Source organism: Spinacia oleracea, chromosome 6 (assembly GCF_020520425.1).
Source record: "Spinacia oleracea cultivar Varoflay chromosome 6, BTI_SOV_V1, whole genome shotgun sequence".
NCBI classification, from domain to species: domain Eukaryota; kingdom Viridiplantae; phylum Streptophyta; class Magnoliopsida; order Caryophyllales; family Amaranthaceae; genus Spinacia; species Spinacia oleracea.
The window spans coordinates 60,232,052-60,304,140 of NC_079492.1; the positions used below are offsets into that span (position 1 = coordinate 60,232,052).

Genomic DNA, 72,089 nt, shown 5'->3' on the forward strand with positions numbered 1-72,089 from the left:
TCAGTAAGATGTGGATTAATATAATTAATTCCACTTTAATTAAAGCGGCCTCTAGCTAGGCATTCAGCTCACTTGATCTCACTGAATTTATTAACTTGTTAATTAATATTGAACCGCATTTATTAGACTTAATATTATATGCATACTTGGACCAAGGGCACTATTTCCTTCAGTCTCCCACTTGTCCTTAGGGACAAGTGTGCATTACCTGATTCCTTTGTCGCTCGATGCTTGCTCTTGAACATAAGGTAAGAGTTGTCATCCTTATTATGTCCAGAGGTGTTTCTCGGTTTCAGAGTTCAACTGATCAAATAAACAGATAATCATAGCCTATGATTCATCCGAGCACGGCCATGCATTTTACAGTTTCTAGCTCTCCGAGTGGCCTTGTATAACTTTTAAGCATCTCATCCCGATTTATGGGAGGACAATCCCAATCTTGCGATCTTGAGATTAGACTTTGTTTGATAGGTGATTACCTGAGCGTTGCCTTTATAGCCTCATTTTACGGTGCGACGGTTGGTCAACGTCAAAGTAACCAGTTCTCAAACAAGTAATCTCAAATCACTCAGGTATTAAGGATTTAGTGTCTAATAATTTTAATGAAATTTACTTATGACAGATTTCCATCTCTTACAGTAAAGTTTCATAGGTCTGTCCGATACTAGTCTTCCCAAAGTAAGTATCTATCCAAATGATTATGACATTGCCATGTCCACATAGTTCAAGAAACAAAACTACTAGTCATCTTGCATTCTAGTCGTCTAACATTTTCTATGCGTCCAATCTTATAGAAAACTCCGACCAGGGACCATTTTCAACTTTTGACATTCAAGTTCACTTGATAGACATTTCTTAGTCACAGGACTGGTCCTGACAGTCTATCTTGAATATTTCGTCAAATTGAAGGGACTCATCATTTAATAAACCACAAATTAAATGGAAAAATGAATTCTATTCATTTATTGTGAATGATTAACCAATAATGTTTTACAAAGTATTAAAATCTAAAACTTTAAAACATCAAACAAGGACATCAAAGCCATTCTCCAATATGCTTGATTCCCATAGTTGCAGTGTGCGAGTTGTGCTTCGTCTGCGGCAGAGGTTTAGTCAATGGATCTGATATGTTGTCATCAGTTCCAATCTTGCTTATCTCTACTTCTTTTCTTTCAACGAACTCTCGTAGAAGGTGAAATCTACGAAGTACATGCTTGACTCTTTGGTGGTGTCTAGGCTCCTTTGCCTGTGCAATAGCTCCGTTATTATCACAATACAGGGCTATTGGTCCTTTAATGGAGGGGACTACACCAAGTTCACCTATGAACTTCCTTAGCCATATAGCTTCCTTTGCTGCTTCATGTGCAGCAATGTACTCCGCTTCAGTTGTAGAATCCACAATGGTGCTTTGCTTAGCTCTTTTCCAGCTTACTGCACCTCCGTTGAGGCGAAGACAAACCCAGACTGTGATCTGAAATCATCTTTGTCGGTTTGGAAACTTGCGTCCGTATAGCCATTAACAATTAATTCAACATCTCCACCATAGACCAGGAAGTCATCTTTGTGCCTTTTCAAGTACTTCAGAATATTCTTGGCAGCAGTCCAATGTGCCTCTCCTGGGTCTGACTGGTATCTGCTCGTAGCACTAAGTGCATACGCAACATCCGGGCGTGTACATATCATAGCATACATTATTGAACCAACCAATGATGCATACGGAATCCCATTCATTCGTCTACGCTCATCAAGTGTTTTTGGGCACTGAGTCTTGCTTAGAGTCATTCCATGAGACATGGGTAGGTAGCCTCGCTTGGAGTCTGCCATCTTGAACCTATCAAGTACTTTATTGATATAAGTTCTTTGACTAAGTCCAATCATCTTTTTAGATCTATCTCTGTAAATCTTGATGCCCAATATGTACTATGCTTCTCCTAGATCCTTCATCGAAAAACATTTCCCAAGCCAAATCTTGACAGAGTTCAACATAGGAATGTCATTTCCGATAAGTAATATGTCGTCGACATATAATACTAGAAAAGAAATTTTGCTCCCACTGACCTTCTTGTATACACAAGATTCGTCTGCGTTCTTGATGAAACCAAATTCACTGACTGCTTCATCAAAACGTATATTCCAGCTCCTGGATGCCTGCTTCAATCCGTAGATTGATTTCTTTAGCTTGTATACCTTTTTAGCATTCTTTGGATCCTCAAAGCCCTCAGGCTGTGTCATAAACACAGTTTCTGTTAATACGCCGTTTAAGAAGCGGTTTTGACATCCATCTGCCATATTTCGTAATCGTAATATGCAGCGATTGCTAACATTATCCGAATAGAGTTTAGCATTGCAACTGGTGAAAAGGTTTCATCATAATCCACACCGTGGACTTGCCTGTAACCTTTTGCAACCAATCTAGCTTTGAAAACTTCAAGTTTCCCATCCTTGTCCTTTTTCAGTTTGAAAACCCATTTGCTTCCAATGGCTTGTTTGTGATACCACTGTTAGGTTATGATACATATGAATAAACATAAATCATGCGGAAAAACCATAAAGCCAGGAAACATATTATTTACACATAATCATATAGCATAATTTAGATGCATACACTTTGTAGCGTGCCCTCCCTAGCTGCGCCCGAACCGAACAAGAACAAGTCTTTAGGACTCCAAGTGTCGTCCCTCCGTAGATAGTCCACAACACGTCCGGATCCGCCTTAAGCTTGACCAACTAGAATCGCCCTTAAGGTTACTAGGAATTTCGGCTAATTGGGTTGCAAGTGTTTGGCTGATTTTTCCTTGAAAATCTTACCTTTTGAATACTTCAAATCTCGATGTAAATATGTGACCCTAGGCACCTATTTATAGAGTTTATGGAAAGGAATTATAATCCTACTAGGATATGGATTTATTAATTAGAATCCTATTAGAACTCTAAATAATAAATTTAATCTTTTAGGATTAGGATTTAATCAATGCACGAATTCCGATAGGATTAGGATTCGTTACGAACACGAGCGTCGCACGACCACGAGGGAAGCACGCACCGCGCAGGCCTTGCGGCCCGGCCACACGCATGAGCGCTGCCTCGCAGCCCACGAGCACGCTCAGTGCGCGCGCCAGCTGCCTTGCTGGGCCTGGCCTTGCGCTGGGCCTGGCAAGGCTTGTGGCCTTCGTGTTGGGCGCTCGGCTTGCTGGGCGTGGGCCTGGCTTCGTGCTGGGCCTTCGTCTAGCAAGCCTCGTCCGATGCTAATTCGTACGATGCGCTTCCGATTAAATTCCCGGTTCCGGAATTCATTTCCGATACGACCAATATTTAATATTTCCGATTCCGGAATTAATTTCCGTTTCGAACAAATATTTAATATTTCCGTTTCCGGATTTATTTTCCGATTCCGATAATATTTCCGATTCTGACAATATTTCCGTTTCCGGCAATATTTCCGATTCCGGCAATATTTCCATTTCCGATAATATTTTCCGATACGTACCATGTTTCCGTTTCCGGCAACATCTACGACTTGGATAATATTTATATTTCCGATACGATCCATATTTCCGTTTCCGGCAATATCATCGTTTCCGGAGTATTCATTTCTTGCTTGTGACGATCTCAGCTCCCACTGAAACCAAGATCCGTCGATTCCGAATGTCCATAGATGGAGTATTTAATGCCATTAAATACTTGATCCGTTTACGTACTATTTGTGTGACCCTACGGGTTCAGTAAGATGTGGATTAATATAATTAATTCCACTTTAACTAAAGCGGCCTCTAGCTAGGCATTCAGCTCACTTGATCTCACTGAATTTATTAACTTGTTAATTAATATTGAACCGCATTTATTAGACTTAATATTATATGCATACTTGGACCAAGGGCACTATTTCCTTCATGCCCGTCATTCCTGACGAGGAGGGACTTCATCCTTTAGTCCCTGCAGATGCTCGCGCGGTATGATATTTTGTTTGGCTGGAAATTACGCTTATAATGTATTTTTCTTATGCATGTATGCTGACGTTTTTTATTCTTGTCAGGTGCCTGTTATGATGGTCAACCAGGTAGTCAGGGTGGTCAACCGGCTGAAGGCCGCGTTGTCCTCGGCTCGGGCGGCTCTTCCTGCAACAACCCGAGTTCGACTCATGTAGTGTGCCCAGTCATTTTGCTTTAATTTGTCAGTTGATTGTACGTATGTTGACCCGTTATCTGTGTCTTGCAGACTGAGGCTGCGCGGGCTCGTGCACAGGAGATGGTGCGGACTACTTGAAGGGACCGACACTCTTTTGATGGTGATCGTGGTGCCGTTGGGTCGCATGTTAGGCCCCGCTTCTCAGATGTCGGGTTGGGACAGAGGTCTGTGCGGCCGCAGACCGGGCCTAGGAGGAGTTATACCGGTGTCGCAACCTCAAATGAGTTGGCAGGCTCCTTCGTTTCAACCGTTCCAGACCGGTAGGCAGCCTCAGCCATTTCAGCACCCTTTCAGCACCGGGTGGATGCCTGCGCCGCAGACGTAGAGTTGGGACTCTTCTCAGCTCAATGCCTTATTTGATGGGATGCCCGATTCACAGGGTGCAGGTACGAGCGGAGACGTGCGGATGATGAGGATGATCCTCTCCTTCTGATGTTCCCTAGGCCCCCTTAGTAGGCCTACATGTATTTTCTTGGACATGTAATTTTTCGTATTTGACATTTGTGCTATGATTTTTTTTTTTTACATAATTTTGTATTTCACGTACTTAGCTTTTTATCTTTTTCGTGCGTTGAGTCAATTTTGCGAAAATAGGTCATTTTTCTGTTTCTTGCCTTAGTCGGAGGTATTGCCTTTCTTGAAGGTAAACCGACTCACTTAAACAGAAAAAACGCATAATAGAAAATGACACATTTCAAGTTTTAGGGTCAACAACGCTTTTAGAATTTCAGTCAACGGTAAACTTTATTTAGAAATCGAGTTTGAGTATAATAAAAAATCCTTAGAAAAGTAGTTGAGTCCTAATTGTCTCGGAATAGCTGAATTATAACAGAGTTTGTATCGAATTTAGACTTAGAATCGAAATCCGTGTGGCTGGGAGAGTTTGCAGGAAACTGACTTACAAGCGCCAGAAAATGACGATGTAAATGAACACTTTTCCACTAGTGTGTAGTTACTATATGACGTCTTCTCTTTCTTTATATAATAGAGATGCATAATCATATAGAAAATAATTTGAATCTATTTATACCCGTTATTATTTCAACGTAAGTAGTATATTTCTTAACCGGTCACTTATTTTATTTTATTTTGAGAAATTAGTACTCGTATCTTTTTTTTCCTAAAATTTGAACCATTGGGAAAAAATTCCAAAAGGTAACATCAAAGCCTGTGCTACACACTACCCACACTTAATAACGCTCAAATCACCAACTTGTTGCATTGATATCTATCTATCTATCTATATAATATATTAAAAGGCGTTGTGAAAAATGTATATGTGGCACGTAGTACTCTCCCTTCACGCCACATCATCCACTCACCGAGTGTTATGCCATGTCATAAACAACCAAAACTAATGCAATGAGATTCGAACACAAGACCTCATGTGTAGATGATAAGTTCCATTACCATCTTAACCAGCCACTAATTGTTTTTTATTTATTCACATTAATTTATAAATAAATGTTAACATAAGTCTAAACACAACTAAATTTTTACATGACATTTTATTTTCTTTGGACTATTTTGAAAAAAGTAATAATAATTATAGCATTAGAAAAAGAAAAACATGTTGACGTAAATTTTATATATATATATATATAATTTGGTGTTTAATAATTTATAGAACTTAGTTCCACTAGAAAACAAATTATACAAATGGTAAAATGATCTAATTGAAAAATTACTTAGCATGATAAATGACGTAGTGTGTCTTTGTAATTGACGAACTTCATGGATGTTTTCACTTTATGAAATACATGTATTTTGGTCAAATATTGAGCTCAAGAAAAATCTAAAATTTTAAGTATTGAATGTAGCAACCGGGGCATCGCCCGGGCTACACACTAGTTCTAATATTTAAAGGCGTTTCTAAAGAAATTTACGTGACATGTGGCGCTCTTCTTATTAGTCATTCACTCTATGCGATTTTCACATACATGAAAAAATGTGAAATATGTTTTGCATAAGGTTTGAACCTCCAACCTTGTGTTTAAACAATAAATTCTTTTGAAGGAATTATGTCCTTAGACATTTCCGGCAATTACTAAATATAAATAGGAATTAATTATGAAGATAATAAGTTAATTATTTTAGTAATCATATTTGCTTGCTAGAGAATAAATGTGATTAGCAGGACAATATTGATTGGACCTACAACTAAAATATATTAATCCTATAAGGTCACACATATAAGCATTAATTGGAATGGGCCCAAAAGGCCCGATGGCAACCGGTCTGTTAAGGGAAGAATGTTGGGCTTTGGTTTTGTGTTAACCTAAAACTCTCACATTATAATAGTTATAATGTCAGGGATTTAGAAATCACGTTCATTCAATATCTGACAAAAGGAAAACACAAAAACCCTAATTCTAATTCTCTAAACGTCGTACATCCCAAACAAAGCAAGAGACAGATTGTGATCGTTCTCTTCCGTACTAGCATACGTGGGATTCAATTCGTGCTTGTGGACTGAGTAGAGGAGCAACAAGTGGGGCTCTAAGATCTTCGAAGCTTGCATACGAACGGGAGAACACGCTTCAAAGGTGATTATTCTTTCGACTTAATCTGATCTATACTATTGTTATGCATGAGATCCTGTGATAGATGTTAGGAAATTGTTTCCTGAAATTCCGCTTTATGCATCTATATGTTCATACAGTGGTATCAGTTAGCTCCTTGCATACGTTAATTTTGATCATGATTAAAGTTTTAATTTTGATGCATATTCTTGATTATTTTGATTCAATTACAAAAGAATTTGATATATGGAAAAATTAAAATATCGATTTTAATCGTTTTGGATGTATACAATATTGATTCTATACGCAATGCTCGTAAATACAATGAAAATATTTGATTTTCATGTAAATAAAATCTGAAAATTGTCAAGAAAATTTCGAAATTCATACGTAAATAATCTGATTATTTAGCTTATTTAATTCGATTTCGTACCCAATTTATGCCCAAAATATTAATTAATTGTGCATAAAATCAGTTTATGCCCAATTATAATATGAACCCTAATTTTATGAAAATCACACACCTTAAATTCAATCAAATTGTTGCTTGAAATCTTACCAAATTCACGCAAATTGTTGCACGAATCGAGTGGGAGAAACGGGAAGCAATTGTTGCTCTTACCGTGGCTGGGTGGCGCAACCACCTGAAGGTGGGCCACGACGGTAATGTTTTCTGTGCGCGGCTTGCTGCGAAGGTAGCCCGAGGGGTTCTGGGTTGTCGGGGACAGTTAAGAAAGGCGACGCAAGCAGCACCATCCGCTACCTACGCAATCGTTGCGTGGTGGTGGTTGCACGCTGATGTTGGAAGCTGCGTAAAGGGAGGCAGGTAGTCAGGTACTGCAAGAGTTGCGGTGCTGAGTATTGGTTACGGACCCAAACAATATCTTTGGGCCTTTACCCTTTTTTTTCGCAATTGACTCCACCAGGGACACCATAATTGAATGGGGTTTCCGAAAGAAGGAACCGAACTCTATTAGATATGGTTCGGTCCATGATGAGTCTTGCTAACCTTCCTGCCTCATTTTGGGGATTTGCGCTTGAAACAGCGGCATTCACACTCAACAGAGCTCCGTCCAAAGCAGTAGAAAAGACGCCATATGAGATGTGGACTGGAAAAGTTCCAAAATTGTCTTTTCTAAGGACATGGGGTTGTGAAGTTTATGTAAAACGTTTACTTTCTGATAAGCTTTCACCCAAGTCCGATAAGTGTCTTTTTGTGGGTTACCCAAAACAGACTAAGGGATACTACTTCTACAACCAAAGCGAAAACAAAGTGTTTGTTGCTCGCGATGGTGTCTTTCTGGAAAAGGAGTTTATTTCCAGAAAAACAAGTGGGAGTAATGTATATCTCGAAGAAATTCGAGATGAGCAACAAATGGATGAGGTTCACACCTCGTCAGAGACGACCCAGCATGAAAATGCTCAGGAGGCGGTGCATTCCATTCATGCGCCTTCTACCGTCCCACTTGGAGATAATCCATGTGAAGTCCCTCAACCTAATGAGGTGGAAACTTCTCCTGTTGTTCCCCAACGTAGGTCTAGTAGGACCGTCATTCCGTCAAAGAGATATATTGATTTCCTATTGACTAAAAGTTCCGAAATAGAGATTTTAGAACATGAGGAACCTACTAGCTACACAAATGCTTTGACGAGTCAAGACTCCGAGAAATGGCTTGAAGCCATGAGATCCGAAATGGATTCGATGTTTGAAAATCAAGTATGGGACTTGGTTGCTTTGCCTGATGGGGTTAAACCCATAGGTTGCAAATGGATTTTCAAACTGAAAAAGGACAAAGATGGAAACATTGATGTCTTTAAGGCAAGACTAGTGGCAAAAGGTTTTAGACAAATTCATGGTATTGACTATGATGAAACCTTCTCACCAGTAGCCATGCTGAAATCCATTAGGATAATTCTTGCGATTGATGCCTTTCATGACTATGAGATCTGGCAGATGGACGTTAAAACCGCCTTCTTGAATGGGTTCTTGAAAGAGGATGTGTACATGACACAACCACAAGGTTTTGAAGATCCAAACAGTCCAAGAAAAGTTTGCAAGCTTAAGAAGTCCATTTATGGGCTTAAGCAAGCATCCCGGAGTTGGAACCTCAGATTTGATGAGGCGGTCAAATCTTTTGGCTTCCTCAGAAATGAAGAGGAATCTTGTATATACAAGAAGTTGAGTGGGAGTAGTATTGCTTTCCTAGTCTTGTATGTGGATGACATACTTCTCATAGGAAATGACAAGACCATGCTTGAGTCAGTCAAGGAATGGCTTAAAAGTTGTTTTTCCATGAAAGACCTAGGAGAAGCTGAATACATCTTGGGAATAAGGATCCATAGAGATAGATCCAAAAGGCTGATTAGACTTAGCCAAGAGACTTATATTGATAAGGTTCTTGCAAGGTTCAAGCTGGAAAACTCCAAAAGAGGTTTCATTCCCATGCAACATGGCATTTCACTTGGCAAGACTCAGTGTCCTTCGACACCTGATGAGGTCAAGCGCATGAGTAATGTTCCTTATGCCTCTGCAGTAGGGTCCATTATGTATGCCATGGTATGCACTCGACCGGATGTTGCATATGCTTTGAGTATGTGCAGCAGATACCAGTCAAACCCAGGAGAGGCGCACTGGATGGCAGCAAAGAATATCCTTAAGTACTTAAGAAGGACTAAGGATGATTTCTTGGTCTATGGTGGAGATAATGAGTTGGTTGCCACTAGATACACCGATGCAAGCTTCCAAAGTGACAAAGATGATTTCCGATCACAATCTGGTTTCATATTTTGTCTCAATGGAGGGGCTGTGAGCTGGAAGAGTTCTAAGTAGAGTACCATCGCAGATTCTACAACAGAGGCTGAGTATATTGCAGAAAGTGATGCAGCAAAAGAAGCTGTTTGGATCAAAAAGTTCATTAGTGAACTTGGTGTAGTTCCTAGCATCGAAAATGGCATTGAGTTGTACTGTGACAACAATGGTGCCATTTTCCAGTCCAAGGAACCCAGATCGCACCAAAAATCCAAACATGTGCTCAGGAGATTCCATCTCATTCGAGAGATCGTTGAAAGAGGGGATGTGAAAGTAAGCAAGGTTCATACTGAGGATAACGTGGCTGATCCTCTGACTAAACCGCTTGCTCAACCTAAGCATGAGAGTCATACTAGGTCTATGGGGCTTAGGCATATGGGAGAATGGCTTTAGTTTGTTTACTTTATGTTTACAATTGTAAAGACATTTATTATGCTTTGAATGTTTATCAATAAAAGTTCATTCTTATTTAATTGTTTGGTTTAGTATTAAATAAAATGTCCAAATAACTTGTGTTTTCAAATAGGATTATCGAAAACGTTTTGATAATGGAACCCTATAAAGTGAACTGAAATCACAACTTATTAAGTCCCTAGTCTAAATCACTAAATTGGACATAAGTGATTTATGTGAAGACTAGCATGTAATTAATTGATAGTGCAGTTCCATGGGCTATGGAGACATAGGGATGTCTAATTGATTATATGGATGTATACTTGATGCATTGTGACTTGACCTAACTAGATTCTAAAAGTAGAATCAAACTTCTATATTTAGTGGATTCCTTAGACATGAGTATGTCTTAATAACCACGAGACAATTAGTTTAACTTTGACGCTGTTAAACGCCGCGCCGTAAAAGGAGGTTATAAAGGCAGTGATCGGGTGGGCTAAGAATTGAGTGGGAGTTATGGTCATACAAGAGTGAATAAGTCCTCCTATTTGATAGGAATGGTGTCTGGGCCTCTTGATGATCGAGAACTGAAAATTGCATGGCCATGCGGAATGGGATTAAAAGTTAATCTTTATTTGAACAGTTCCAACTCGGCGATCAAGAAACTAGAATTTGAGAATAACAGTGTGTTATCAAATTTTGGCATTAAGAGACTTAAGGAATTTAGCATTGCGTTCTTGTCTTCGGACAAGTGGGAGATTGAAGGAATTATGTCCTTAGACATTTCCGGCAATTACTAAATATAAATAGGAATTAATTATGAAGATAATAAGTTAATTATTTTAGTAATCATATTTGCTTGCTAGAGAATAAATGTGATTAGCAGGACAATATTGATTGGACCTACAACTAAAATATATTAATCCTATAAGGTCACACATATAAGCATTAATTGGAATGGGCCCAAAAGGCCCGATGGCAACCGGTCTGTTAAGGGAAGAATGTTGGGCTTTGGTTTTGTGTTAACCTAAAACTCTCACATTATAATAGTTATAATGTCAGGGATTTAGAAATCACGTTCATTCAATATCTGACAAAAGGAAAACACAAAAACCTTAATTCTAATTCTCTAAACGCCGTACATCCCAAACAAAGCAAGAGACAGATTGTGATCGTTCTCTTCCGTACTAGCATACGTGGGATTCAATTCGTGCTTGTGGACTGAGTAGAGGAGCAACAAGTGGGGCTCTAAGATCTTCGAAGCTTGCATACGAACGGGAGAACACGCTTCAAAGGTGATTATTCTTTCGACTTAATCTGATCTATACTATTGTTATGCATGAGATCCTGTGATAGATGTTAGGAAATTGTTTCCTGAAATTCCGCTTTATGCATCTATATGTTCCTACATCTTTACCACTAAGACATGACATGTTTCATGTTATCATTGCAAAAATAATAATAATAAATAAATGCAAATGTTATTAATGTCGTATCTCGGGGCATCGCCCGGTACAAAAAACTAGTTTTCTCTTAAACTGCCATTCATGTATTTCTTCATGTAAATGTCAGGGTGTGCAACTGCATACCCTTTGTGCATGCTATATCCGCCCCTGATTAACAATAATACTCACTTCAATTGCTAACACCCATCAAAAAAGACAAATAACTTCAGATAATTTAAATTCCAATCAGATCCAATTAATTTCAATCGGATTTTTTTTACACATCTAATAAGTTCTAACCAAAACACATCTAATAAGTTCTAACCAAATCCATAATTCAAATAAATTTAGGAGATTTTAGGTAAAGAGAACGCAGAATGAGAATATGCTTTTGACATTTTCATTACTTGGTGTAATCTTCCCAATATGCATGGTACGTAGAGCTAGCTTCCAACTTTCGTTATCAGAGTTTGTTGCAGCCACTAAACAGCTGATAACAAGAACTAACTACAATTTCTTCTCACACCTAATTTTTATTAACACATACGCAGGTCGTATGTGATGCTATTTCTTGTTTGGGTAACCACACGCAATGAACCCTTAGATTTTGGACAAATTAGTACGTACCAAATCAAGAATCATATCATAATATCAATTATTATTAATTTAAACAAATGCATTAGTTATCTTATTAATAACTACTATCTTCGTTTCAAAATGATCTTTATACTTTCCGTTTTAGTCTGTTTTATAATGTTATTTACACTTTACTTTATTCTATTTTTGTACATGAAAGTTTACTACCTTCCCTTCTTACTACACAATATTTACAATTTTTCACTCACTTTCTCTTACTTTATTCATTTTTTTCTTATGCTCACCCACTTTTTTACACATTGCTCTTACTTTATCTATATTTGTAATATACAATCAACTTTCCCATTTTTGCCTTAATAGTAACCGTTAAGATCTCATAAAACGAGGTAGTAACTACGTAGTACATGGTATCGTATATGAATAGTCTTTCTTACTTTATTTACGAAGTACTTTTTTGCTTATGTTCTCCATCCCTTTTCTAAACGAGCTAGCACGCATGTGTTTTTGTGCACCGTATCCCCTCTTCCCACTTCCTTAAAAAAAAAATACACTCAACCGGTCAAACCCCAATATATAAGTAAAGGAAGAAGTTGGTATTCTACTAGTGTGGACATTTTTCCTCCTTTCAATTTTCAACTATTTTGTTTTGTATTTCCAACTAGAACTTTCAACAACTTTTTCTTATGTAAATATACTTTATACGTATTATATAATATGTATTTGTCTTTTAATTACTAATTCATACATATTCCATAGAAAATTAGGAGATATAATGGAAATTGGCTTTTTTTCGTAGAAGGAGCCTTGAGGGGGGGAAAATCTAGACGGTATTGAATCTCGGGTCACGAATCGAATTACCTCACACGACTCGAATCATCTAAACTAGTTGGCATCCATGTCACAAAAAGAAATTATCTTACTACCTAATGGTATAAACAGTATATACACAATAAAGTATTTGGATTTTTCATGAAATGACCACGAGATTTGCGATAATGCACCAAGTACTCCTAATGTTTCCCGAATGCACCAATACCCCTGACGTATGCAATAATTATAAAAAATGCCCTTTTAGCTGACGGACGTTAACCCTCCGTTGGTCAGTTAACTAGTTAAAAAATATTGCACCAAATACCCCTGAGGTTTGATTAATGCACGAAATACCCTTATGGTTTCCTTTAATTTCTTTCATAAAACTAGCCGTTGGATTTGAAAAATATGGCCATTGTAAACCCTGATTTCCCTTACATAAACCCCCTATACCCCCCCTAACCCTTTCCCCCTTACACAACAGCAGCCACACATGCACCCATTCCTCCCTTGCACAACAGCATCTACACCAGTACAGCACTCCAACAACAACAGCCACATAGCAGCACCAGCCACACAGCAGCACCAGACAACAACAACAACAACAGCACCAACAACAACAACCAGACAACAGTAGCAGCAACCACAACCTGGCAACATCATCACATCAACTAGAACAACCACACAATAGCAGCATCAACAACAACCAGACAACAGCACAGCAACAACAACCAGACAACAGCAGCATCAACAACAACCAGAATACAATCGCACCTCCCCCCCCCCCCCCCCCCTCCCCATATTCAGCATGAGTTCTTCATCCAATACATCATCATCTAATCTATTTTCTTACATAATAGTTCCAAACAAATGTCGTCCTGTTGATGCAAAAAAAATGTGCAATAAAAAGCTCCGAGACATCAAAAAATCCACAGAGGCTATATTACAAGTGTGATCCTTGTAACTATTTTCTGTGGTGCAAAGGTAATGTGCAACAACCAAATCAACAACACCATCAGCAACAAAGCAACATGGAGTAAGAGGGAACATCGGAAGACAACAACAATATGAGTGACGTACTCAAGAAACTGAAATAGAGAGTGAAAGAGATCAAAATAATTCCAAGCTACAGCAATTAAAATAAGGAATTGCAATGTTTATGTTTCTAGTGTTTGTAATCCGGAAATAATGAAGACAAACAATAATAGTTGTAATGGCACGAGCAGCTAAATTTCATTTATCAATAATATGAAAGTGTTTGCACTCGTAGAGTAACTGAAACAGTTTGTTTTCAAAATAAACCGAACATCAAGTTGTTGGTAACTTTATAAAAAAGGCCAAAATGTGCCACAACTTAAGCTTGTTTCCAAAGTAAACTGAACATTAAAACATAAATAGTAAACTAAAACCTAAGCTCACTAGCAGGTATGAAGCTTTGGTCTTCTTTCCTTTTGATGCAGCAGATGTTGAACCCTTCCTCTTTCTAGCACCAGATGTTGATGCACCAGCAGACCTAGCAGCTGCAGCAGCAGCAGCAGGTTCCTTCCTCTGTTTGGCAGTGGAGCCTCCCTAACAGGTTCTTGAGTTGTGGTCAACTTGCTTGCACTTCCCACACTTCATTGTAGTGCTTCTTTTCCCCTTTTTCTTGAGTTGTGGTCAGATGTTGAACCCTCATTCTTTTCCCCCTTTTCTTGAGTTGTGGTCAGATGTTGAACCCTCATTCTATCACTAATAAAAGTCCAGTCATCCCTCTGGAATCCATGTTGAACAAATAAAGCACTCAAACTACTGAAGAAATAGGACCATGTGTCCATACTCTCCGTACTCACAATGGTATACGCAAATGGAAAAATCTCATTATTTCCATCAATAGCAACTGCAGTGAGAAGAATCCCCTTATAGTATCCACTCAAATGTGCACCATCAATGCTTATGATAGGTCTACCATCTCTTAAGAAACCCCTAACTTGTGTAGCGAAGGAGAAAAAACAGGCCTTCAGTCCAAGTGACCAAGGCATAGCTCCCGGGATCAGTAGACTTGATCATTTTTCCATAGGATGGTAAAAGGGCATATGATTCCTCAAAACCACCATAAATGTTTTGCCTCCCGAGGCTTCTGACCTTGTACATCAACCGTTTCTTCACTTCTATCCTATAAGTCTCCAATGCCTTTTTCTGAAGTGTCTTTATCAGGATCTCTGGATTCACTTCAATATCAGGTAATAATTTGTTGCATAGCCGCTGAGATATAATAATGGGATTCTCCTCAAGTCTCCCGCATGACTTGTGCTCACTTACTAGGGTTTTAATGGCCCAACTGACCCCATAAAATATCACATAAGCATGGATCCTCCAATTGCATGACTCAACCAGACACATTGCAGTGAATCTGGTTGTATCACCCTTCTCTACACTCACAGCAAACCCCTCCTGAACACATATGTCTTTGAAAAACTCCATGAAATGTGCCTTGCTTTGCAAAATCATCCAAGGTTGAAACTTGATAATCCCATATGGCATGTCTCCCACAACTTTCCCATTTGCATATAAGTTATCCATCTTGTTACTCCCATCCAAATGATCCTCAAATGTCCTCCCATAAATGACCTCCTCAAGAACATCTAGTTCTTCTTCATCTTCAATTTCTTCGTCAATGAAATGATCGGAGTTGAAATCATCATTGTCACTGATATTTTGACTCTCCATAAAGTCTTCATCATCACTCACATCATCATCCCACTGCTCTTCTTCCTCATCATTATATGCAGTGGGTGTTTTCACCCTAGAACCAGCAGACCTTGCCCCCCTCTTCCTAGGAACAAACATACCCGTCTTCTTAGCATGACTTCTTGAAATTTTGAATCCCCTTGCTTTGTTTAACTCAGCCTTGTTAGGAGGGGGTGTTTGTGTCACATCTGGTTGTTGTGGTGTCTGATGTGGTTGCTGAGGTGTTTGCTAAGGTGGCTGCTGAGGTGGTTGCTGAGGGGTCTGCTGTTGTGTTTGATGTGGTTGCGTTTGTGGAGAGGCTGGTGGTGGTAAGGGATCTCTTGGTGGTGGTGAGGGTTCTCTTGGCGGTGGTGAGGCAGCAGGTTGTGATTCTGTTTGTGAACTAGGTGGTTGGGAACCTCCTGGAGAGAAGCATTCAACATTTTATGAAGTGAAAACCCGTACTTACTCTACACTTAAGTCCTCAACAGAATACACAGGAACCTTAACAGCCATTATGTGTTCCAATTGCTCCTCCGATTCTCTTTGAATCCCAGCCTCCCTTTCTAACCTTCTCCTTTCCTCTTCCCTCTCCCTTTTAACTCCTCATCTTTCCTTCTAAGTTCTGCAGCCTTCCCTTCCTTCCTATCCTTCCTTTTCTTAACTGTAGTCCTAAACTGGATTGAAGTTTCCTTCTCATCTGCCTTCTCTATGAAGATTTCCACAATATCTTTACGCATAAAAAACCCCTACATTCTCATCAAACCAACATCATTTAGCAATTCTACTCTCTTCTTCGTGTTAGGATTTACATAAAACAACCTAAACACCTCGGGAATCAAAACATCTTGCTTAATGGATTTATCAAACAGATCATCAACCAAATCCATGTAGTTGGTTTTATCAGTATCATTTCCCTCACATCAAAACTACGATCATTGGAATGACATAACAACCAAATTGCACCCATCCTATACAAATAGTAAACGCAACATAAAACTTCTGATTCGTGAACTACAGCATAAGGAAAACAACAAAGCACAGCCACAAACTATGTTCTACCATTAACACCCCAAAATTGAAGTTAACCCATATCATGAAAAAAATCCTGATTTTAACAAAACCCTAACCCTAATTAAATCAAAATTCGCAAAAAAATAGCACCCAAAACAAGAAACGAATTGAAGGACCTTACCTTGACACAATTTTGACAAACGCCGAGCCACAAATTCCAGTCCTTTTCTCCTTGCACCCACTTTTGTAGAGCTCGCGAAAATACCAGAATTTTGGACCAAATTGTAGAGCTTTGTGTGGGGATCAACTTCGACTAACTCTTGCGATTTGGTTTACGCAAATCCCTAGGAATTTCTCAGTTTATCTCTCTAAGGTTTAGGATTCAAGTTCACTCTAATGGTGTAAGAGAACGAAATGTCGAGGAAGGAAGTTGGGAAGTTAGGTTTTGAAAAAAAATATCCTGTTATGGTGCCATAATGGGAAGTAAGGGCAAAAGGGTAAAACATGACTAACGGATGGTTAGCGTCCGCCAGCCAAAAGGGTATTTTTTGTAATTATTTCATAAGTCAGGGGTATCTGGTGCATTCGGAAAACATTAGGGGTATTTAGTGCATTATCGCAATCCTAGGGGTCATTTCATGAAAAATCCGTAAAGTATTACTCCATAGGTAGCATGGGTTTGTATTCGCCCTAGGTATGTCAAATGGTCCATTGTTTGTGAGGTTCCACATTTTTCACTCAAATATAGTCAATTTTTTACTTGGCTAAGCTCTCCGATAATGTATAATTTTATATGAGTACAGAATGATACTTTTATCATACTAGGATTCGGACAGCGCGCTATCGCGCGCGGATGCCCAATTGAAAAAACGATAAATTTTGATATTCTAAATCAAACACGGGATCCACTTGAATCGGGGAGGGGGTAGTAAGATCCTAAAAATTTGAGAAATTGAGTGATCGTAATGATAAAATGTGACTAATACATGTCTTTCTAGTAAAAATAATACCAAAAAAGTACACTTTTACTTAAATAAGATCGATATTAGTGTCATAAATTATTAAGTCGGTTCTACGAATGTTATATTAAAACTTACAATTCCAAATAATACAAGGAAAATATTGTTTCTAAGCATATACAACTTCAGAAATCAATCTAAATTAATAAAAAACAAGAAATTAACTTTGATAATAACCAAAGTCTTTGTCATCGGAAAAATCGCTTAGTGCCCCCAATGTTCCTATTCCCGTGACATTGACGTCATCATAATCACCACCAAGTATCCTTTGTAAATATATTCAATTCTACGCGAAGTTAGAATCCTATACGAAGTATATAAATAAATAAAAATTTATTGTATTCGAATTTCATATAACATGAACATTAGGACCTTACATCAGCCCAAAGAAACTGGGCAGAAGGCAAGGCAAGAGTAGCTCAAGAGTAGCTCGACTCAACAGAGGTTATCTGATGTAGAAGCAAATACTGAATGTCTGAATAGCTCGGCTCAGCAGGATATCTGATACAGAAGCACATACTGAATGCCTCCACCTACTTCTTATATAAAGCTCAATCATCAAATCTGAAATGCAACAAATATTGATACAACCACCATTAAATGTCCAATTGTCCACACACTTGTTGCAGCTTGGATCCTCAATGTTCTCCACATCTAGAAGAATCCTTTAGCATAATCCTTAGCTCCTTCTATTTGATAATTCCAAATTCAGGCCCATGACTGAAATCTTTCGGACACTTGAAAAAAATATGGTGGCCTATTTTTTCGATGCTCATCCTATAGCATGATCTTTTCTGTAACCTCTAGGATATGTATCGTCATTGCTGCCAACCATACTGCTGCTGAATACGTTTATGTTCGAGCCTCGACCAGTTCCTGAACCACGGAGGAAAATGAGAATGTGGTAGTGGATGTTGTTTCTGGCATTTTGCTGCTTCTCCATGTTGTCTTTGTTGTTGGAGTTTCTTCTTTGTTTAGTATTCATGTGATGCTTCGTACTTTGGCAAACTGGTTTAGGAAAGAATTAAGTTTTTGCTTAGAAACTCCAATTAGCTTTACAATAATCAGTTTATATACCCAGTACATTTTAATGATGTGAAAAACATAAAATTCAAACAAAATAAGAAACGAAAGAACGTCTTTGGATCACAAGGCAACAGATCAGCCCATAAGTATTTAGCATCTAGTGCATCCTTTGCAGAGATTCTCTGAACAACATGGAGTAATTACGAGGGTCATAATGGGCAAAAGAAAGACAAAAAACTCATCTAAACAAAGAAAGCTTAGAAACTACAATAGCAAAGTGAATAACAAGTACGTAACAATATTACTACCTCCATCCCATATAAAATCTTCCACTGTGTATTTAGGACATCCAATAAGCTTCTCGTTCTCTTTTAATTTGGTAAATATTTTCTACTTTTCTCTCTCAATCACATCAACCTTTTTCTCGTTACATCCTGACATTTTCTCATGCTAGTATTTTTCTCTATAGCCTACCCACTTTAATGTTTTAACTCACCACCTAACAACTTCTCTCAATATTTTTACCGTTTACAAATGAGAAGTTTAACATGGGATGATGAAAAAAAATACTCTACTCGTATTTAATAGCCAAATTATCAATTACTTGTTTCCTACTTCAGATAATTTCTCCGACATTTTCACACAATAAATCAGACAGATTTCAGAACTCTCGACTCCAATAGAAATAGAAGCATTGTAGCAAGCGCCAGAAGCATTGAATTAGCAAAAGAAAAGAGCAAGAAAGTCTACCTTTTGGAACAAAAATGCCGAAGCACGGAAGTAGGAGATGGCATCAAAAAGATGAACCCAGAGCTTCTTGGCCTTATATTATCTGTAATTAAATACCAGAAACTACATGAGGATCAACACAAAAAACACCTAAGTACTGAAATTCATCTCAACCCACGATACGCAAATTCCAGGCATCAGACGCCAATATGCAAGCAAACCCAAAAATGTATTGAAACATTAAAATATATATACCTTGGAAAGAAATAACAACCAAAGCTAAACACAATGTCGGCATGGTCTTGAGTTTTAAGGAGGGGAGAGCATGACATAAGAGTCATTAGACATAGACATACACAATATGAATATTGAACAGCCCATTCAGTTATATGCAGCACGCAGTGCACTAACAACTGTATCCCTGTCCCAACTCCCTCCACCCAATATCTGGAATCTGCTGACAGCTTCTAGCTATAACATTCTACGCCTTACAAAATGAAAAGGCACTCTTAAGTAAGTAATAAAAGCATTTAATATACCATCGTAGCAACATCAACTATGAAGCTAGGACAACCACCACAAAAAGATAACACTATGTATCTGACTGAAGCTCCATTAATTCGGCCAGAACACCATGAAATAACTATAATGTGTATTTGTAAAGCTGCCTAGCTGCCTAGGACATCCTTGTATATGCCAAGATGTAAACTTAACTAAAGATTAACAACATTCAACAACCAATTACTAGTCTAACATATATAGGTCAAAAGCTACACAATCACAATTGCCAAGACAACAATATACATCATAGCAAGATCAGCTGAAATACCATTGCCAGCGACAGTCAAGCAGTTAAGCAGTCAAGCACATAAACCTCGGTGTGGGAAAAAATGAAAACATTTAGCTTCTGTGCAAGTAATGCAACAAGGGTGAGAACTTGAGGAAAAAAATAAATTAAAATCTTGCTATATCATTCAAGAAATTCAGAAAGAGTAGTACGAAACAGTAGAGTAAGCAAGGAGAATATAATGTTCTCTTCCATTGCTCACCAAACTGAAGGAGAATTTACATCATTTCTTAACTAATTTAAACATTGATCACTAATCAACCTGAGGTAAGCACCATTGCAGCCGAATAAAATAACCCAGATGCTAATATCAGGTAAACAAACCAAATTTAACAGAAAAAATTGAGCCAATAAACACTATGCAGTGAAAATGTCAGTGTATTAAGCAAATAAATTAGTTCAGACCACCGAATATTAACCGATTAGTAACGTTAAATAAATTGAAATGAGGTTCTTTTCTTTGATTATGGAAAACATCTCTAGCCAGCTTCTGTTCTCCGTGACTTTAATTTACTTTTCTTATTGATTTTTTTTTTAATTTTATATTTGAGTCAAGAAACAGGTTCACCATTTTAATACATGCCTTATAATAGAGTAATATTCAGTTAAAGAGATTAGAGTAATTGTGAAATGGGAATTGCTGAACAGAACAATGATTGCAGATTAGCAGGTAATGGGCTTAATTGTATCACGCGGCTTAAAAGAAATAAAGCAAGAATAAGTAAAGAAAGAGGAAGAGAGTACCTTGGAGAAGAAGGGTATACACATTGGGATCAGTAGTGCAAGGGAATGTATCTCCAAAATCACCTAAAAGTATCTAGCCAAACCTAAACCGATAAATAGTGGCTTACACGAGATGTAGCACACATATGACTATATGAGCTAAAAACACATATTTATGAATTTCAAACAAATTACATATATCTTTAAAATTCGTTCGAACACCAAAATAGAAAATTTCGCTGTTACTTGCTGCCATCAGATAATATAGTGTTTTTTTCATAGGCTCGTCTACAGATGAGCTCAAAGCCCTTGCGCAATGAGTACAACTCCTTTAATTTCTCAAATAAAGGTTGTCTTGACTATAAAGAAAATACATTAGAAGCTAAGTTTTCCTTTTGAACCACTCAAAAGCTCAAGACACACAACTTATGACCCCTTTCCCGACAAAAATGAAGAGAAGAGGGAATACAAATCCTCTGTAGTCAGACAAAGTTGCATTAAAACAACCCCTTCAAACTTCCCCTGCTCCCTTAACGTGTGTCTAACTTATCTTCTTACATTTAATTGTAAAATATTATATGGTATTATGGTTCTATAGGAACAATAGAAAAATTCATGGCGTCAAGAAGAAGTGAATGTTTTAAGCAACAAATGTACGAAATACTAAGTAATAAATATAAGATAAACCTGGAAATGTGAGAAGAGATATAAAATACTCGTTCTGAAATTGTTATTCTATTGAGATCATCTCGTTCTTAATATAGATCACACAATCTATCTAACTATAAACCTCTACTGGAAGCAAATAAGATGATGAGAAAATTAAAGTAGCACACCCACATTTTAAATAAGTTAAGTATGTGGAGATAAGAAATACGTGTGTGAATTGAACAGGTTACTACTAACGGCATCTATCTACATACTCTACATATACAATAAATTCTCAGACATTTAAAAAGGAGGAAATTATTTAAAGAAAACACACAGATATACATTCACATTTTTAAGTCTATATCTAACATATATGCAATCTTACTTTTCAACTGTATTCTGAATCATAAGGCCTCAACTCTACACCACCATTCTGCAAGTCCCCCATCACTTCTTATGTGATTTTACTTCATTAATAAATAGCTTGGACTGATCACTCTCCACAGCCAAATATGCATACATAACAGGAGAATTAGGAATATCACTTCCTCTCAGCAATACAAAATTACAAAATATGAAGCAGTTGGAGTAGTGTTGAGAATCTCACCAAATTGAGCAACCAAGCAATTTTGTCAATCTTGGTGATCATTATACAAGAACAACCATCATCTGCAAGCTGGGATCTCAACCAAGATAGCTTTAATGACACGTCTACTCCTGCATATTTCAATTCGTGCAAGTGATAAATATCATAGCTTGGGCATGTACCCTATTTTCTTAATTCTTATTGTATAAGTCTAAGTGATAAATTCAAAGAGTATGGAACTTCATGTCATTAAACAACAGAGTGTTACCTTGTGATGGAAAGGACATAACAGAAAACACTGCAAACTGTGCAGGGCGAACCGCAGGACGATAAAACAGACAGCTTGACGACAACATCTTGCAGCAAGACTGAAAAGTCGATTGTGGCAGAGTTTGACGGTGAGTTGATGGCACCAGAGGAAGGGTAACTGCTACAGCTACCATTTTTACATAATAATTAGCATAAATATTAGAAGCCAGCTTGCTTGTATTTCACAACTTCACCTCCCAAAATTGAGTCCAAAGTGCTCTGATTGCCAAGACTCAAGAGCTTTAAATTCTGAAGCATATGCATGGTCTTGCTTCATTGTGTAGTTGTACTGTTGTAGTTCTAGGCCTTAAAATTTATATGGTTATTCGTTGACATTAAACACCCTTGTTTAAAATAAAGCAAAATGCTATCTTAGAAAACAAACTAATTTGATTGACATTAGACGTGACCAGTAAAAATAATAGGAAAGTGGGCATGTTGCACCCTTAGGTTAGTTTGATTATGAAATTAACCCACTTAACTTGAAATATTGGCGATATGACACCTAAAGTTAATTCAAATGTGAAATTAAATCCTTGACTTCTAAAGTCCGTCAATACTCAATACCCTCGAGTTATTCATTATGGCAAATTGGTCCTAACAGAACTTTCTGTCAATCAGTATTTCAAAAGGCATGAACTGATCAAAGGCAACAGGGTTCCTGCTGTTTAGGCTAGGGGTTAGAGGCAAAAGCTACTACAACGTTACCCACTACCTCTAAGGAAAGTACTTGTCTCAGTAGGCTAAAAAGGGCAAATGCAAATGCAAATGCAAAAGCTATACTTTCTCTTATTTGAACTCCCCTCTCCAAATTAACCTCCCTCGTTCCCAAGTTGTAACCACCACCTTGATTACCATCCTTAACCCAACGTGAATAGGAGGTTTATAGTTTATCTTCTATGAACCAACTTAGGGGGGTAATCATAGAAGCATTCGCTCAATATAAACATGGAGACTATAAACAATCGGTCTGTTGTTTGCGGATGGATTCTCATATTATATCTAGGAGGAAGAAGTGATCTGTAACAAATTAATGTGCATTTTCCATCATCTGCTTCAGAATAATATCCGGTCTAGATTCCAAGCATCGGTAATAATGCAATTGGGCTCTTAATAATGTATGACTAAAAATCTGTTAGGTTATGATACATATAAAGCATATATATTTCATGCGGAAAAACCATAAAGCCAGGAATCCAAATTAATTGCCACATAACAATTAGCATAATTTAGGATGCATACATTTGTAGCGTGCCCTCCCTAGCTGCTCCCGAACCGAACAAGAACAAGTTTAGGACTCCAAATGTAGTCCCTCCGTAGATAGTCCACAGCACGTTCGGATCCGCCTTATATTTAATTAACTAGAATTCAACCTAAGGTTTTAAGTTATTCGAATTGTGGCAAATTATTATCTTAATTATAACCTTAAAACTATATGAATACTTGAATTGGTTGATTATAAATTGTGAATGCCATCACCTATTTATAGGGTTGGAATAATGGAATTAGAAATCTACTATGTTTCAATTAATCTAATCCTATTAGAATTAGACATTAATTAAAACTAATAAGTTAATGTTTAATTCAACAACTAACTCTAGTAACTTTAGGAAATTAATCTTTAATCTAATCCTAATTGCTTAAGGATTCGACGCATGCACGAACTCAACGCACACACCCACAAACAGCCCACGAGGGGCGCTGGCCATGCGCGCGCGCGGAGTGCTCGGCCCAGCAGTTTGCTCGCAGCCCACGAAGGGGGGCGCCCTCTGCTGGCCTCGCTGGGCCTGGCCTTGCGCTTTGCTTGGCTGGGCCTTGCGACGCTGCGGGCTGCCTAGCTGCCTTTGCGCGCATGGGATTGCTAGGAGCAGGTCTGGCTTCGTGTTGGGCCTTGGGTCTAGCAAGCTCGTCCGATGTTTATTTCGTACGACGCGCTTCCGATTAATTTTCCGATTCCGGAATTCATTTCTGATTCGAACAATATTTAATATTTCCGATTCCGGAATAAATTTCCGATTCGAACAACTATTTAATATTTCAGATTCCGGAAATATTTTCCGATTCCAATAATATTTCCGATTCTGACAATATTTCCGTTTCCGGCAATATTTCCATTTCCGATAATATTTTCCGATACGTACCATGTTTCCGTTTCCGGCAACATCTACGACTTGGATAATATTTATATTTTCGATACGATCCATATTTTTCGTTTCCGACAATATAGTATTCATAATTTACCTTTTGACGATTTGAGCTCCCACTGAAATCGAGATCCGTCGATTCCGAATATCCATAAATGGAGTATTTAATTCACTTAAATACTTGATCCGTTCACGTACTATTTGTGTGACCCTACGGGTTCAGTCAAGAGTAAACTGTGGATTAATATTATTAATTCCACTTGAAGTGAAGCGGCCTCTAGCTAGGCATACAGTTCACTTGATCTCACTGAATTATTAACTTGTATAATTAATACTGAACCGCATTTATTAGACTTAGCATTGAATGCATACTTGGACCAAGGGCATTATTTCCTTCAAAATCCAAATCCAATGTTTTACTAAACTTAATTAATAACAACATCAAATACAATAATAATTAATTAATAATCCAATTCCAATGTTTTAGTCCCTATAATTAATAAAACTCCCAAATTTAGTAATATCAAAAATAAAAATCCAAATCCAATGTTTTAATAAACTGAATTAATAACAACATCAAATACAATCTTCCATGTTCTTACTCTATTTTTACTAACTAGCTACAGTTTTTTTTTCAACTGGTAAAATAACAAGGAAGATGGTAAAATACAACTAGAATGAGAGAGGAGAGAGAAAATTGACCTGAAATTGTAAAATGGAGGATGAAGAACATGAGTGCCGCACCGCCACAACCAGTAGCTACAACACTAACACCAATACTAAAACCAACACAAATGGAGTCCTCCACCGACCCCCAAACAACAACACTTCGCTCGAACCCTATCTGAAACCAACCTTTAATCAACCATCATCGTCCAAGATGGCACTTCCTCCTTCAACAAGTTCTCTACATGCTCACCGGCTCCTCCGAAACTAACACAAAATCCACCACCAACCAAATCCACCACAATTAACAATAAAAATGATGAAATTATAGAAAAAGAAAGAACAAACCAATCAAATTGGACAGTTTGATGTTAGGCTTGAGCAAGATGAAGAGATCTGTCGTCATTTTTAGCACGGTTACGAGATATGTCGCCATCAGAGATCGAAGGAAAGGGTAGCAGATAAAGCAAGGTTTGGTTAGGACTTAGAGAGGGAAAGGGAGGCAAAGAAAGCAAGTGTTATATTAGGGCTAAATATGTCAAAACACTGTTTATAAGAGAAATCTCATTTTTTTATGAAGGATTTTAAGGGTATTACCGTCTTTTTACTGTTCCAAAAAACCTCTTCTTGCTTTTAAAAGGTTTATAGATATCGAATTTTAGTCATACATTTTTCAGTCTAGTTCAGAGCACGTTATAAGAAGCATCCCTAGGATTGGATATTTTATACCATACAACACTTATACAAGTACTCCCTCCGTCCCGGAATATTCGATGAGGAACCCTGGAACAGTAAACAGAATATTGACAAAAGTCAAACATATGGGATGAGGAACCCTGGAACAGTAAACAGAATATTGACTTCAAAGACATAACTTGAGTTTTTAGCACATAGAGAAGATCAACAAGGACAAGCTAACGAATGGAAGGTGAAGGGAGGTTGTGGTTGTTACAAAAAGTTAGAAAATCTTAGTATACGTACAAATACATGATAATGTACATGCATTATATTATTATTTGACCAATCAATTTGCTCATCTTAAAAAGATCGTGAAAAGATTTAGGTTAGTTAAAAGTTGACACGTGATGAATTTTCTGTTCCAAAATTAAGGTTTAGTTTAACACTAATTAATGTTTGTCATGTCAGAACACTACCAATAAATGGCTGCTAATTGCTAACTTTTCTTTGCCTTTTCTGTTGCCACCTGTATCATAATGATGTAATTAATCATGTTTTTTCTTAGACTGATCGACAAATCATCAAGAGAAACTAATCTATACTTGTCAAATGCCTTTGTTAGATCACCAAATAGGTTTCTAGAAAAACGTGTGTCTTTTTTAAGAAGCCGTACGTAGATGAGTTACTAGCAGGCTAGCAGCCATGCATTCTTCTTTTTACTCCATCTTTTAGAGTAGCTATATATGGTGTGATGGTATCCATGCAGGAAGGATTGAGCAAAAAGTCAGGGGAAACCTGTTAATTAGGAATATGCGGCTTCAACTTCAGGTAATCAAATTGAAAACCTATTACAACAAGTTTCGGCTCCTAATTTTATAGAACGGGTACCCATTTGTTGGCTACCTTGTGAACATCCTTCAAATATCGAGTATCCAAATAAAAATGTTACATAAGCGAAAAAACATAAAATAATCTTTAAGCCCAAACTATATATAAAAAGAAAATCAAATCTCAAATCATAATTTAGTTTATTTTTTATAATTAAATTAGCAATAATTTATTTAAATCTTTAAAACAATTAATAAGATACCCTAATTTAAGTTCTGATTCCTGAATTTTACACAGGGTACTGTGAGGGGGTCGAAAAAGCGCGAGGCTAATGCGTGACCTTGTCCCTCGTGGGTGTGACGTTTCTTTTTGTCAAATCAAGTGTCATTGGATTTCCTGTGAGTTTACACCCAATTGACTAGTAATATAGGAGTCGTCATTCAGTTTTTAACCACAATGAGAAAAACTGACAAAATCCGGTTATCGTGACATAAAGGGAGTGCAATTATGTTTGACCACGACGGCCGTAGGTTCCCTTTTGATCCCTGGTGTGGGGATCTCTCAACATACACCCGCAAGGTAGAGATTGAGGGTTCGGGGGACTGTAACTACCGAGAGGAGTACTCGCTCTTCGATAACTCCAGAGCCAGGATATCCTTACTAGCTCAGCATAAATAATTGAAGGGACATGCGTTAACTATTAAACTAATCTGAGTTGATTTTAACAATATGCAACATATAATACTAGATCGATCGTGATTATCTGATTTAGATTGTTTTAAGGGACCTAGCATGATAATCCAATTTCCCAACATATTATCTTTATTAGGCGTGATAGAACAATCAGATTTAATTATTTTAACAGTTCATAAAAGGCGAGGAAAGCAATTAAATCATGGAAAAGGGGCACATTACGACGCACCCTTGAGAGGTGCGTCACGGTTCTCAGAAAACTAACCACTTTGACTTTACTATTTCTCCTTTTATTTAACGAATCTCAAATTATGGGACGAGATACGTTCTGTTCGATTTATGGATCGATTGCGACAGAACGCGTGATCAGTTTTGCAGCGTGAGGCTTAGGCTTAGGGGTTTAGAGTCAATACTCAGAATAATAATTGTGTGTTGTGTTTTTCACGTCGAACTTAGGGCCCTATTTATAGAAAAGAGTTCGTGGAAAGATAGAATTGTAGAACTCTAATCCACGAGGAATTAGGAGAAAACACGTACCCGGGTATTTTCAGCGCCCAGGGCTGGGCGCCGAAGATTTCGGCGCCCAGAGCCAGGCGTTGAAAATAGGGTCTGGGCCGTTTCTTTGTCAGATTAGGATTCTTAGAATCCGGAGCGTATGAGACTTTAATCGAGTTTTTTAGTGCGTATTAATTTTATGATGGAATGCATCTGGGCCCATTACGAACTCTAGGCTCATTAGGATTTTAATTAATACGTAACTCTTATTTTCGAATCGTATTAGTAATAGGATTCTCTCGCAATTTCTATCTCATTTAGGATTTATGTTGGAGTGCAACACCTAATTCTGACAGGTTTCTATCTTTTATGACTTGCCACTTTTAACAACTACCCATTACGGCAGTTACTATTTTTAGCAGGTTTCCATAAATAGCGGGTTTCTATAAATAGCAGGTTTCGGGTGAAATGAAAAGGGGAATTGAGATTCGTTATTTTATAGGAGATGCGTTGTCAAGTGGAGATTTTATGTTCTCATCATCGAACCTTCCCTTTCGGGAATGGGGACAAAAGTAGGTGTCTATAATTAGCACTCCACTTTGACTGAGTCTTGGAGTAAGACGATGGTCAAAGTATTAGACGGAGTGCGCCACACAAGTCATGGTGACCTGCTTTTGCGAGGGTCTCACGAGCCCCCGAGTGATAACATTTGACTTAAGGGTCATCACTGGAAGTGTCGACATATCCCTCACGTGTCATTGGGATTTGTCAACGGATAGTATAGAAACTCTCTCACTTTGTCATTGGAAGTATCTAAAGAGGCGTAGAAACTCCCTCACTTTGTCATTGGGAGTAGCTACAGATGTTTTCGAAATCAAAGCTATAAAGTGTAATTGGGGCTGGCCAAGCCCAACCACGAGGTAAAAATGTTTTTAAAGATTCTCATTTTCAGGGCTAGCTAAACGAGAAAACCCCCTTGTTTTTATGGGACGTAAAACGAAGGAAAATCCAGCACATCGTTCTTTTTTGAAAAAACGAAAAAACCAATCCTTTGATTTTTTGGAAATGGGAAACCCAGAAAGAAGTTATCGCTGCAGCGACTAAGGACCTGCGCGGTTAGTGACGCAGACCCCGCCAGCTGAAGATGGCGAGCCTGTCCGCTGAGGGTGGACGCCCCGTCCGATAGAAGAGGACGAATCTGTTTTAATGTTTTGAAAATAAGGACCTACGCGGTTTGTGACGTAGACCCCGCCAGCTGAAGATGGCGAGCCTGTCCGCTGAGGGTGGACGCCCGGTCCGATAGAAGTGGACGAATCTGTTTTGATGTTTTGAAAATAAGGACCTACGCGGTTTGTGACGTAGACCCCGCCAGCTGAAGATGGCGAGCCTGTCCGCTGAGGGTGGACGCCCCGTCCGATAGAAGTGGACGAATCTGTTTTGAAAATAAGGACCTACGCTGTTTGTGACGTAGACCCCGCCAGCTGAAGATGGCGAGCCTATTTTAAATTTGAAGACTTTATTTTTCGAAAACTGAGGACCTGCGCGGCTAGTGACGCAGACCCCGCCCGTTGAAGGTGGGCGAGCCCATTTTGAATTTCTTACTTTCTTTTCATTTTGCCTATGTAGAAGGGCTTTTGTGTTTACAACCTGTTGGAGGGTCGCAATATTTCCCGATCAAGTGTGTCCTCTAAGTGGGCCCACACTGTGTATATTTCTTTTAATACCGTTTTTTTTTTAGATTATCCAAACACGGGACTTGTGTATAGCGTAGTCCGGGAACATGATTTTAACCTTGCACACTCTTATATATTTTTTCGAGAGCCCCCAAGCAATTTGGGCTCGTCGGTCATTTTTTGCCAAGAGCGATACGTAGCTTATAACGTCTTTTAATCACGGCTGGGGTCATGCTCGTATGTGCGAGTGACCTTTATAGTGGTATGCTATTTCGACGAAGTCGTGGAGTGCGACTTCAGTTTCCGGGCGACAAAGTTTATTTTCCAATAATATTTGGTTTAGCTTGGCCCGGATTAATCTTTTGACAAACAAACATTTTTCATTTTTGAGAAACCAATGACTTAACAATATTTTTTTGGTGTTTCGAAGAATGACCTTGATATTTATTTTGCTCATATTTGTTTTGAAAAGTGTACACATATATTCCTTGAGACGAGTCTAAGTTTTGACCAAGTTTTAACATTCATTTTTTGATATTTGGGTGCTAAAGGTGCTTTTGGGCTTGATCTTAATTGCAATAGGGCCTCGTGTCTAGCGACACAGTTTTATGTCCTTTCCTGTTCCGCGTTTTGTGAAATCTGAGCCTTGGGCTGCATTTTCAGCGCCCAAAGAAGGGCGTTAGTTATTTCGGCGCCCAGCCGTGGGCGCTGAAAGTCCTCTCCTGGCGATTTTTGGTTTTCGGATTTCTTGACGCGTTTCCGAATGGGATCAGGATGTCCCTTGATGTCTTCAGCTATATATAGGGGCTAGATACGTCCCTATTTTCTATCACTCTCAATTTCCTTCTCTCTTGTAATTGCTGCGTTTTTAATCACTCCTTGCTTTCGTTATGTCGATTCCTCCTTTCTCACTCCAACTGGCTGTTAGGCGTTGGCTACGAGTCCTTACTCCTACAGAAAAGCCTTTGTTGGAAGAATACCACTTAGAGGCACTTTTAGGCTTACAACAAATTAATATTGATTATAACTTCCTGCATGCATCCCTAGGCTTTTGGGACTTTGATCATCATGTTTTTGTCTTTCGGGGCAACGAAATATGTCCTTTGCCAGATGAATTTGCCGCGATCCTTGGTTATCCTACTAATGCTACTCCTGCCACCCCTGGCACCATTGAAGAGGGTAAAACAACCATAGGGGCTTTCCTAGGACTAGATGCTAACACACTTGCTGAGATTGTTGTAGGTGATGAGGTTAATTTGGCAAAGCTTGTAAAACACCACTTTAGACCTAGTAAAAATATGACCGAACAAAAATTGAACATTCGCGCCTTTGTATTTTCTTGTGGAATCATTATTTCCTGTCGAATAACAATGGTGAGTTCGGTGACATAAGGTTGACCCCCTTGATTAGCCAGATGGAAAGTTGCTATTCTATTATACCGTTGGTTGTTGCCGAGACTTTGCTGAGTGCGGATGAACTGAAGAAGGATGCCAAATCTGAATATTTTAAGGGGAGCCCCCTATTGCTGCAGGTAATCGATCCTTTCCTTGCGCATTTTTTTTGCATTCCTTTTTTACTCGTCCTGCCTGGAGCTGAGTTTCAGTGCCCAGGGCTGGGCGTTAGAATTTTCGGCGCCTGGTCCTGGGCGTTGAAACTGCGCCCCAGGCTTCGTTTGTTTATTTATTATTTTTTGATCTGATCGTACCCGTTTTTGCAGATTTGGCTCATGGAACGACTTAGGCTTTTAGAAATTCCTGCCGATCCTAAACAATATCGCCCTATAGCCTTGGGTAACCGGAAGTGTTTGCACCGCGGCCAGGACGAGGCCGAGTGGGCCTCCTTTTTTACTCATGGTATCTGTTCTATTAAGTGGGTGGTACCGTGGTGGGGTTTGACTACTATGACGGGGGGGTTCTGATGTATCAGTTTATGTTTCTTTGTTGGGGCTATCCCGGCCCATTTATATCTTTCCTTACCGAGTCATGCGTCAATGCGGCTTAAGACAGACTATCCCCTTTTCTGATACGGTACCACCTAAAGTAGCGGCCTTTTCACAAGCACGGGTTCAAGCACGGGCTAAGTATTATGATGGTCTCCCTCGTTGGGCCGTAGCTACAAATGGCTTTGTGGGTCTTTCTGAAAACTATAAGTTGTGGATGAGTTTCGATGATAAGGCTGTGAGGACCGAGGCGCGAAATGGGGAGCCGGCTGAGCTTTTGATACCTCGTATTCGGGTTAGATATGAGGGCCGCGATTCTGCCAATCCTCGCACCCATGGTATTAAAACTGTGAAAGCTCATCCTGATCGAAAGCGAAAGGAAGTTCCTCCCCGTTCCAGTTCTAGGCCTAAGAAGATTCCTAACATGAAGGGGTCTGCCATTGTTAAAAGAAATGCAAGCTGTCGCGGAGATCGTCGCCGGAACAATGTATGGGTTAGGAAGGCTCAGCCGCCTGTAGAAACAGTGACTAATCTAGTTGATGTTGATAATCCTTCTCCCACCATTGTCTGTGCCCTTGAGGCTGAGCAGGATGTAACTGTTCAAACTGGGAATGTTTCTGAAGCCTCGGCATCTTTGGAAGTTAGTATCCAGGAGCCGGTTCTTATGGATATTGATATAGGGGCAGTGCAGAAACCTGTGGGGGTGGACCCTGCGAACATTGCCCTCTACAAGACTTTATTTGATGATCCGGAAGAACTAGAGTAGTGTAGTTCTTGCTAGGGTGTAGGTGCCCTTTATTTATTTCAGTTGTGTTTGTTTTTCATTCCTAGCACTTGTGTTTTCCTTCTTATCATTTTTTAATAAAGGCGTTGTTTATTTTATTTTCATTTTTTGCTTCTAACACTTTTTGCACAATGTATATATATTTTGCTATTTTAATTGGACCGAATCCATAAATAGGATTTGCCTACGTATCTTTGTTAGAATCAGGTCGCGCGTAGTTCTAGCTAGAATAAATTCTAGGATGCCGGATCTTAATAGATATGCCCTGAGGTGGAAAGATATTATTTAATCGGTCAAATGAGTGAAGTATCGTCATTATTTTCGTCTTTTTTTTTTTTTGCCGTAAGCCGTGTATAAAAATGAAATTCCATATGTTTTTTTGTACGGCTATTTTTTGGTAAGCATATCTAGATACGTGCTGTACCACCCAAGTGTTCGTTATTTTTCCGTTATGTGCGGATAAAATGACGAGCACTTTCTGGAAAAAAGTTAGGCAGGCAGAGAGTTTCAACGCCCAGGCTGGGGCGTCAAAGATTTCGGCGCCCAGCCCTAGGCGCTGAAAATGACTTCTGGGCGGTCGTTTTTGACGCTTTGCTTCACATGTTCTTGCATTTATTTCTTTTCTCTTTGTTTTGTGCTTTGCTTTTTACTCGCATTAAAATCAATTTTAAGGCTATTTCGGAGGCTTTTTTGACTGTTAGCATGAGACGCATTTTTGTACGGATTAATTTTTCCTATTCGTGACTCGAAACGGTTTTGAGAATTGGGTTAGTGTGTGGAAGATATGAAGATCTTTGTGTAGGCTTTTGAGTGGGCTGAGGTGGGTGTTGATGCCGGGGGCGGTGTTTATTTTTATGAGTTTTTGTCTTGAGCAACATTTGCATGGTTTGAATTTGATTTCCTTTTGATTTCTTTGGGTTACATGGGTTAGACCCTCATGTTTTGGTAATATGATAATGTGGTTCTCTTTTGGGGTTTGATGAATTTCGATGTCACGATTCAAGACCGAGTGGGGCTTGTTTAATGGGCCTAGAGTGGGCCGCCTCTTTGCAAGTACGTTAGGTGCTCATTTAGTGTTAGAAATAAAGTTTTTAGGAGGAATATTACGCCTTTATTAATTCGGAAAGTAAGGAAAACACACTGAAATAAAATTAACCTATATTCTAAGGGGTCTTAGGACCATCTAAAGTCTTTATTTTTTCTACCAATCTAAAGAACTACTAGGCGCTTTTTACTATGGTGCTTTATATGGCTCAAGCCTGGGGTTTAGTCTCGTAAAACTTTGGTCCTTCCCGGTACTCATCTTGAATTCTATTCCTTTTGTGTTGACCCACTGATATTTCTTCACCCATCCGTTCTCGATCTCTTCTAGTGTTGATGCAGGAGAGATTAACCGGGTTGGATCGAAACCTTCATCTTGTAAAGCTAGGGCAGTCATCACAGTCTCGTCCTCCATAGGCCTCGATTCGTTAAACAATGTCCATAGAGCCTGGTTGTCCAACATTTCAGCTATTTTGGTCTTGGTGAGGTGGGGTGCCTCATCCAAGGTGTGGCAGTCATGGAAAATTTCAAATCCGGGTTTTAGCAAGCCATCCTGAACGAAGGGTTCAGGGAAATCACATCATGGGTGTTCTTCTCCTTCCCGAATGAACATCCCGTTAAGGGTCCTTTGATATGGGCGAAGGAGGGTGGTTTGTTTGGCCTTGTTGAGGCGTAGCCTAGACAGGCGGTCAGCAATATCTTCCTCCGTTGGTTCATAGCCTAAGCCAAAGAGAGTAGATTTGTAGGGTAAAGGATGGAATGTGTATTCCTTCTTCCTTATGCCCAATGGGGTTCCTGGGAAATAACCTTGAGCTAACAGCATTCTAGGGACGACTCGGGATGCGCGCGGGTCTAGGAATGCTGGATCATAATCTTCGACGAACTGGATTGCTTCATCCATTTGAAACCCATAAAGGTCGTCTGCAGTTTCGGCCGTTCCAACCATAGTACAATTGACGTCGAGGGGAGGGGCGCGGATTTCCAGTATTACCCCGTTATGGTTAAGTTTAACCATTTGGTGCAAGGTAGAAGCCACACCTCCCAAGTCATGGAGCCAAGGTCGTCCCAAAAGGAGGTTGAAAGTGGGATTGATGTCGATTATTTGAAACTCTGTGGTGCGTGCCACAGGCCCGGTTTGTATGGTAAGATTGATTTTTCCCAACACAGGCCTTCGAGAGTTGTCATAGGCTCGTACCCCTTGCGTGGAGGTTTGGAAGTCGTCGTTTCCTAGCCCCAAGCAATGGGCGGTTCGCAATGGGCAAACGTTAACCGCTGAACCGTTATCTACGAGCGCTAGGGGGATGTTTTGTCATTTGCATCCAACCACTAGATAGAGGGCTTTATTGTGAGCACCCCCCTCTTTGGGCAAGTCTTTGTCAGTGAAAACTATGGCCTTTTCTCCAGCATCTCTCGTGACATGGCTAACCAATGAGTCAGGTGTGATATATGTAGGTACCGAGATGAGGTCAAGTGAGCGGATAAGCTTTTCGCGATGTTCCTTTGAAGTACACATGAGGTCCCAGATGGTATTCTCGGCCTTGGTTCTTTTTAGCTGCATCAAGAGAGGATTTTCAATGACTTCCGCGACGGTGGTGTGCCGTCCATTCTCAAGAGTTTGTCTGACTAAGATATCGTCCATAGGAGGTGGGCGAATATCCGATTGATATATCCTTCCGGATCGGGTGAGGTTGTCAATTTCGGGTTCTTGAGGGGTGGTGTCAATGAGAGCATACCCGGGCCAAGTTTCAGTAAAGAGGTCCTGGCCCGAGACTTGAGACAGGTAGATATCTTCAGCATCATCATCCCATACACCGCATACTTCGATCCATAGGGACCACAGCGAGTGGTGCACCTTGAGGTGTAATATACACCGTAGGGTCGAAGTTCTCATTTTCTGGTTGGTCGAGAGAGAGGTGACAAGAGCCGAGTGGGCTTTTGTTGTTGTTGGGTTTGCCAACGTTAGGGAGCGGTATCACTTCATCCTCTATCATGTCCTGGATCGTATGTTTTAGGCCCCAGCAGTTTTCAGTGTCATGCCCATTTCCTTGATGGAATTTGCAGTAAGTACCCTCGACCCAATATTTGTTTTTGACAGGAGGGTCACGGGTGGGGCCTATAGTTCTCAACTTTCCTTGATTGGTTAGTCTTTCAAAGGCTTGTACCAAAGTCGACCCGAGTGGGGCAAACTTTCGGTCTCGGACCCATCTTCCAGGGTTTCTTCGGGCGGGAGTCTCCTCTACAGCATGGACTTCTTGGGCTTGGGATGTGTTGCCCCTGTTGTAGGCGTTGCTTTTGTATGTGGGTTTACTTTGTATCGTTTTTGCAAGGTCATCCTCGATTTTTATTCCCACATCATAAACTCTTTTGAAAGTGTCAAGTCCCAGGTACCTAAGGTGTTGTCTGTAAGCCGGGTCCAGGTTGTCAATAAATTTTTGGACCAATTCTGTTTCGGGAGGCCTATTGATTAGCTGGGCCGCTTGGTCCCTCCATCTAGCAAAGTAGGTTGTGAAACCTTCATTTTTCTTTTGGAAGAGAACTTCCAGCTCGCGCATGGTGACTTGAAAATCCATGTTCGACGAGTATTGCTTGATGAAGACATTGACAAAGTCTTCCCAAGTGGGGAAGAGCTTAGGGTCCTGGTGGTAGTACCATTTGAGCGGCACAGGTTCCAAGGACAAAGGAAAGGCAGGTAAATACATGGAATTATCCACGCCTTTCAAGTTCATAGCATTCACAAAGCTCAATAGATGATCACGGGGATTGTCCGTGGCTTTAAACTTTGGTAAGTCATATGAACTAAACTTTTCTGGTAGTTTTCCAAGAAAAGGTTCAGGATCGAGGGAGAAGTACTTGCTCCCCATGGTTTGCTGTAGGACCATTTTTTCAATCCTCTTCTCGTTATCGAGGTCATTTTTGGCTTGTGCAGCCGCTAAGGCTTCGTTTTCCATTTTCAGTTGGCCCATGAGTTGGGTCATTTGGGCCATCTGGTCTCGCAATTCTTCGATGGTAATGTTTGAGGGTGCGAATCGAGGTTGGGGAATCGGAGATCCTTGAAATGAGGGATGACGGACGGAGCTTGGAATCACTAAACCTGGTGTTGGGGATGTATCTTCGAGACGCACTAACCTTTGATTTCCCGATCGGCACCAAGTGGCAGGACCAGTCCTATGCATAAGATAAGCTAAAGTTTAGGCCCCAAAGTTTCAAGCATTACTTAGTCTAGACTTTGACTCTCTCTATTAGTTTCTTCGCTCTTTCTTTCGTTGGTACACTTTAGGTTCTTTCTTTTAGTCATTCTTTGGATTTTCGAAACACTTGCCCATTGTGACATTCATAGTTATTGGCATGTTCGGTTTTGGTGCCGAGCATTGTTTGTCGTAGGAGGCCTAACAACGACTCGAAGAGTTATTTATATATATTTTTTTTAGTCGCTTTAAGATGAAGGAAATAATGCCCTTGGTCCAAGTATGCATTCTATGTTAAGTCTAATAAATGCGGTTCAGTATTAATTAACAAGTTAATAATTCAGTGAGATCAAGTGAGCTGAATGCCTAGCTAGAGGCCGCTTCAGTTCAAGTGGAATTAATGATATTAATCCACAGCTTACTCTTGACTGAACCCGTAGGGTCACACAAATAGTACGTAAACGGATCAAGTATTTAATGGCATTAAATACTCCATCTATGAATATTCGGAACCGACGGATCTTGGTTTCAGTGGGAGCTAAGATCGTCACAGGCAAGAAATGAATACTCCGGAAACGATGATATTGCCGGAAACGGAAATATGGATCGTATCGGAAATATGAATATTATCCAAGTCGTAGATGTTGCCGGAAACGGAAACATGGTACGTATCGGAAAATATTATTGGAAATGGAAATATTACCAGAATCGGAAATATTGCCGGAAACGGAAATATTGTCAGAATCGGAAATATTACCGGAATCGGAAAATAATTCCGGAAACGGAAATATTAAATATTTGTTCGAAACGGAAATTAATTCCGGAATCGGAAATATTAAATATTGTTCGTATCGGAAATAGATTCCGGAAATGGAAATTTAATCGGAAGCGTATCGTACGAATTAGCATCGGACGAGGCCTGCCGGACGAAGGCCCAGCACGAAGCCGGGCCATCGCCCAGCAAGCACGCACGCCACAAGCCCAGCGCGCACCAAGGCCACGGATGCGTGGGCCGCGCTGCATGGGCTGCTGCTCGCATGCGCATGGGCAGCCCTTGTGGCTGCCGTGTGTGTGTGTGAGTTTGTGCTCATGCGTGATTCCTAAAACTGCAAGAGTTAGTGTGTGATTAAATTCCTATTCCTAATTAGATAAATTAATTAAATAGAATTCATGTAGGATTCTAATTTCAATTAATTCGTATCTTACTAGGATTGCGATTCCTTTTCCATAACTCTATAAATAAAGGCCTAGGGGTCATTATTTATATACAAGTTTTTAAGTATTCAAAACTAAGATTTTTAAGCAGAAAAATCAGCCAATATTCTTGCCTACCCAACCGAAAATATTAGAACCTTAAGGGCGATTCTAGTTGGTCAATCTTAAGGCGGATCCGGACGTGCTGTGGACTATCTACGGAGGGACGACACTTGGAGTCCTAAAGACTTGTTCTTGTTCGGTTCGGGCGCAGCTAGGGAAGGCACGCAACAAAGAGTATGCATCTAAACTATGCTAAATGATTATGTGTAAATAATATGTTTCCTGGCTTTATGGTTTTTTCCGCATGATTTATGAACTGTCATATGAATCATAACCTAACAGTGGTATCACGAGCCCCTTATTATTTTCATAATCTAAATTGCATGAACATGGTTAAATATTACAAATTTGCAAGAATTAAAAGGGGTGATTAATTTTCGTAATTGTTAATTAATTGCAAATTGCGTTTATTTAATTATATGTACGCAGTTTTTCGGCAGTTTCTTCATTACTCATCCGAATTGAGTGATTTTTGTGTCAATTCCGCATGTAAAAGGCATTCTAAAATTTTGACAAAAAAAAGTATTTTTCTGCCGAACCCAGAATTCTCAAATTCGAAGCCTAACTATGACTTTTCGAAGGTTTTAGTTTTTCGAATGCAAAATTTCGTAAATTTAAGATGTTAAATTAAATATTTGCGATTCCTGTTGATAAATCTTGAATTTTTGATTGACCTACTGCATATGTTTAACAAGTTTGAATGCCTAGTCTTGTTAATTATGCAATCTAATTTGTAATTATGATTAATTTGTTGAAAATTAGAATAATTTAGAATTAATTTGATTTTCATAATTAATTGTAATTTAATTAGAAACCTATGATTAAAAACCACCATAAAAATTGTAAATTTACGATAAATTTTAAATTTTTATGACCTAGACTTGAATCCATATCAATCGGAAATCAATTGGATAATAAATTTTCGATTTTTTCGCCCTAAAATTATGAAATTAATAATATTTATAAATTTGTCATTAATTTTAAATATAAATTTTAAATTTTATGCGATTCGTTCAAATAACTTGCACGCACGAAGCAATGGACGCTTCGTGTTACCCTTAAGGGGTGTTGTATAATGCGGGCATGCGACGACGAGCAAGGGAGCTCGTCGCCCGTGCGGCACGAATGCAATGAGCAAGGGCGTAGTGCACGAGCACAAGGCAGCAGCCCTGCCTTGTGTCGTGTGCCACAAGCAATGAACGAATGGGCATGGGCGAAGGGCGAGCCAAGGCAGTCGCGTGTGGGCAGCAAGCGAGCTGCGCCACAACGCGCGCTGCCTCGCACAAGTGCGCGCAGCCTCGCGCGCAGCGAGCGCAAGCTCGCGTGCCACGAGCGCTGCGCCCAGCACTGCTCGCGCGCGCAGCGCGCGATGTCGCTCGCCCAGCGAGCGATGTCGCGCCCCAGCGAGCGATGGCTCGCGCGCGCAGCGCGCGATGTCGCTCGCCCAGCGAGCGATGTCGCGCCCCAGCGAGCGATGGCTCGCGCGCACAGCGAGCGAGCCAGCGCGCCCAGCGAGCGATCTCGCGCGCGCGCACTGCGAGCGATAGCTCGCGTGCGATGGGGCGCTGTGCGGAGGCTTGCGATAGGACAGCAGCAGCTATGCGACGAGCGCATGGGCTGCGCGCACATGGCCAGCAATGGCTGTGTGCGTGCGGCCCATGGGCGTGCAACGCGTAGGGTGTTTGCGTTACGATTAGATCGTTTTGAATGTTTAATTTGAAAATTTCAGTTCACGTAATTTTAATTAATTTTAAAATTAATAATTTGAATTAATTTCTTGGATTTTAATTTTGAATATTATAATTATAATAAATGGAATTTATTCTAATTATTTTACTAAAATTAAAATCATGAATTAATTTAAATTCGACTGAAATTAAATTAAATTTTTGGATTCAATTATAAATTTATATGAGCTTTAAATTTTAATTAAATTTGTATGTTTCCGGTTAGACTAGAAATACAATTTTATGTTTAAAATTAGTAAAGCATATGAATTTATTGGTTTGAGTGGGAGCGCTTTTTAGTCATAAACTCTTGATTAGGTCTACAAATCCTTAAGGTTAAAACAACTCGATTAGAATTAATAAGGACTGAATAATTGGTAGATTATTGGTGCCCTTGATTAATTGCTGCAAATGTTTACGTGATGCATAATGTGTTTTACTAACCAGCTATGTGGGCCATTCATGATAATGAATGGGTGAATGGTATATATTGTATATGTACTGTTTTGCAGGTTATGAAGTGACTAGTATGGCCCAAATAGGATAGAAAATATGGTCTGCGTACCATTAATTTGAATGTAATTGGTCTAAAGTACCAAAGTTATTTTTCAATTCAAATATGGTCTGCGAACCATCAAATAGTTGTAATTAGTTATAGCTTATCCTATTTGAAGAAAATGGTGCCTCCCACGGAGATTTTCAAGACGGACTTTGAAGTCAAAGCTTCAAGATGAAGTCGGGCCATACTAGATCACAAATATCTTATGCATGTTTTAAGTTATTTATTGCTTTAAATATGTCTTAAAATGCATGAGATCAAAAGCTTGATTATGTTGCATGATTAAGGATTTTAGTTCACTTAAAATCTAACCAACATAGTAAGAGCCTTAAGTTCCAAACTTAAAAAATTGAGTTAAAAGGTGCCATGCCAAAATATACACTTGCTTGGATATCCTTTACATCAATCTAGTAATAGTTTTCGCTCAGCGAGGTGTTACTTATTGGTCCTAAAGGGGCAAGGTACACAAATAATTGTGAGTACACGTTAGTTTTGGTGAAACTCAACGATATAAGTAAGGAGTCCTTTTATGTCGTGGCAAAATCGATAGGTTTACCTAATAAGTTCTTAGACGTACCTATCAACCAAGAGTAGTTTCTAGACTATTAGCAAAAGGCTTTTGCTTACCTAAAATGTTTTAGAATTGAGTCGACAAACTGTGCTTAATTCTTCAATGGTTTTAGGGTCTTGGAATCATTTTATTCACACCTGCCGGAACAATATAATCGAATAAAATGCTAATAACTTGTTTGAATTGCATGGTTGCTTTAATTTCAAGTTATTATTCATGATAAATGTTTAGACTTTGCATGCTTCAATGTATGTTTTAATTATTGTTTATAATTAAATATCTTGCACTGCAATAAATCCTTTTAGAAAGGTAACAGTAAATTTCCTCGATTGGTAGTGAATCCAAGAACGATTCACGGAAATGAGAGAAAGTGAGCAATTTAAAATGTACGTTTCTTTTAGCGACTTTTATGGTTGTTTTCGAATATCAAAATCGAATGGCAAACCAATTGGTGCTTGTGAATTCAAAATACAATGTAGTTTTGAGATCATAAAGCATTGAGTTTAAACGCTCAGCCTTACCAATGGTTAACAACCTAATATCTTTGTCCATTTATTTCTCGAATGAGTCTAGTCCCTAGACATTCGAATAGATCGATACTTAGAGAACTTTAGAAGCTTCTGGTAAGATCATCTAGTTGAAACAAAATATTCAACCTAAATTAAAATGGTAAAGAACCTTGTTGGTGACATTGGACATGTCTAACAAAGTATAAAAGTCAACACTAAAGAATTCAATTCTTAAGACTATAAGAAAGGGTACAAGAAATAGGAAAACGAGGAACAAATGAAAGGAATTTACGATTCCGTTTCTACCTATAAATTTATGTTTAAAGAGAAGTGACCTAGCAATCAAACTTCTTTGGTATCATATACCGCTTGAGGTTCTTACTTCGGTAATAACTCAAACAATGGAAGCTAGGATACACTAATGACCTACAAGTGGGAAATGAAGCATGGCAATGCTACATTAGCTGTAGGGTCATCTAAATTTGTTTTAAGTCCTTTTAAAGGCTGGAACTAAATGGCTATTTTGTTCCATAATCAGCATACCTAAATTTCTGCTTCAAACACAGAAAGACTCACATTCAAGAAAAACAAAAGCAATGTTTGTTTGTTTATTTGAATGAAATGGTCAATTACAGGATGAGTCAATATGCTTGATTAAAACAAACAACTCTTTAAAGAACTTTACTAGGTTCAAATCAAACCCTTGATTTGAGTTCCATTAAATCTTTGGCATTGTTGCTTAGACCATATCAACAAGTTAACATTCATAAGCTCTATTTTGATGGACTTTTGAAAGTTGGTTGATTTCTAGATCAACTTAAGACAAGCTAGTCTTATTGTTGAAAGTAACAAAGAATATGAACTATTGTTAGAACGCCTAGACGATAGAGTTCAAAGCTAAAGAAAGGTTTTATGACTTTATTATTTCACATGGATTTGAGTGAATATAGGTTTATTTACTCAAATGTGATATAAGTTGAATCTGTTTGGCTAGTTCAAAGATTCAAAAGTATAAAATCCACTTGGCAAGAAATCATAAAGATCTAGGTTAGATCATGTTGATGATTACTTGAGACCAAATATGATCATCAATGATTGTGTGTTGTAATTTCACAATCTAGGTCCATAAGATATGGCATATCTTAGTTGGGATAATCGAAGTCAATTAGTACTTGATTCGATTAATGATGAATCATAAAGACAATTCCTATAATTTCTAAAACAAAATGCTCAACTACCACCAAACTAAACCAAATTCGTCAAAGCTATTGAAAAGTAATTTCAGAATATCTTTTCATAATATATCTAAAGAGTTCTTAAACTCAGTGGGAGCTTAGTGTTTGTTATTCAACAAACTAAGGCCCAAGTATAGATATATGTTTCATTGTGATTTATTCAAATGAGACACAAGGGTATTGTTTCTACCACGAATTTTTGAGAACATAATGTTTGTTTGCTCGAAATAATGTCCTTTTGGAGATTCGTTTCCAAAATGACAAGTGGGAGAAAATAGACCTCGAAAGCTTTCGAGGCGAACAACAAACATAAACGGACATTCCGGAGGCTTTTCGAAGTGCTTCAGAAAATCCGAACTTATTCTTTAAGACTTTAGAAGTGGCTTTAAAGAATAAGACATCTCTTAGAAGACTTTACAAGTGCTTCAAGGAGAACAGAATATTCAAAGGACTTTAAGTGGCTATTGATATTCTAATGTTTGATGTTCTATACCCAAGTAGGCATAGAATTCAAGTCACTGAAACTATGAGATTCTTCTATTGGATAGTAAAGAAACATAGAGATCAGGTCAATGAAACTATGAGATTCTTCTATTAAATAGTGAAGAAACCTACAACTTGCAGTCAAACTATTATCATGTAGATTAATGAGTTTGTGACTTGTAAGAAAGCTATGACGAAATCTAGATTCCCTAAAATGGTTAGAGGCCATATATAGACTCAAATGTTTTAAATGGTTAGAGGCCATAAAACATACTCAATGTTTTGATGACAAAATTGAAATTTTGTTGATTTGCAAGAATGGGTTCACACCTATTGGTTGCAAGTTTGTTTTAAGGATAAAAACCATCAAACATGGAATTGTGTTCACACACAAAGCTAGTTTAGTTGCTAAAGGTTACAAGCAAATTCATGGTGTAAATTGTGTTGAAACCTCATGCATAATCGTAATGCTCAAGTCTATAATTCAAGCAATGATTGCATATTGGTACATATAGCAATTGGATGACAAAACGTATTCCTCAATCAAATGTTGGAATAAACTATGTACATGGTATGTCATAGGATTTGTGGATCCAAATAAATGCTTGAAAAGAAAGCTAGCTTACGAAATCTAAGTACAGATTTAAGCAAGCAATTGGGAGTTGGAACTGTATTTTAGTGAAGCTAATAAGTATTTTAGTTTCATAAAATGTACATGATTCTTATAGATGTATAAGAAGTTTAGTGGGAGTACATAAAAACTTATTTGGTCCTATGTGTATCACACACATATCTCTCTATTGTGAAATAACATTCAAATGCTAATGACTTAGATTTGAAATTATTCATCAATGATGGACCATGGCGAAACTTAGTACATATTGGGTATTAAGATCTATTTACAAAGATCTTATAATATTGTTTTAGATTAAGTAATGGCATTTACTAAATCAAACACGAAAGTCTCCATTGGAGATATTCGACCCATGTGAATAAATCTAAGTAAAGAATGTTTGAACTATGTATAAGAATTTACTAAGTTAAACATCAATGAGTCTAAATGAGATTCTTAACCTATATTATATGTCAAAGAATTTAGCTGGATTCAGTATCTACTAAAATTGAATGAGCTAAAGTTACATGAATAGAATTCAATTGGGAATTATTCTGCAAAAGAATTTATCATGTATGATATAATATGAGGATCGCCAAAAACGTATCGTATGACTTTAGGCATGACGAACATATACCAATCTCTATTGATCTAAGTGAAGATCAACTAGATTGAGACCAAGAATACTTATGGTACTTGAAAAGGTACATAGGAATAGTTCTTGATTCAAGGAAATAAAGATACGCTAAATATTGATGCTACACGCATAAACACTGGCAAAGGATCAAGCAAGACCCTTTGGAGTTAACCATTGATAAGGACGAGCTATAGAGCATCGTGTTTTGAAATGGCAACATGGATTGGAGACCATGAGTTGTTGCGTGGGAAATTAAAATATTAATTTCTATGTTCTAAGATATAGTTGGAGAGTCTTCCACATATCTATGAACTGCTTGGATAGGTAAATCCAAACAAAGCATCACTAGCAACCTATGCAGTTGAAGTAAAAGTAATTATTGCCTAAGAAGCAATAAAACAGGGTTGTTTAAAGTTCTTCACTGAACTTGGGTAGATCACCTATCTGCTGGCTTGATGGTTCTTCATTGAAAAATGCGTGGAACCACTCTTGAAGCAAGAAAAACGTCTGCTAACTTAATGGTTCTTCATTGCAAAATGCGTAGAACCACTAATGTAGTAAGAAAGACTAGATCACATAATAAACAAACTCGAAAAGATCTTATCATCATATCTCGAAGAACATTCGATGAAAAGGATATTAAGATTGGCAAAGCATAATAACTAAACCTATGCAACAAGTGAGAAGCAACACTTACATTGTAGCACTGGAAATCAAGCATAGCTTTGAAATTCCATGAACTGTTTTAGAAGATGGGTTTGAGGCCCATGGTTGTAAAACATTGGGGTTGAACATTTATCATATATGAAATGTATTTTCATATTCCATTTAATCTTGGTTTAGTATTAAATGATGAGTCCCTTCAAATTTGACTATATATTCAAGATAGACTGTCAGGACCAGTCCTGTGACTAAGAAATGTCTATCAAGTGAACTTGAATGTCAAAGGTTGAAAATGGTCCCTAATCGGAGTTTTCTATAAAATTGGACGCATAGAAAACGTTAGACGATTAGAATGCAAGATGACTAGTAGTTCTGTTTCTTGAACTATGTGGACATGGAAATGTCATAATCATTTGCATAGATACTTACTTTGGGAAGACTAGTATCGGACAAGACCTATGAAACTTTACTGTAAGAGATGAAAGTCTGTCATAAGTAAATTTCATTAAATTATTAGACACTAAATCCTCAATACCTGAGTGATTTGAGATTACTTGTTTGAGAACTGGTTGCTTTGACGTTGACCAACCGTCGCACCGTAAAAGGAGGCTATAAAGGCAACGCTCAGGTAATCACCTATCAAACGAAGTCTAATCTCAAGATCGCAAGATTGGGATTGTCCTCCCATAAATCGGGATGAGATGCTTAAAAGTTGTACAAGGCCACTCGGAGAGCTAGAAACTGTGAAATGCATGGCCGTGCTCGGATGAATCATAGGCTATGATTATCTGTTTATTTGATCAGTTGAACTCTGAAACCGAGGAACACCTCTGGACATAATAAGGATGACAACTCTTACCTTATGTTCAAGAGCAAGCATCGAGTGACAAAGGAATTAGGAAATGCACACTTGTCCCTAAGGACAAGTGGGAGACTGAAGGAAATAATGCCCTTGGTCCAAGTATGCATTCTATGTTAAGTCTAATAAATGCGGTTCAGTATTAATTAACAAGTTAATAATTCAGTGAGATCAAGTGAGCTGAATGCCTAGCTAGAGGCCGCTTCAGTTCAAGTGGAATTAATGATATTAATCCACAGCTTACTCTTGACTGAACCCGTAGGGTCACACAAATAGTACGTAAACGGATCAAGTATTTAATGGCATTAAATACTCCATCTATGAATATTCGGAACCGACGGATCTTGGTTTCAGTGGGAGCTAAGATCGTCACAGGCAAGAAATGAATACTCCGGAAACGATGATATTGCCGGAAACGGAAATATGGATCGTATCGGAAATATGAATATTATCCAAGTCGTAGATGTTGCCGGAAACGGAAACATGGTACGTATCGGAAAATATTATTGGAAATGGAAATATTACCAGAATCGGAAATATTGCCGGAAACGGAAATATTGTCAGAATCGGAAATATTACCGGAATCGGAAAATAATTCCGGAAACGGAAATATTAAATATTTGTTCGAAACGGAAATTAATTCCGGAATCGGAAATATTAAATATTGTTCGTATCGGAAATAGATTCCGGAAATGGAAATTTAATCGGAAGCGTATCGTACGAATTAGCATAGGACGAGGCCTGCCGGACGAAGGCCCAGCACGAAGCCGGGCCATCGCCCAGCAAGCACGCACGCCACAAGCCCAGCGCGCACCAAGGCCACGGATGCGTGGGCCGCGCTGCATGGGCTGCTGCTCGCATGCGCATGGGCAGCCCTTGTGGCTGCCGTGTGTGTGTGTGAGTTTGTGCTCATGCGTGATTCCTAAAACTGCAAGAGTTAGTGTGTGATTAAATTCCTATTCCTAATTAGATAAATTAATTAAATAGAATTCATGTAGGATTCTAATTTCAATTAATTCGTATCTTACTAGGATTGCGATTTCTTTTCCATAACTCTATAAATAAAGGCCTAGGGGTCATTATTTATATACAAGTTTTTAAGTATTCAAAACTAAGATTTTTAAGCAGAAAAATCAGCCAATATTCTTGCCTACCCAACCGAAAATATTAGAACCTTAAGGGCGATTCTAGTTGGTCAATCTTAAGGCGGATCCGGACGTGCTGTGGACTATCTACGGAGGGACGACACTTGGAGTCCTAAAGACTTGTTCTTGTTCGGTTCGGGCGCAGCTAGGGAAGGCACGCAACAAAGAGTATGCATCTAAACTATGCTAAATGATTATGTGTAAATAATATGTTTCCTGGCTTTATGGTTTTTTCCGCATGATTTATGAACTGTCATATGAATCATAACCTAACATAAGAATCGAGTGCTTTTCGTACGCCCTTGCAGCAATTTTTACGAACGGTTTATTTTTGCTACATATTTTTTGCGCGGGCACCGAGGCTGCTGTGCCTGACCAAATGGCCAGGCAGCAACTTCAGCGCCCAGCGTAGGGCGTGAGAAATTTTGGCGCCCAGCCAGGGGCGTTGAAAATGTGTCCCTGGTTGGTTCTCGTTTTCTGTTCACGTCTATTTTTGTTTATGCAACTTTGATTTAGCGTGCTTGCCTAATAACGTCCTTACGCGTTGTGCAGCGTTTGTGGGATTTGTTACAGGCCATCCCGAGCGTCGCTTATTTTTGTGGCGATCGTTCGGGTGTGCGGAACACGTATCTCGGTATAACTCTTTGGCCAATTGGTTTATGAATATTTGGGCAATTTTTAAGGTCGTTGGTTTTCTAACATTGTTTGTCACACACAATCACATATTTCGTTACACATAACTAACATTACATCATGAGGCAATAATAATATGTCATGTAGTTTAAGATAGGCTTCTATGGGTAGTTTTTGCGCCTGGCTTGGTACCGCTTCTATCGCAGATCCAACACATGCCCCGGTCGAGGTAGTGCCTTCAACAGACGAATTTCACCCAAGAGGCCAATCACGATATAAGCCAAGGGGGCATGCACCAATGAGAGGGACCTAATGGGCGAGCGATTGGGTTTGGGACGGGTGTACTACTAGCGAAAGTGCCGAGTGGACAACATTCGAAGCGTATGCACCCCTAGGTTGGAGATGGGTATCCTTAGTCCCAACTCCCGAGATGAAACATCCAAGGGAGCCAAGATTCGTTATGCGGTTCTGTCCGTTCACATTAATATGCTGATTTTCAGGTCGTCCCAACTTGATGGGGAAATAAACGCGGGGTAGGATCGTTTCACCCTTCGGCTATTTTGATTACCTACGAGCACGAGTATTTCCTTCACTATCCCCAGTGGAGTCGTCACTGTGAGGGGGTCGAAAAGGCGCGAGGCTAATGCGTGACCTTGTCCCTCGTGGGTGTGACGTTTCTTTTTGTCAAAACAAGTGTAATTGGACTTCCTGTGAGTTTACACCCAATTGACTAGAAATATAGGAGTCGCCATTCAGTTTTTAACGACAATGAGAAAAATTGACAAAACCCGGTTATCGTGACATAAAGGGAGTGCAATTATGTTTGACCACGACGGCCGTAGGTTCCCTTATGATCCCTAGTGTGGGGATCTCTCAACTTACACCCGCAAGGTAGAGATTGAGGGTTCGGGGGAATGTAACTACCGAGAGGAGTACTCGCTCTTCGATAACTCCAGAGGCAGGATATCCTTACTAGCTCAGAATAAATAATTGAAGGGACATGCGTTAACTATTAAACTAATCTGAGTTGATTTTAACAATATGCAACATATAGTACTAGATCGATCGTGATTATATTATTTAGATTGTTTTAACGGACCTAGCATGATAATCCAATTTCCCAACATATTGTCTTTATTAGGCGTGATAGAACAATCAGATTTAATTAGTTTAACAGTTCATAAAAGGCGAGGAAAGCAATTAAATCATGGAAAAGGGGCACATTACGACGCATTCTTGAGAGGTGCGTCACGGTTCTCAGAAAACTAACCACTTTGACTTTGCTATTTCTCCTTTTATTTAACGAATCTCAAATTATGGAACGGGATACGTTCTGTTCGATTTATGGATCGATTGCGACAGAACGCGTGATCAGTTTTGCAGCGTGAGGCTTAGGCTTAGGGGTTTAGGGTCAATACTCAGAATAATAATTGTGTGTTGTGTTTTTCAAGTCGAACTTAGGGCCCTATTTATAGAAAAGAGTTCGTGGAAAGATAGAATTGTAGAACTCTAATCCACGAGGAATTAGGAGAAAACACGTACCTGTGAGGGGGTCGAAAAAGCGCGAGGCTAATGCGTGACCTTGTCCCTCGTGGGTGTGACGATTCTTTTTATTCAATCAAGTGTAATTGGATTTCCTGTGAGTATACACCCAATTGACTAGTAATATAGGAGTCGCCATTCAGTTTTTAACGACAATGAGAAAAACTGACAAAACCCGGTTATCGTGACATAAAGGGAGTGCAATTATGTTTGACCACGACGGTCGTAGGTTCCCTTGTGATCCCTGGTGTGGGGATCTCTCAATATACACCCGCAAGGTAGAGATTGAGGGTTCGGGGGACTGTAACTACCGAGAGGAGTAATTCGCTCGTCGATAACTCCAGAGGCAGGATATCCTTACTAGCTCAGCATAAATAATTGAAGGGACATGCGTTAACTATTAAACTAATCTGAGTTGATTTTAGCAATATGCAACATATAACACTAATTCGATCGTGATTATCTGATTTAAATAGCATTAAGGGACCTAGCATGATAATCCGATTTCCCAAAAATATTATATTTGTTAGGCGTGATAGAACAATCAGATTAGGTTAGTTTAACAGTTCATAAAAAGGGCGAGGAAAGCAGTTAAATCATCGAAAAGGGACACATTACGACGCACCCTTGAGAGGTGCGTCACGGTTCTCAGAAAACTAACCACTTTGACTTTGCTATTTCTCCTTTTTATTTAACGAATCTCAATTATGGGACAGGATACGTTCTGTTCGATTTATGGATCGATTGCGACAGAACGCGTGAACAGTTTCGCAGCGAGAGGCTTAGGCTAAGGGTTGGAGTCAATACTCAGAATATAATTGTGTGTTGTTGTGTGTTCTTTCACGTCGAAATTAGGGGCCTATTTATAGGGAAGAGCTCGTGGAAAGATAGAATTGCAGAGTTCTAATCCACAAAGAATTAGGAAAAGAGACGTACCCAGGTATTTTCAGCGCCCAGGCCTGGGCGCCGAAGATTTCGGCGCCCAGAGCCAGGCGTTGAAAATAGGGTCTGGGCAGTTTTGTTTAGTCAGATTCGGATTCCTAAAATCCGTAGATTTGAGATTAATTCGAGTCTTTTAGCGCGTATCAATTTTATGACGGAATGCGTCTGGGCCCGTTACGAACTCTAGGTTCGTTAGGATTTTGATTAATACGTAACTCCTATTTCCGAATCCTATTAGGAATAGGATTCTCGCGGTTTTCTATCTCATTTAGGATTTATGTTGGAGTGCAACGCCTAATTCTGACAGGTTTCTATCTTTTATGATTTGCCACTTTTAGACGCTACCTTTTACGGCAGTTACTATTTTTAGCAGGTTTCCATAAATAGCAGGTTTCGGGTGAAATGAAATGGGGAATCGAGATTCGTTTATTTTATAGGAGATGCGTTGTCAAGTGGAGTTTTTATGCTTTCATCATCGAACCTTTCCCTTGCGGGAATGGGGACAAAAGTAGGTGTCTACAGTTAGCCCCCACTTTGACTGAGTCTTGGAGTAAGACGATGGTCAAAGTATTAGACGGAGTGCGTCACACAAGCCATGGTGTATGTGACCTATTTTGCGAGGGTCTCACGAGCCCCCGAGTGATAACATTTGACTTAAGGGTCATCACTTGAAGTGTCGACATATCCCTCACGTGTCATTGGGATTTGTCAACTGATAGTATAGAAACTTCCTCACTTTGTCATCGGAAGGATCTAAAGGTGCGTAGAAACTCCCTCACTTTGTCATTGGGAGTAGCTACAGATGTTTTCGAAATTAAAGCTGTAAAATGTAATTGGGCCTGGCCAAGCCCAATCACGAGGTAAAAACGTTTTTAAAGATTCTCATTTTCAGGGCTAGCTAAACGAGAAAAACCCCTTTGTTTTTATAGGACGTAAAACGAAGGAAAATCCAGTATATCGTTCTTTTTTGGAAAAACGGAAAACCAATCCTTTAATTTTTGGAAAAAGGGAAAACCAATCCTTTAATTTTTGGAAAAAGGGAAAACCAATCCTTTAATTTTTGGAAAAAGGGAAAACCGAAAAAAAGTTATCGCTGCAGCGACTAAGGACCTGCGCGGTTAGTGACGCAGACCCCGCCCGCTGAAGGTGGGCGAGCCTGTCCGCTGAGGGTGGACGCCCCGTCCGATAGAAGTGGACGAATCTATTTTGATGTTTTGAAAATAAGGACCTACGCGGTTTGCGCCGTAGACCCCGCCGGCTGAAGATGGCGAGCCTATTTTAAATTTTGAAAACTTTATAATTTATTTTTTTGTGTCGAAAACTGAGGACCTGCGCGGCTAGTGACGCAGACCCCGCCCGCTGAGGGTGGGCGAGCCCATTTTGAATTTCTTATTTTGCCTATGTAGAAGGGCTTTTGTGATTACAACCTGTTGGTGGGTTGACAATGTGTTTAGATGGACCATAGTCTCGTGGTCATCACCTTTCATGGTTTTGAGCTAGTCTTTGCGGCTCAATTTTGCCACTACTTGGGTCCTTGATTAGAGGACTATGTATAAGTATCAACGGTGACCTTTGTCTTGAGGTCGTAATCCGGTTTTATATTTTGAGTTTATCCAAACACGGGACTTCGTACAGCGTAGTCTGGGAATATTGTTTTTAACTTTGTATACTCAATTTTTTCTTTCGAGCCCTCAAGCACTCGTGCTTGACGGTCATTTCTTGTCAAAGAGGTTCCCTGGGGACACGCATTCTGTAATGTCCTTGATCGTGTTTGGGATTGTGCTTGTAAGTGCGAGCGATCTTTGTAGTGGCGTGCTACTCTTAACAAAGTCGTGAGGTGCGACTTCCAGTAAAGAAACCGGCAATTTTCGAGTCGAATGGATGCGGCAGGGCCCAATAGAAGTTAGGGCCTTTTTTTAAGCCTGGGTTCATTTTCGGCGCCCAGGCCTGGGCGTTGAAATAATTCACGCCCAGGTGGGGCGTTGAAAGTGTTGTTTGGGCTGGTCTTTTGATGACATAGTTGGCCTCTTGTTCATTCGCTTATTTCACTTGGAAGTTCTATGTATTCTCTCTTCTTTTTTTTTATTTTTTTTTAGAACGTGATGATTTTCTTGAGAAGCCGTAGCCGATTGGTGGACTACGGTGCTTGTCTCTTTGGGGCGATTTATTTTAAGGAACTGTTGCCCTTAAGGCGTACAGTTATTGCAATAGTTGGGCGAGTCTATATGGCCCGAGGAACATACCTTGAGGCGTAAGACTTTGACCGCTCTTGTTGTTGTATATTTTTCCTTTTGAACGCGTTCGTGAATGTTCGATACTCAGAATGATGATATGTATGTGCGAACGAGCGTTCATAAAATGGCCGTTGTGTGCGGTCCATTAATCAGTTTGCTTGAATCATTTTTTTTTTTTAGCAATGACTGATTTTGAATAGTTTGCTTAGAAGCTTGATAGGGTCAGGTCCATTCATGAAGTGGGCTCAAACATCGTGCCCTTTCAATTGTTCAAACATTTGCTTCGAGATTTTTTATTTTGTTATGGTTGTTTCGTAGCTTGGAGCCCCCAAGTATGCATGTTGGGATGCTTCCTTTTGGCGTACGATTTTGTAGGTTCTTTCGAGGAAGATACCTTGGTGTTCCGCTCGTGTAGGTGCGAGCTATCCCTTCCGTGGTAGGTAATATTTTGCTACCTTTAATCCTTAATGTAGGAGTCGTGTGGCTTGCATTTTGAATTTTGGCGATAAGTAGTCTTTGCCTCTTTTACACGTGCTCTTGGTCGTGCCTACATTAGTGCAATATGCCTTACTCTTCTTTTAGACTTGTACCGTGGGACGGTTGAACTTATGGTGCAACGCAGGCTTGTGTGGCCTAACGGCGTGTCTTAGAACATTCCTCCAAGTGTTGGGATATCATTATTTGGAGTACTTCATCGTGCTGAATCGTTCAGGTGCTCGAACAAGTGTAGCACCTTCTGCGTGGGTTTGCACGGCTCATTACTTCGTTCGATGCGATGATTCATAGGTGTTTCTTTCTTATTTTTGTATCTGGGCAAAACTTGGCTAGCAGAAAGATTCAGCGCCCAGGCTGGGGCGTTAAAGATATCGGCGCCCAGCTCTGGGCGTTGAAAATGATTTTTGGGCAGAACTTTGACAGTATTTTTTTCTTTCGCTTTTGCTTTGGAACGATGTAGACTGTGTAACGGGCGCTTTAAAGGGCGAGCGTTATGTGCAGTGGTTTGATCGGAGTTTTGGTGACTCGCGATTTTCAGTTACCCTTGTTAGTGGGGTGACTTTATATATTCTAAGTAGTGCTTAGAATTTGGGAGGGGTTGTAGCCATTCTAAGGTTTTTTTTTCACAATTTAAAGCTTAGGATTGTGCCCCTATGATGTATGTATAGCATTAGCGTCGAGAATTCGCGATAAAATCGTCATTTCGAGCATTTTTAGAGTGTTTTTCTCAAGCCCCCAATTGTAGCTACGTGATTGGCTTGGTGCTATAATGCTTTGCATACGTTTTTATGCATTCATGGTGACATGGATCATGAATAGTTTGAACCAGACTCGTTTAGTGCGAGGTACGTTCGAGTAGTGATTTTGCTACTTCTCTTGTAAATGTCGTATTGTGCGACATTGCTATGTTAAGGTAGTCACATGTTGAAGTGTGCCTTGACCCAAAAGCTAGGTGTCTTTCTTTACCCATAATCATATTTGGAAATCCTTTTGACTTACTTAAATTAAACCAATGACACTTTATTTTGTTCGAAGAAGTCTTTGAAAATTATTTGAAATCCGAGTCCTACTATGTACAATCCGAGGTGTCCTAAGTAAGTTTGACTTATAGAAGGGTTCGTACAAAATTACATGAGTGAATCAAAATACTGTTATGATTTTTGGAATGCTGTCTAAGGATTTGCTGGAAGCCAGGGTGCAGGCGTCAAGACATACTTGTGCCCGTTTGGCATATGCTTTAGGCTTTTAGGGCCATCTTTTCCAAAATTGCGGGAATATAAACTGTTTTCAAATTGACTTAGATTTACTTGGTGTATGTCTGTATAAAAGGTCGAGGTATACTTAGTTCCTTCCCTATCTCTTTCATTTCAATTTTTAGCCCCCAGTTACTGTTATGTCTTCCCATTAATAATGTTTTTAGATTTCGATTTTAGATGCCCGTGTCATATGTCTAAGTAGGGTGAGCCTTGGTTAAGTGCCAAGTCCTATTGACAATGTCTGATATTTTTTTCAAAGGAGATTCGCAAGCATTTGAATTACCATGAACGGGTGCCACTGTGAGGGGGTCGAAAAAGCGCGAGGCTAATGCGTGACCTTGTCCCTCGTGGGTGTGACGTTTCTTTTTGTCAAATCAAGTGTCATTGGATTTCCTGTGAGTTTACACCCAATTGACTAGTAATATAGGAGTCGTCATTCAGTTTTTAACGAAAATGAGAAAAACTGACAAAACCCGGTTATCGTGACATAAAGGGAGTGCAATTATGTTTGACCACGACGGCCGTAGGTTCCCTTGTGATCCCTGGTGTGGGGATCTCTCAACATACACCCGCAAGGTAGAGATTGAGGGTTCGGGGGACTGTAACTACCGAGAGGAGTACTCGCTCTTCGATAACTCCAGAGGCAGGATATCCTTACTAGCTGAGCATAAATAATTGAAGGGACATGCGGTAACTATTAAACTAATCTGAGTTGATTTTAGCAATATGCAACATATAACACTAATTCGATCGTGATTATCTGATTTAAATAGCATTAAGGGACCTAGCATGATAATCCGATTTCCCAAACATATTATATTTGTTAGGCGTGATTGAACAATCAGATTAGGTTAGTTTAACAGTTCATAAAAAGGGCGAGGAAAGCACTTAAATCATCGAAAAGGGACATATTACGACGCACCCTTGAGAGGTGCGTCACGGTTCTTAGAAAACTAACCACTTTGACTTTGCTATTTCTCCTTTTTATTTAACGAATCTCAATTATGGGACAGGATACGTTCTGTTCGATTTATGGATCGATTGCGACAGAACGCGTGAACAGTTTCGCAGCGAGAGGCTTAGGCTAAGGGTTGGAGTCAATACTCAGAATATAATTGTGTGTTGTTGTGTGTTCTTTTACGTCGAAATTAGAGGCCTATTTATAGGGAAGAGTTCGTGGAAAGATAGAATTGCAGAGTTCTAATCCACAAAGAATTAGGAAAAGAGACGTACCCAGGTATTTTCAGCGCCCAGGCCTGGGCGCCGAAGATTTCGGCGCCCAGAGCCAGGCGTTGAAAATAGGATATGGGCAGTTTTGTTTAGTCAGATTCGGATTCCTAAAATCCGTAGAGTTTGAGATTAATTCGAGTCTTTTAGCGCGTATCAATTTTATGACGGAATGCGTCTGGGCCCGTTACGAACTCTAGGTTCGTTAGGATTTTAATTAATACGTAACTCCTATTTCCGAATCCTATTAGGAATAGGATTCTCGCGGTTTTCTATCTCATTTAGGATTTATGTTGGAGTGCAACGCCTAATTCTGACAGGTTTCTATCTTTTATGATTTGCCACTTTTAGACGCTACCTTTTACGGCAGTTACTATTTTTAGCAGTTTCCATAAATAGCAGGTTTCGGGTGAAATGAAATGGGGAATCGAGATTCGTTTATTTTATAGGAGATGCGTTGTCAAGTGGAGTTTTTATGCTTTCATCATCGAACCTTTCCCTTGCGGGAATGGGGACAAAAGTAGGTGTCTACAGTACCCGGTTATTTTCAGCGCCCAGGGCTGGGCGCCGAAGATTTCAGCGCCCAGGGCTGGGCGCCGAAGATTTCAGCGCCCAGGGCTGGGCGCCGAAGATTTCGGCGCCCAGAGCCAGGCGTTGAAAATAGGGTCTGGGCCGTTTCTTTGTCAGATTAGGATTCTTAGAATCCAGAGCGTATGAGACTTTAATCGAGTTTTTTAGTGCGTATTAATTTTATGATGGAATGCATCTGGGCCCATTACGAACTCTAGGCTCGTTAGGATTTTAATTAATACGTAACTCTTATTTTCGAATCGTATTAGTAATAGGATTCTCTCGCAATTTCTATCTCATTTAGGATTTATGTTGGAGTGCAACACCTAATTCTGACAGGTTTCTATCTTTTATGACTTGCCACTTTTAACAACTACCCATTACGGCAGTTACTATTTTTAGCAGGTTTCCATAAATAGCAGGTTTCTATAAATAGCTAAAAGACAAAAAGGAAGTACCATTCATGTTAAAAAAACGTATCATTCTGTAAAAACAAGTACCATTCTGTAAAAAAAAGTACCATTTTTGTTTAAAAAAAGTATCATTTAATTTCTTTTTTGTCTTTTTTCCTATTTTGTCTTTTGTTCTGATATGTATTTGCCCATACATATCTGATATGCCCTTGTACTTCTTCCTCCAAGGGTGTCCCTTAATTCCGTAAACATTAGATTAAGAAACTGTGAGGTCTATTAAGATTTGATATGGGTTCTTCTTCTTACTATGCACGTTTCTTTTTAAAAAAATAATACCTTATTCTTCTAATGTGAATGAGGCAAAAGAGAAATATAAATCACAAATGGATGCGTGCATTTTAAATCTGATATCTATCATGCACAGATACTCAATCGCTTAGCCTTTAGGCCAAGACCTCACGCCGGACCCTAAGTTGTATATATACTAGTTGTTTGATTATCCCAAATAGTTATGTTTACTATTGAAGTTGAGTTCTTAATTACGTTGTACTACGTATATGACTACTCGAGGAAAAAAGGTATTCTTATTTTACGTTGTTATACCACTGACGGTAAATTCTTGTTTCTACACTAGAAAAATTTGTATTTTTAACGACAACTTAATTAGGACGGGTTAAAAATTCCGTCGCAAAAGCCTTTTGTGACGAGGGATAACAACCAAACAAAGACGGGAACAACCGTCGCAAATGTCTTTTACGACGGGTTAACGACGGGATTTTCCATTAACGACGGCTCCCTTTTATGACGGGTTCGCGACAGAAAATCCCATCATTAATCAACGATTATTGGCCTTTAACGACGGGATTTCCCGTCGTTAATGGTACAATTTCTTGTAGCTAGTTTGGAAATGTTAAAATAAGAAAAGAGGGTTTTGTAGACGTAATTAAAGTAGGATAATAACATATACTACCTCCGTTTCATAAAGTTCTTTACAGTTACTATTTGTATTGACTCCAATGCAATATTTAACTATTAATATATCCAATTTCTTTTTTTTTGTTAAGAGTAAAGTATATTAGTAAAGCTCAATAAACAAGACACCCCATAGGTTAGCTCTTACAAAACGAACCCTCTAGGAGGGACCCTAAAGAAGAGCTTGGGGGAAAACCACAAAAAAGTCAAACACTCTATAGGGAGTTAGTCCACTCCCTATCTACACGACTAATCTTCTTTCTTATGGTATGATGCATCTATTTTTTACAAGGAACTGAATATGCTGTACAGTTTTATCAATTCTATAAATTGTGTGTTCCCAGTAACGTAACCTTTATTCCTCACTTGCCAAATCATGCACACTGTGGCAGCAACAGCAGCAAGTAAAACATGTCTCCTCCATTGTGAAGCTTTGTAACCATTTCTAATCCATCTGCACAAAGAGTCCAGGCCTATAGTTCTGTAGGGAACCTGTAACCACTGCATGACAACAGAGAAACAACCAACATCATAGGTACAGAAGCCAAAATATGATCTTGAGTTTCTGAAGCATTTCCACAAATCACACAAGCATCAGAATCACTGATACCAATATGAAACAATCTGGCACAGGTGGGAAGTCTTTTCAGCATGGCCAACCAAAGAATAAACCTATGTTTTAGGAACCAAATTCCTTGTCTAGATGAGGGTGGACCAGTAAAAGGGCATGACCTCTGGGAGTAACTTTTTATACACTTGAGAGATGGAGTAGATTTGACCAGCAGGCCATGTGTTACACCCCACAGCTTGCACAAGTTCAGCTTTCACCTTGCAAATGCATTTGAAACTCCAACTTGCAGATTTAGGAGCTTCAAATCACCACCAATCCCCATTCTTCACATACACCTCATGAACCCATTTAACCCACAAAGAGTCCTGTTTCTGAGCAACATTCCACACTAACTTTCCTATTGTTGCTTTGTTCCACTGTGTAATGTTCCTAAGACAAAGCCCACCTGCTTTTTTTGTCTCACACATCTTCTCCCGACTCACATATCGATATCTTGAACTGTTGGCATCACCTGACCAAAGAAAAGCTCTGCATATATAGATGATTTGTTTGAAAACAAATTTGGGGAGGAGAAAAATTTACCCCCAGTAGACATGAATACTCATTAAAACAACATTGATTAGTACCAATCTTCCAGCATAAGAAATATGTCTAGACTTCCACACTCTGATTCTTGCAGTGATCTTATCCACCAATTGTTCACAATCTGCAACTCTAATCTTTCTTGAACTGATTGGTACTCTCAGGTACCTAAAAGGAAGAGAGCCTAAGGAGAATCCAAAAGCTGAAACTATCCTCTGAATGTCATTGTCTTCCATTCCCACACAATAGATAGCGGTTTTTTTCTTTACTTGCCATAAGGCCAGAGGAATGAGAGAACAAATTCAGACCTTGAATCATGAAGAAGATAGATTGGTAATCTCCTTTGCAGAACAAAAGAACATCATCCGCAAAGCACATGTGATTCAGAGCCAAACTAGTACATCTTGGGTGGAAATGGAACTGCTGTAAAGTACCTATGTAAATCATTGTGCGAGAAAGATACTCCATGCATATTACAAACAGTAAGGGGGAGAGAGGATCTCCTTGTCTGAGGACTCTCTTGGCTGGGAAAAAACCATGAGAGCTACCATTGATGAGGAGAGTGTACTTAGTGGAAGTGAAACACACCAGAATAAGTTTACTAAAGTGATCAGGGAAATTTAGAGCCTTAAGCATCTCTTCCACAAAGCACCAATCAACTGTATCATAAGCTTTTTTGATGTCAATCTTGATCATACAACTTTTAGGCCTTGCTTTCCTTGTATAATGTTCAACCAAATCCTGAAAGATGAGAACAGTGTGGAAAATGCTCCTGCCTGAAATGAAAGCTCCCTGATTCTTTGATATGATATCTGAAAGAACCAATTGCAATCTTGTGCAAAGGAGCTTTGTAATGCACTTGTATAACACATGGCAACAGGAAATAGGTTTAAAATCCATGACTGTAGTAGGAAAACTGGTTTTAGAAATAAGAGTAATAGATGTGGCATTCAGACTCCCTAAAAGCTTCCCATTTTCAAAGAATTTTTGCACTGCTTCCACTACTTCAGCGCCCACAATACCCCATGCTTGTTTGTAGAATTTGCTACCATACCCATCCATGCCTGGGGACTTGTCATTTCCAATGGAGAACATTGCAGATTTCACTTCCTCAGCAGTTACACTTCTAGCAAGCAACAAGTGGTGATCCTCATTGAGAACTGGACCCATAGCAATGATTTTTGGATTCACATGAGTTCTGGAGGCATTAGTGGTGCCTTACATCTGCATGTAGTAGTCTAGGAAAACATTCTTCACCTCCATGGGATCATCTCTCCATACTCCTTTGTTATCAACAATAGAGTATATAACATTTTTTGTCTTCTTTTCTTCAAACTTTGATGGAACACCCTGGTATTTTCATCTCCGATAGCTTACCATTCCACCTTGGCTTTCTGTTGCAGGAAATCCAAGTAATTCTTATGAACTGAAGTATAAACAAGACAGGCTTCTCTTTCTCTTACTCTGAGGTCATCATTCATAGGATTTTGATGGACTTGTTGTTGTAAATCCACCAGTTCAGCTAAAGCAGCAGTATCTCTGGCATGGATCTCACTAAAACCTTGTTTATTCAACTCATGAAAATCTTTTTTCAACAACTTCAATCTCTGACAAACTTTAAACATTGCACAACCAGTAATGTCCACTCTCCAAGCCTGCTGCACTATTTTACCAAACTGTGGGGAGTTACACCACATATTATAAAACCTGAATGGCTTATGAGAGCCATCATTTTTGTAGGTACGAATTAAAGCAGGACAATGGTCAAAAATCCCCTCAGGGAGAAAATTAGCCACTGCATCACCAAAAAAGTCTAACCATGGCTGGTTTGCAACCACCCTGTCAATCTTAGACATGACTCTATGAGTACCTTCTTGTTTATTTGTCCAAGTATAGAAACAACCAGCAGTCTTTATATCTTCAAGGGCCCAGTTTGAGAAACAATCTCTCATAGGTTGGACCTCTCCAATTCTTACAAGGCTACCTATTCTGTCTGTCAGATTTAAAACATTGTTAAAATCCCCCATACAGACCCAAGCACCCCCCACAATTCTAGCAATCACCTCCAAATCTTCCCACATAACTTTTCTATCCTTTGCCTCATTCATGGCATACACAAAAGTGCAGTCAAAGTTGGCTTTCTTATTGCCAGTAGTGACTTGACAGTGTATGAGTTGGCTAGTTATGGTCACAATGTTGTCAGTAAAGCAATTTGGGTTCCACCCAATAACTATCCTTCCCCCTGCATGCTTAGATATGTTTGAGGAAAAGCACCAACCTGAAGGAAATAATGCCCTTGGTCCAAGTATGCATTTAATGTTAAGTCTAATAAATGCGTTTAGTATTAATTAACAAGTTAATAATTCAGTGAGATCAAGTGAGCTGAATGCCTAGCTAGAGGCCGCTTGAGTTCAAGTGGAATTAATGATATTAATCCACAGCTTACTCTTGACTGAACCCGTAGGGTCACACAAATAGTACGTAAACGGATCAAGTATTTAATGGCATTAAATACTCCATCTATGGATATTCGGAATCCACGGATCTTGTTTTCAGTGGGAGCTGAGATCGTCACAAGCAAGAAATGAATACTCCGGAAACGATGATATTGCCGGAAACGGAAATATGGATCGTATCGGAAATATAAATATTATCACAGTCGTAGATGTTGCCGGAAACGGAAACATGGTACGTATCGGAAAATATTATTGGAAATGGAAATATTACAGGAATCGGAAATATTGCCGGAAACGGAAATATTTTCAGAATCGGAAATATTATCGGAATCGGAAAATAATTCAAGAAACGGAAATATTAAATATTTGTTCGAAACGGAAATTAATTCCGGAATCGGAAATATTAAATATTGTTCGTATCGGAAATGAATTCCGGAACCGGGAATTTAATCGGAAGCGCATCGTACGAATTAGCATCGGACGAGGCTTGCTAGACGAAGGCCCAGCACGAAGCCAGGCCCGCGCCCAGCAAGCCAAGCGCCCAACACGAAGGCCACAGCCTCGCCAGGCCCAGCGCAAGGCCAGGCCCAGCAAGGCCGTAGGCGCGCGCGGAGCAGGTGCTCGTGGGCTGCGAGCAGCGACTGCTCGTGTGGGCCGCAAGGCCTGCGCGGGTGGTGCGATGCTCGTAGTCGTGCAACACTCGTGTTCGTAACGAATCCTAACCCTATTGGAATCCGTGCATTGAATAAATCCTAATCCTAAAAGATTAAATTTATTATTTAGAGTTCTAATAGGATTCTAATTAATAAATCCATATCCTAGTAGGATTATAATTCTTTTCCATATCTCTATAAATAGGTGCCTAGGGTCACAATTCATAGAGACGATTGAAGTATTCTGAAGGTAAGATTTTGAAGCAAAACTCAACCAAACACTTGCAACCTATTAGCTGAAAATCCTAGTAACCTTAAGGGCGATTCTAGTTGGTCAAGCTTAAGGCGGATCCGGACGTGCTGTGGACTATCTACGGAGGGACGACACTTGGAGTCTTAAAGACTTGTTCTTGTTCGGGCGCAGCTGGGGAGGGCACGCAACAAAGTGTATGCATCTGAATTATGCTAAATGATTATGTGTGAATAATATGTTTCCTGGCTTTATGGGTTTTTCCGCATGATTTATGTTTATTCATATGTATCATAACCTAACAGTGGTATCACGAGCCTCTTATTATTTTCATAATCTAAATTGCATAAACATGGTTAAGTATTACAAATTTGCAAGGAATTAAAAGGGGTGATTCATTTTCGTAATTGTTAATTAATTGCAAATTGCGTTTATTTAATTAGATGTACGCAGTTTTTCGGCAGAATGTTCGTTACTCAACCAAATCGAGTGATTTTTGTGTCAATTCTGCATGTAAAGGGCATTCTAAAATTTTGACAAAAATAACATTTTTCGCCGAAACCCAGAATTCCCAAATTCGAAGCCTAACTATGACTTTTCGGACATTTTAGTTTTTCGAACGCAAAAGTTTGTAAATTTAAGATGTTAAATTGAATATTTGCGATTCTTGTTGATAAATCTTGAATCTTTGATTGCCTAAAATACTGTATATGTTTAACAAGTTTTCATAATCTAAAATACTGTATATGTTTAACAAGTTTGAATGCCTAGCCTTGTTAATTATACAACCTAATTTGTAATTATGATTAATTTGTTGAAATTCGAATAATTTAGAATTGATTTGATTTTCATAATTAATTAATAATTTAATTAGGTACCAATGATTAAAAACCACCATAAAAATTGTTAATTTGTGTTAAATTTTAAATTTTTATGACCTAGATTTGAATCCATGTTAATCGGAAATTAATTGATTAATAAATTTTCGATTTTTCGCCCTAAAATTATGAAATTAATATGATTTATTAATTTGTCATTAATTTTGGAAATAAAAGTTTTAATTTTTATGCAATTCGCTCATAAAACTTGAACGCACAAAGCAATGGACGCTACGTGTTACCCTTAAGGGTGTTTTATAGTGCGGGCATGCGACGACGAGCAAGGGAGCTCGTCGCCCATGCGGTACGATGCAACGAGCAAGGGCCATGGCACACGAGCACAAGGTAGCACGCTGCCCTGTGTCGAGTGCTGTGCGCATGTGGGCGAGTGGGCAAGGGCGAAGGGCAAGGCGCAAGCCAGTGGCAGACGCGTGTGGGCAGCAAGCGTGCTGCGCCACAGCGCGCGCTGCCACGCCCAGCAAGCAAGCAGACGTAAGGCGACGAGCAAGCGGGCGCGCGCAGCGTGGCCTGCAGTGCTGCGTTGCGTGTGGCCTGCAGGCGCAACGAGCGAGCAAGCGCGCGCGCAGCGTGGCCTGCAGTGTTGCGTTGCGTGTGGTTGCTTGCGTGTTGTTGTACGAACAATCAAGGGGAGCTAAGCCTCGTGCACTCGATGGGGCTTGGGGCGCAAGCCCAAGTGCCTCGTCGTATCTCGATTGAGTCATTTCAAATTTAATTTTGAATTTTCAGTTCGGAAATAATTTTACAATTAATAATTTAAATTGTTTTCTCGGATTTTATTTTTGAATATTATAATTATTATAAATTTTATTTATACTAATTATTTTACTAAAATTAAACCTTGAATTAATTTAAATTCGTTTAATTCAACTGAAATAAATTAAATTAATGGATTCGATTGTAAATTAAATTTAATTCACATGCCCCGGTCGAGGTAGTGTCTTCAACAGTTGAATTTCGCCCAAGAGGCCAACCCGCAAGTGCAAGCCAAGGGGGCATGCAGGCGAGAGGGACCTAATGAGAGAGCGATTGGGTTCGGGATAGGTGTACTACCTGCACAAGTACCGAGTGGGCAACATGCGCGGCGTATGCACCCCCCTATTGGCGAGAAAAGGTATCCTTAGTCGCAACTCCCGAGGGAGCCGAGATTCGTTATGCGGTTCTGCCCGTTCACATTAATATGCTGATTTTCAGGTCGTCCCAACTTGATGGGGAAATAAACGCGGGGTAGGATCGTTTCACCCTTCGGCTATTTTGATTACCTATAAGCACGAGTATTTCCTTCACTATCCCCAGTGGAGTCGCCACTGTGAGGGGGTCGAAAAAGCGCGAGGCTAATGCGTGACCTCGTCCCTCGTGGGTGTGACGATTCTTTTTATTCAATCAAGTGTAATCGGATTTCCTGTGAGTATACACCCAATTGACTAGTAATATAGGAGTCGCCATTCAGTTTTTAACGACAATGAGAAAAACTGACAAAACCCGGTTATCGTGACATAAAGGGAGTGCAATTATGTTTGACCACGACGGCCGTAGGTTCCCTTGTGATCCCTGGTGTGGGGATCTCTCAATATACACCCGCAAGGTAGAGATTGAGGGTTTGGGGGACTGTAACTACTGAGAAGAGTATTTCGCTCGTCGATAACTCCAGAGGCAGGATATATCCTTACTAGCTCAGCATAAATAATTGAAGGGACATGCTTTAACTATTAAACTAATCTGAGTTGATTTTAGCAATATGCAACATATAATACTAATTCGATCGTGATTATCTAATTTAAATAGCATTAAGGGACCTAGCATGATAATCCGATTTCCCAAAAATATCATATTTGTTAGGCGTGATAGAACAATCAGATTAGGTTAGTTTAACAGTTCATAAAAAGGGCGAGGAAAGCAGTTAAATCATCGAAAAGGGACACATTACGACGCACCCTTGAGAGGTGCGTCACGGTTCTCAGAAAACTAACCACTTTGACTTTGCTATTTCTCCTTTTTATTTAACGAATCTCAATTATGGGACAGGATACGTTCTGTTCGATTTATGGATCGATTGCGACAGAACGCGTGAACAGTTTCGCAGTGAGAGGCTTAGGCTAAGGGTTGGAGTCAATACTCTGAATATAATTGTGTGTTGTTGTGTGTTCTTTCACGTCGAATCTAGGGGCCTATTTATAGGGAAGAGTTCGTGGAAAGATAGAATTGCAAAGTTCTAATTCACAAAGAATTAGGAAAAAAAACGTACCCAGGTATTTTCAGCGCCCAGGCCTGGGCGCCGAAGATTTCGGCGCCCAGAGCCAGGCGTTGAAAATAGGGTCTGGGCTGTTTTCTTTAGTCAGATTCGGATTCCTGAAATCCGTAGAGTTTGAGATTAATTCGAGTCTTTTAGCGCGTATCAATTTTATGACGGAATGCGTCTGGGCCCGTTACGAACTCTAGGCTCGTTAGGATTTTAATTAATACGTAACTCTTATTTCCGAATCCTATTAGAAATAGGATTCTCGCGGTTTTCTATCTCATTTAGGATTTATGTTGGAGTGCAACACCTAATTCTGACAGGTTTCTATCCTTTATGATTTGCCACTTTTAGAAGCTACCTTTTACGGCAATTACTATTTTTAGCAGGTTTCCATAAATAGCAGGTTTCGGGTGAAATGAAATGGGGAATCGAGATTCGTTTATTTTATAGGAGACGCGTTGTCAAGTGGAGTTTTTATGCTTTCATCATCGAACCTTTCCCTTGCGGGAACGGGGACAAAAGTAGGTGTCTACAGTTAGCCCCCACTTTGACTGAGTCTTGGAGTAAGACGATGGTCAAAGTATTAGACGGAGTGCGTCACACAAGCCATGGTGTATGTGACCTGTTTTGCGAGGGTCTCACGAGCCCCCGAGTGATAACATTTGACTTAACGGTCATCACTTGAAGTGTCGACATATCCCTCACGTGTCATTGGGATTTGTCAACTGATAGTATAGAAACTTCCTCACTTTGTCATTGGAAGGATCTAAAGGTGCGTAGAAACTCCCTCACCTTGTCATTGGGAGTAGCTACAGATGTTTTCGAAATCAAAGCTATAAAGTGTAATTGGGCCTGGCCAAGCCCAATCACGAGGTAAAAAATGTTTTTAAAGATTCTCATTTTTAGGGCTAGCTAAACGAGAAAACCCCCTTGTTTTTATGGGACGTAAAACGAAGGAAAATCCAGCACATCGTTCTTTTTTGGAAAAACGGAAAACCAATCCTTTAATTTTTGGAAAAAGGGAAAACCGAAAAATGTTATCGCTGCAGCGACTAAGGACCTGCGCGGTTAGTGACGCAGACCCCGCCCGCTGAAGGTGGGCGAGCCTGTCCGCTGAGGGTGGACGCCCCGTCCGATAGAAGTGGACGAATCTGTTTTGATGTTTTGAAAATAAGGACCTACGCGGTTTGTGACGTAGACCCCGCCGGCTGAAGATGGCGAACCTTGTCCGCTGAGGGTGGACACCCCGTCCGATAGAAGTGGACGAATCTATTTTGAAATTTATTTTGCTTTTTTGAAAATAAGGACCTACGTGGTTTGCGCTGTAGACCCCGCCGGCTGAAGATGGCGAGCCTATTTTAAATTTGAAGATTTTATTTCTTTCGAAAACTGAGGACCTGCGCGGCTAGTGACGCAGATCCCGCCCGCTGAGGGTGGGCGAGCCCTGTCCGCTGAGGGTGGACGTCCCTGCTCGCTGGAGGTGAGCGAACCTGAATTCGTCTTTTCGATTTGGGATTTGCGTGTCGCGATCTTGCCGACTGAAGATGGGCAAGTTCCTATTTCTTTGGTTCTTTGTGATTTCTTTTGAGAATTTCTTTTTGTTCATTCTTGTAAGAGCGAATTCCTTCGAGGGATGCTCGGATTTAGTTGCAACCTGGATGTGGGTTGACAACGTGCTTAGGCGGACCATTGTCTTGCGGTCATCTTCCTTCATGGTTTTGAGCTAGTCCTTACGGCTCAATTTTGCCACTACCTAGGTCTTTGATTGGGGGACCATGTATAAGTATCAACGGCGACCTTTGTCTTGAGGTTGTAAACCGGTTCTTTTTCTTTTGAGATTATCCAAACACGAGACTTTGTACAGCGTAGTCTGGGAATATTGTTTTAACTTTGCACACTTTCTTTTGAAATATATATTTTCTTTCGAGCCCCCAAGCACTCGTGCTTGACGGTCATTTTTTGTCAAAGAGGTTCCTACGCATTTTGTAATGTCTTTTATCGTGTTTGGGATCGTGCTCGTAAGTGCGAGCGATCTTTGTAGTGGTGTGCTACTTTGACAAAGTCGTGAGGTGCGACTTTCGGCAATTTTCAAGTCGAATGAGTATGGCAGGGCCCACTAGAAGTTAGGGCCTTTTTTGAGCCTGGGTACATTTTCGGCGCCCAGGCCTGGGCGTCGAAATAATTCACGCCCAGGTGGGGCGTTGAAAGTGTTGTTTGGGCTGGTCTTTTGATGACACAGTTGGCCTCTTGCTCGTTCATTTTTTCTTCACTTGGAAATTCTATGCATTCTCTTCTCTTTTGTTCTTTCTTTATTTTTAGAACGTGATGATTTTCTTGAGAAGCCGTAGCCGATTGGTGGACTACGGTGCATGTCGCTTCGGGGCGATTATTCTAAGGAACTGTTGCTCTTAAGGCGTACGGTTATTGCAATAGTTGGGCGAGTCTATTTGGCCCGAGGAACATACCTTGAGGCGTAAGATTTTGATCGCTCTTGTATATATTTTTTTTCTTTTGAACGCGTTCGTGAATGTTCGATACTTAGAATGATGATATGTATGTGCGAACGAGCGTTCATAGAATGGCCGTTGTGTGCGGTCCATTAATCAGTTTGCTTGAATCATTTTTTTGAACAATGACTGATTTTGAATAGTTTGCTTAGAAGCTTGATAGGGTTCAGGCCCATTCATGAAGTGGGCTCAAACATCGTACCCTTTCGATTGTTCAAACATTTGCTTCGAGATTTCTTTTTCTATGGTTGTTTCGTAGCTTGGAGTTGGAGCCCCCAAGTATGCATGTTGGGATGCTTCCTTTTGGCGTACGATTTTTGTAGGTTCTTTCGAGAAAGATGCCTTGGGGTTCCGCTCGTGTAGGTGCGAGCTATCCCTTCTGCGGTAGGTAATATTTTTCTACTTTTAATCCTTAATGTAGAAGTCGTGTGGCTTGCATTTTGAATTTGGGCGATAAGTAGTCTTGGCCTCTTTTACACGTGCTCTTGGTCGTGCCTATATTAGTGCAATATGCCCTACTCTTTTTTGGACTTGTACCGTGGGACGGTTGAACTTATGGTGCAACGTAGGCTTGTGTGGCCTAACGGCGTGTCTTAGAACATTCCTCCAGGTGTTGGGATATCATTATTATTTTTTGCACTGGAGTACTTCATCACGCCTTGTTCAGGTGTTCGAACAAGTGTAGCACCTTCTGCGTGGATTTGCACGGCTTATTACTTCGTTCGATGCGAGGATTCATAGGTGTTTCTTTCTTATTTTTATATCTGGGAAAAACTTGGCTAGCAGAAAGATTCAGCGCCCAGGCTGGGGCGTTAAAGATATCGGCGCCCAGTTCTGGGCGTTGAAATTGATTTCTGGGCAGAATTTTGACAGTTCTTTCTTTCTTGATTTTTTCCTTTCGCTTTTGCTTTGGAACGAGGTAGACCGTGTAACGGGCGCTTATAGGGCGAGCGTTATGTGCAGTGGTTTGATCGGAGTTTTGGTGACTCGCGATTTTCAGTTACCCTTGTTAGTGGGGTGACTTTATATATTCTAAGTAGTGCTTTAGAATTTGGGAGGGGTTGTAGCCATTCTAAGGTTCGTTTTACACGATTAAAGCTTAGGATTGTACCCCTATGACGTATGTATAGCATTAGTGTCGAGAATTTGCGATAAAATCGTCATTTCGAGCATTTTTAGAGTGTTTTTCTCAAGCCCCCAATTTTAGCTACGGGATTGGCTTGGTGCTATAATGCTTTGCATACGTTTTTGTGCATTCATGGTGACATGGATCAGGAATAGTTTGAACCAGACTCGTTTAGTGCGAGGTACGTTCGAGTGGTGACCTGCTACTTCTCTTGTAAATGTCGTATTATGCGACATCGCCATGGTCAAGGTAGTAACATGTGGAAGTGTGCCTTGACCAAAAGTTAGGTGCCTTTCTTTACCCATAATCATATTTAAAAATCTTTTTGACTCACTTGCAACGTTGAGATGGACGCATACTAAGCTTAAACCAACGACACTTTTTTTGTCCGAAGAAGTCTTTAAAAATCATTTGAAAATTATTTAAAATCCGAGTCCTACTGCGTACAATCCGAGGTGTCCTAAGTAGGTTGACTTATAGAAGGGTTCGTACAGGATTACATGAGTGAATCAAAATACTGTTACGATTTTTGGAATGTTGTCTAAGGATTTGCTGGAAGCCAGGGTGCAGGCGTCAAGATATACTTGTGCCCGTTTGGCATGTGCTTTAGGCTTTTAGGGCCATCTTTTCCAGAATTGCGGGAATATAAACCGTTTTCAAATTGACTTAGATTTACTTGGTGTATGTCTGCACAAAAGGTCAAGGTATACTTAGTTCTTTCCCTAGCTCTTTCATTTCACTTTTTAGCCCCCAGTTGCTGTTATGTCTTCCCATTAATGATGCTTTCAGATTTCGATTTTAGATGCCCATGTCATATACCTGAGTAGGGTGAGCCTTGGTTAAGTGCCAAGTCCTATTGACAATGTACCATTTTTTTTATTTTTTTTCAAAGGGGATTAGCAAGCATTTGAATTACCATGAACGGGTGCCCTGAGTTCGAAGGAATGATGGGGCGATGCCATAGAACAATCCTCTTTATTGCAAGCTTACTGCCCTTACTACTTGTTGGCGATCATGACTGTGTCTAGTGGTGAAAGAAAGTTTTTAAGTGAGTTAGTTCGCTTTAGGGAGGGTCAAGTCTAGTACTTTATAGGTCATGGACGCTTGCGCTAGCCCCCATTCAATTGAGGCAAAGCGATCTTTTTGAGTCTTGGCTAAGTGCCTAGGAGTGTGAGTGCTCCTTCTAGTAAGGGTACGTGCCCTTCTTATTTTTCGATGTGTGCTCATTAATTTTGGCATCTAGGTGACTTGGATTCTTCCTTTGACTTAAATTTTTCTTTCGACTTGGGTTGCAAGTAATTAAATTTCAATAAGGGACTTCTATTTTTATTCTTGTTATTCTATAGGCTTTAATATTTTTGCAAATTGGTTGGACCGAATCATGGATTGCCTACGTAGATGCCTTAAATAGATTTAATTTGGAATCAGGTCTTGCGTAGTTCTTAGCCTAGAAAATGGTTTCTTAGAATGTCGAATTCGATAAGTATGTTCTGAGGTGGAAACATATTATTTGAAACGGTAGAATAAGTGAAGTTTATTATTATTTTAATCTACTGCTTTGCCGTAAGCCAAAAATTTGTTTTATATATTTTTTGAGTACATGTATTTTTTGGTGGTACATATGTCTGAATACGTGTTGTACCCCTCCAAGTGTTCGTTATTTTTCCATGCATGTGCGGATAAAATGACGAGCACTTCTGGACAAAATTTGGCGAGCAGAGAGATTCAGCGCCCAGCTGTGGGCGCTGAAAATTATTTCTGGGCGGATCTTTTTTGTGCGCTAGATGCTTCTTTTCCTTTTTAGACTACTTTAGAGGCGCTTTGCAAAGTTTTCTTTTGTATTATTTACATTTTTTGTACTTTTCATTTGTCTTTTTTTTTTATATTCGTGACTCAAGACGGTTTGAAAGGCGGGTTGAATGAGATAGGATAATTTGTATAGGTATTGGTCAAGCATGAGGATTATATTAGCTAGGGCTCACAATTTGCAGCCTCGAACTAGTGTCGTGAGTTTAAATTAACCAAGGTCAATGAGTAGTATGGGGACGGCTTAAGGGTATATCAACAGTATGTATCCACACAAGTTATATGGTCATTATGCTAATGGTGGTGTAAGAACAGGTTTTGGGCTTTAGAAATAATGGGTATGACGCACCTGTCAATGGCCGTGCGTGGTTTGCGGTTGACAACAAGTTCAAGAACAAGAGTCGAGGTAATGGTTTCTTGGGTTATGGAAATGAGAACATGGATGGGTTAGATGAGCTGAACAGGGACCCCAGAGCGAATGCGTCTAAGAGCATAAGGATTGGAAAGGGTAGACATCGTAGAATTTTATGATTTGGATTGGTTGACTCAATTCTCTTCCTTCGTTTACTTGGGTAAATTTCGTACTTTGGGAGGTACGGGCTAAGTATTTCATGGCTCGCTCTATTCGCTCTCCCTTTTCTCTTTCTATTTTTTCTTTTTGCTTGGGATTTCTCCCCAACATAAATCCTTCAATCAATTTGGGCTAAAGGGTAGATGGTTGTGGTCTTTGAGTCACGAGGGGAGACTGAGTGAGCCTCGTTTGGTGGGCCTATAGTGGACCTTTTAATTTTCATAGGCCTAGGGTGGACCTTTTAAATTGTCTTACTTTGCAAGCGTATTTAGTCGTTTCTTAAAATGTGCAAATAGCGTAGATTCAAAATGTTGCTTTTACCTTATTCAAATTTAACGAAAGAATTACATCGAAAATAATTTTTTGTTTCTTTTCAGATTCCGGTTTTACGGGATTTAATTGGAAGTTGCGATTTAGACTCAAACTTTCATTAATCTTTCTGATTATAACCCGTGTATGAATACAAGGAGGTGGCCTAGACTCAAAATAATGACATCGCGTAAGCCTATAATACTTGACCAAGCGACTCTCAGACTTAGGATAATTGGACCATAACTTTCGTTGGTTGACACTTTAGATTTTAACCCTTGGGTGTTCATTTGTCATGCGCCATTTTGCTTAATGTTGGCAAGGTAGTTAACTGGGGAGATCGAATTTTTATTTTTGCAAGACTAGAATCATTAGTACGGCTTCTCTCTTAGTGTGTATTGCTTTACCCCAATGGTAGCCTTATGGTATGCCGATTTGGGTATTTTCATGGTTGGTCATGTTGCATTCATGGAAAATCTTTTAGTCCGTACTTAGTAGTATTTCAAGGAGCGAGTGACTCGAGAGGACTATGATAGTCGTGACCCAATGTGATTATAAGCCTTGGGGCCATTAATTTTTTTTCTTTTCCAATGGTATTAACACCTTAGGTTCACTTTGGGGGTTGTGCGACTATGGGGGAATGATTTCCAGAATGTGACCGTTTCCATTTTGCAAATACTATAATATATTATTTTTATTGGTGAGAGAGAGTATTGAGGCTGTGGATTCCTAGCAAGGGATGACAATTACATATGGGTGCTCATTGATTTAAATGTTAGGAAGGGAGACTCAATATGGTTTAACCTTTTAGCTTGCAGAACGACACCAAGTATTAGGACCGATTCTATGGATAAGACAACTAAGACCTAGGATTTAGATTGTACTTCGGCATAACCTAGTCTAGACTCGGATTTATTTTTTTTATTCGAACATTATTTTTCCTTGAAGACTCCATTTGAACATTTTTTTTTGAATACTTTGCCCATGTGACATTCAAGGTCGTTTAGCATGCTCAGTTTTGGTG

General features: G+C 39.6%; 1 protein-coding gene across 43 annotated transcripts; it reads right to left on the bottom strand.

Annotated features, from left to right (window-relative positions):
- Positions 1 to 17,539: 17,539 nt before the first annotated feature.
- LOC110787330 (uncharacterized) lies at positions 17,540 to 25,709 on the bottom strand. Of its 43 annotated transcripts, none has more exons than XR_008923771.1 (6): positions 25,218 to 25,709; positions 24,613 to 24,726; positions 23,614 to 23,732; positions 22,331 to 22,498; positions 19,277 to 22,193; positions 17,540 to 18,508 (listed from the first exon to the last, which is right to left on the bottom strand). XR_008923771.1 is itself a non-coding variant. In XM_056832390.1 (5 exons), exons 1-4 carry the CDS (start codon positions 25,246 to 25,248, stop codon positions 19,350 to 19,352), a joined length of 318 nt encoding a protein of 105 aa, XP_056688368.1. In that variant the 5' UTR covers positions 25,249 to 25,706; the 3' UTR covers positions 17,540 to 18,508; positions 19,277 to 19,349. The 43 variants fall into 43 exon arrangements, 2 of the variants coding, with proteins under 2 accessions (XP_056688368.1, XP_056688369.1); XR_008923770.1 differs by having other exon boundaries at positions 23,614 to 23,744; XR_008923774.1 differs by having other exon boundaries at positions 22,331 to 22,430; positions 24,613 to 25,709.
- Between the last annotated feature and the right edge of the window lie 46,380 nt (positions 25,710 to 72,089).

Excerpts from the sequence above, each read along its gene's own strand:
- LOC110787330 (XM_056832390.1), bottom strand. The coding sequence starts at position 25,248 with ATGTTCTTCATCCTCCATTTTACAATTTCAG. Across the intron at positions 22,499-25,217 it reads CCTCCATTTTACAATTTCAG|CTGTAGCAGTTACCCTTCCT; the intron begins GTCAATTTTCTC and ends TAAAAATGGTAG. Across the intron at positions 22,194-22,330 it reads TATGTCCTTTCCATCACAAG|GAGTAGACGTGTCATTAAAG; the intron begins GTAACACTCTGT and ends TGAAATATGCAG.